The 72,089-nt window shown below is 44.6% G+C and overlaps 1 protein-coding gene across 1 annotated transcript; it reads left to right on the top strand.

Annotated features, from left to right (window-relative positions):
* Window positions 1-43,417: 43,417 nt before the first annotated feature.
* Window positions 43,418-47,683, top strand: LOC146185278 (uncharacterized). Its single transcript, XM_084607790.1, has 3 exons — window positions 43,418-43,513; window positions 43,605-46,488; window positions 47,292-47,683. Exons 1-3 carry the CDS (start codon window positions 43,418-43,420, stop codon window positions 47,681-47,683), a joined length of 3,372 nt encoding a protein of 1,123 aa, XP_084463916.1.
* The last annotated feature ends 24,406 nt before the right edge of the window (window positions 47,684-72,089 follow it).

The raw sequence follows: 72,089 nt of genomic DNA, 5'->3' as shown, positions 1-72,089 counted from the left end.
GTTTTAATTTCCGGCGCTTATTCATCTGAAATTTCGGGGCTTTCTGGAGATAAAGCGTTTGTTTTTATTGGTACACCTGACAAACGAAACTGTGATACTGGGATCCAGATAGTTGTCTGTATTCGCCGAAACGCGTTTCCAAGCAGTCAGTCTGTAATTTCCTCAGTAGGACGTAATCAAATCCCAGCTTGTGGAGGCAGTAGCTGATGAGGTTAACCAAAGCTTTCGTAGTGAGTCGTAGCGCACTCTGCGTTTCCCGTGTTAGAATTCCATTATCAAATTTTAAGCTTTGCCACAGCTCAAGCAATTTCAAGACACTCTGAAGAAATTCAACTTGTTGAGGTGATGTTTGTGTTACAGGACTCTGCAACACATCAAGATGCCGTTGTCCGTTATTGGGTGACGTCACGTTAACAATCCTCCACCACTTTTCAATGATCTTCAGAAACTCTGCTGTTCAAGCTGCATGCTGGAGCCCGTAGAGTGCATCACATGCATGCACTACCACATATAAGCGACTTGAGAGTTCAGATGGACCAAACCATAGCCTTTCGAAATGGGCTGGCCTCTTGAACAAATTTTCTAAAATGTGGCATATATAAACATATTTAGCAAACCCCGCAATTACGAACCGCAATTTTTAAATGTACATGGCTCCTCAAAAGCACTGCCGCGCATAATCTAACAATAAGAATCTAAAAAAGTAATCCATAAAAAAATAATAATAAAGCACAGCTGCTGCGCGAATTGCCCCTATGGGTATTAAAAGTGAAAAAACCTTGTTAACCCCATTCATTGAAACAGCTGTCGCAGCGCCCCATTTTCAGGATTTGCCTGCAATAGTACGAAGAGAGCGGACGCATTGCGGAAAGGAAGATATTGGCCACAGTGTAATGTTACTTTATGGCGATCTCGTCAAGGACACTCTCTACTTGTGCATTCCTCCTCGCATTCACGCGCCAGTACGCACGTGGAGAGCGAACCGTTCACATCGGCTTAGTCTGCGGACGGGCGTCTACGCTAAGTTCGCTACATGCCACTGCGTTTCTTCCACGCACGGCAACGCGTCCCGTGCGTCCACAACGCTGGATGTAAATAGGTTGTTTTCTGAAGAAACTTGTCCTTTCTTGGAGTATCTCGATTTCGTCAGTAAAACGACAGCAGCCGCCGAATTCCAATTTGAAGCATTTCTTAGTGCGTGACCCGACGAACGAGCTTTGTGAGGGGATCCTGTGTTTGACTCCTTACATAGGCACGGGAGTGGCGGCCGTGCTAGGGCTGCAACGGTGTACCAGCGCATCAGGATGCAATGTGAAAAGGCTCTCTAGGCCTTCGTGATCGTGGTGATACTTTCGTATAACCACATCTAACTAGTCTTAGGTGTCTGTACCATTTTTTTAATCAAAGTTAGCGTCTGACACAAATCCCTAATAAAGCCAAATGTGCCTCTTGGCGTAGAGTTTGACTTCCTGTTAAGAGAAAACTGTCAAAAACTCAATTACAGATCCAGGTTTAAATACAAAATATTCTTGAAATTAATGAAATTATACATCAAGAACAGTAGCTGGTAGCCCATTACTCTTCTTGTAAGCACACCCCTCCGGTTTCAAATCGCAGAGACCGACGCACCGTTTTTCATGGGAAGTTTTCTTGCAATCTGCTATGCTGGCATTTCGATGTTGCAATTTTCCCCCCCAAAAAAGGAAAACAACTTTTGTTAACATGAAAGTTCATGTTAACTCAAGCATTCAGAAACCGCTCACTTTGCTCATGTCATTAAAAGAACTTGTTCAAAAGCTTCAAGCTGTCAGTCATCGAATTGTGCTCATTCTTATTTGCATCCCTCCTTCAGTACACCGCAGGTATTAGCGCTTAGCAAGGTTCACTGCCATCGCAATGGGTAGCGCTCAGCATGTCAATGACAACATCAACCTCCAGACGTCGACGAATAATATTCAGTAAGCGACTTGCACTGTCATGTAACGAGCGCTCATCCGTGACCGTGCATGCACTGGACATCCATTGGAGAATCCTGACCTCCTATGGGCACAACACATCTCAGAAGAGGAGGACTTGCAGCAAGCGGCAAAATTACACTTCGACGAGCGCCACAAGAGAACGTGACGATCAGTGTCACGTGCCAAGACAGCGGACGCAGGCCTGTGCCATGACCGCATAGATTACTGGCAAACAATTAATTTCCACAATGTCACCTCAAGCGTAGTTGTCCGGCGCACAATTAAACGCCTCTTTCATGGCCTTGGCGATAGTTTTAAATATGATTCGGCGTACTTTCAGGACGTTACTTAAAAACGCACCGCAAGCTTTGTATCCTTGCTTCGTAGAAAAGCATCTTCAAGCGGCCTAACTTAGATAAAAAAATAACTCATTCTCATTAAGCAAGGAAGCTGTGGTAGCAGTATAGTGTAAGATTGCTAATTCGTCAGCGTGGCATATGAGGCAAACTAAGCAAAAAGTGTCTCACAAAGGTTTAAATAAAGCCTCTTTGCTCAGTGTCTACGGGGCTCTCGAAGAAAGTAGCAGCGGAGAGAAAACACTGGTATAATAAAAAAAATTATTACGCTCTGTCGCATATAATCAAGAACATACTAGCATGATCATGAAATATTATTTCACCGTAATAGCGAACCGTATAACACGTAGAAACTTGCACCGTTACGTTGCTTACAAATCCTTCTTAACCTAATAAGTACACACATTGGGCGGAAAAAGCTAAACCACATAGCGTAGTTATTTTTCTTTAACCGTAGCAACGAGGTCATTCTAGAACTAGTTACGTACAGCGAGGCCATTATTCCAGCCGTTACTGTTTTCCCAGCAAGTAAACAGTTGCACAAAATAAAATCGCGCACGCAAATTGCGGAATAAATGCCAAAAAGCGCGCAATCGTTCCAATTTATTCGGAGCGATGTTTAATTTACTTCATTTTTATCATTAGTGGAACCTACTCCAAACCATCTTATAAATAAATATAAAGAAATAGATGCACCGCACAAAAAGCTTGCCTCAGTTGGCGTAGCGACGCCCCGAAACGAACTCATTTAGCGCTCTTACGCGCAAACTGATTCGGTAGGAGAAGCCGATATTGTTGCCTTTATTCTTGGAAGCATGGGACAAAAGCACACTGAAGGCAAAAAGAGCAAATAGAAACGCATGATAATGATGCGATTAGCGATTCTTCGAAACACAGCGTATTTCTTCCTTGGAAGCGAGTTAGATATCCTGGAAGCAGTAGCAATAAACAGCCGCAAATGAGATGTTGCGATGGTAGGCGGAAAAGGACTCGTTTTTATCGACACGCCGTTACTCATGGCTCGTCTCATATTGCTTCGTAGAGCCCTCTTTACAATGACAACTAAAAAGGCCCTGAGCTTTTCAGAGGTTTATCAAAAAGAAACATGAAGGACAAAGACGAGTGGCCTTGTTTAATTAAAGAGCAGTGTATGGCTTGTAGACACCGGTAGCATTCGCCCGAATAAAACTCCTTCGGTGTTGAAGAAGTCGAAATTTTTGTTGTACAATTATTGGACCAGCTCTCGCCCAGCCATCGCCCACTAATGAGCAGGCCTAGTGATTTAACTACAAGGAATGCCGCTTCAAAGAATGTCAGACTCCTGTTCTTCGTCGCTTGGCTGAAATGGACGAAGCCCGGAGGGATTCACAGAGTCTGTCGCCAGTTTCGCCACACCCTAATGTGATAATATTACAGTAATTAAACTGTGTAGCTTTTTTAAGGTCTCCTAGTTATTTCTGCAGCTGAGATTTATATTTGCGGACGTCGCCTACCCAACACCATGCATACTACAGCGTTGCTCATAACTCTTTGTTATATATATATATATAGTATCAGAGGTCTCAACTAATTTTTATTCATCCGAAAGTTTCACATGCTGTACCATTTGTCTTCAGGAGAAAATTTTGTTAACCGTGGAGGTCATCGTTTTGAGAACTGCATGTATGTGTGTGTGTGGGGTGGGGGGGTTGCTCCACGCTCGAGGCAGCAAAGCGCGCCAGCCACATTTGAAGGGCGCGCCGCTTCCCGGCCCTCCCTGTGCACTGCCCCACTGCCCCTATTCTCTCCCGCCGACGTAGAAACGGGTCCCCGATCGGTCCCCGCTCGGACCCTATAAAGCGAGGCGCGCCAGTGTTTGTTCCCTCTTCTTCAATCTTCGGCCGGCTTGCTGCCCGCTCCCTGGCTGCTCTCCCGACATGACAACGGCACGACTTCCTGAACCCATCCTCGATATGCCTGGTCGAACCTGCCTTCCTTCAGTCCTACCTAAGTGAGATAAAGATGTTTCACGACCCGCTGCGTGTGTGTCTTGCGTCTCCCTCGGGTAGAGGCATTGCCCACGGTATGTATGTATGTATGTATGTATGTATGTATGTATGTATGTATGTATGTATGTATGTATGTATGTATGTATGTATGTATGTATGTATGTATGTATGTATGTATGTATGTATGTATGTATGTATGTATGTATGTATGTATGTATGTATGTATGTATGTATGTATGTGTGTGTGTGTGTATGTATGTATGTATGTATGTATGTATGTATGTATGTATGTATGTATGTATGTATGTATGTATGTATGTATGTATGTATGTATGTATGTATGTATGTATGTGTGTGTGTATGTATGTATGTATGTATGTATGTATGTATGTATGTATGTATGTATGTATGTATGTATGTATGTATGTATGTATGTATGTATGTATGTATGTATGTATGTATGTATGTATGTATACCAGTTGCAATTCCTAACTAGTGCCAAGGGTAAAAAAATTTAAGTATTTGAGACATGCCCAGAGAAAGTAGTTGCATACAGCTACCAGCTATCTTGCGCACCACCGGCAACATTTTGATTCGGCAATAATTAGTAGGCTATTAGGTTATTTTTTCTAATTCACTTTATAGTGACTTCAGATAATAAATGTGTTTTGTAAACTTGGAGAACATCTTCAGGAGCCCCCATCAGGTTTGTTCTCGATAAAAATGTCGAATATATATATTTTTCCTAGTGCGAAAGCCCCCGAATAACTCGAATTAAAGAAACAAAAGTCACGTGACTGGCGCATTCAAGCGCCACAAATGCAGCGCTCTCAATCGTGGTTTCAGTGGTCGAAATGAGCTTTCACATTTGCAGATTTGACAGTCGCAGTGCACAATGTGAAATATATAAAAATACAAACGTTTGACACTGATAATGTTTGCGGCCCGCAGACCTGTAGCGTGGTTTCTGGGCTCTTAAATGATAGAACGGTAACAAGTGTTTTGATGAAAAAGAATGTGGATGTTGATTTTAGGATGGACAAAGGAATTAACTGCGGAAAAAAGCCGGTGGGTTTCCGAGCCTAAAAGTCGTGTTAAGGCGTGGCTCAAATACTTAAGTAAAATTCTTAGCGTTTTTGCGTTCTCGCGAGCTATAGCAGGCCAGATAGTCCAAGTTGCTCCCTAAGCCGCAAACGTTTCCTGGAGTAGCTTTGATTCCATGGATGAACGTGTCAAATGTGTGAAGTATGAATCCTTTTCTTCTTTTTAGTAGGCGCTAGAGTGCCAGACTGGGGAAGATTCGCGGTGGCCTTGTGGAAGAGCATCCGCCTCGCCTCGCTCATTACGTTTTAATATTTAATCGACTGATGTGGACGAAAAAAAATACTGGAGGTTTGCATGGGCGAATCTGAACATCTCTGTATTTGTTTCACTGTGCTAGGACAATAAGGCAAACCGCATTTTTTAAAAAGCTGGTCCGTGTTAGCTGGGACACCCTATACACACATATATACATACATATATATTGTAAGGTAACGCGAAGGTCGGGCTTGGCGGATAAGGTTTTATTTGAGACCTGAAGCCCTGGTCGCACACTGCAGCGAACCACACTCCGCGATGACGATGGGAATCTACAAGAGACCGCAGGATGAAGATAAAGCGGCACGTTCACCTGTGTGAAAGATGAAGCTCCGCACAGTGCTCACAATATATTTATATATATATATATATATATATATATATATATATATATATATATATATATATATATATGAAGGAAAGAAGCCAACAGTCGGCGAGGCCAAGGAAAGCGTTGGGGATGGTACTTTGTCCTTTTTTTTTTTAGTGTTTACTTGGATAACCACAGAAATTAGTAATGTAATCAGTTTAGGGGAAAGATAATTAAACACAAAGTAGAATTTTTCTTCTACTTTGTTTTGAATTATCTTTCCCCTAAACTGATAACATTACTAATTTCTGTGGTTATCCAAGTAAACATTAAAAAAAAAAGACAAAGTACCATCCCTAACGCTTACCTTGGCCTCACCGACTGTTGGCTTCTTTCCTTCATGTATTATAACGAGCACCCTCATTTCCCCCTATATATATATATATATATATTTATTTATATATAGTTGCGAAGATCAGCAGTGGCGCGATGAAGAGCCTTCGCGCTAGGTTAGCTATTAAAACTCATCTTTCCCCTTGTCGCAATACTGTGCGTCTTCGCGCTTGTCGCCACGTATTATTTTGGTCGGAAGTGCGGTGTACGTCATCCCCATCCTCACTGTGGAGCCTTGACGCCATCAGTACGCCGGGAGCATTGGCCGAGAGCCCGTAGATATCGCCGCGCAGCTTCGCCACAGCCCTTCCTGCCCAGACCCGACCAACTACCGCAACTACCCCAGCCCGGATCTGAAGACAAGGCGCACAGACGAATCAGCCAGAGTCGAGCCCAGAGTTAAGACCCGAAGGACCCAAAACACAAGGACATCAACACCCGCCAAGTCGGCCGATGCGACCTCGAGCCATCGGTTCTATAAACCAAGCTTCGAAGTCGAGGCATTAGGGTGGCGTCGCCATGGTCAAGCCACGTCGTCAAGCAAGTAAGCACCGAGCAAAGGTCATCTCCGGTAGCCTAGTTGTCTGCCCCACAGGAACTATAGGAACAATACTATATGCGCAAAGAACAATGACGTACGCTGAGGCGATGTCATTGTACCCTGGCAGCCAGGCCCACACTATTATTGCACATACAAAAATAAAATACTGTACCACCGGGGTGGTGCAGTGGTTACATCGCTCGACTACACTGCCCAAGGACGCGGGATCGAATCCCGGCCTCGGCGGCCGCTTTTCGATAGAGGCAAAAAGCAAGACCCCATGTGCTGTACGATGTCAGCGCACGTTAAAGAACCCCAGGTGGTCGAAATTTTCGGAGTCCTCCACTACGGTGTCTCTCATAGTCTGAGGTGCTTTGGGACGTTACACCCCGTTCTTTAGGCTTGGGTGAAACAAAATCATTTCCCGAAATAAAACATAAACGTGATTAAAAGGCTCATAGATGTTGCTCTAGGTACAACGTGGCCAAATAGACACCTATACAATATTTAAACCAATGAAGAAACAAAAAAAAACTACTGATAACCAAAAGAAATTGTCTGAAATGCCAGACAGGCTTCTTCGAAGTGCGCTGCCATTTCAAGTGATTTCGTTTAACGTAATTTCATCATCCGCAACAGTCGCGTACGACAAACTCAAAAGGGGGTCTAGTTAAATAAAGTTTACGTTAAGATTCGATTTCTTTAAAAAGCGTTTAATGGTAACCAAGCTTTAAGGAATGTCATCCCATGCCCATTAAGGCCACTTTATACTGGCACTACATTCCGCAACGTCAGACCGTCGACTGTTGTAGTGCTGCAAATTCAAAGAGCTACTGAGATAAAGTATAATTCCACCTCCACTTTACAATAGTTGCCCTTTTTATTTATTGCGCCAATAGCTGTTCCTTTACTGAAAAGTCAGTGTATAGGGGCTGCGAGGAGTGTGGCGTTACAGACCCTTTCATCCAATGAAAACTATCGGCCTAGCAACACAAGGTATCTCTTCGAACAAGAAGCCTCGTGCCACGTGTTAACTATTGTACGACAACATAAAGGAGCACCCAGGAACTCAGCCGAGTGGCGCGTAGTGCATCTGAGACTCAAACTTGGCTTTTACTAAGAGAAAGGCTTCCTTGTCATGCCACGACGAACCTGCAACGAAACTAGAATGCCCTTTCAGGAGTCCGGACAATTTTCGTTTACTTTGCATGCAGCCGACAGGAGCCAGGAGCAGAGTCTTTGTAATTCTAAAAGACCCTAAACTGTTTGGCCGGATAGCACGGGCTCTCCGATTAGAAAATGTAAGTACGTGTCATCTTTTTTCTTCAGTACTCAATGTCTTGCAATACTCGATACTGAATTGTTATTGGTTAGAACTAACGCTGCGGGCGAATTCCTAACGTATTCTTTGCTTTGCTCAAGGTCATAGCTGTTGCCAGGAGAGCACCAAGCTGAACCGAAATTGCGGCTTGACATGATACCTGTGCAGCGTTGCTCCTAAAAGAGAACACTAAATGGAGAAATTATTGTTACACGAGACACGACACGATTTATCTCATCGTTCGCAAAAAAACATCTCAAAATGATAAATACATATTCGCAACAACGCAGCATGCAGAAATAATGGTGCCCCATTTATATTTCAATGCAGTGAACGCTAACGCTGCTTGTTGACTCCATGACGACGTGGCTGCTCTAACGACGTATAATGCCCACGCTACGAAGCCGTAACTATGAACCCCGTATCCATTTCCTAAGTACCTTACCGGAAAGCACAATAAAATATTTATTATTGAGGCCTTTGTCTATACTGTATCAACCAATGTTTAGTGCGGAATACATTTGTGTCAGGGCGACAAGTCAGCACTCCGATAATAGTGCGCACACTTTGCCATATTCCGCTGCGCCACGAGTAATCACGATTCAAAGCTGAGGCGTATACGATGCCTTGCAGGCATTCTGCCACGTGAAATTTGCAGTGGTAGTAGCCATCTTCATCAGGGGGAGCTAAGTCATTCCGCGGAACCCAAATCACTGGTGTTTGACAGACCCTTCAGTAGTTTCACGCCTTAGTGGAAAGTGAATCGCAAGCTTTCATGCCGGCTATTTCTCGCTATGGATATATTGGCCAATGCATGCATTCTGCTTTATCTTGTGCTCCTCAAATACCGCACGTCTGATTGGCCGAGAACAATGAGACCTCATATTTTGAAACTAAAGCAGATTTTCATTCTTGGGTTAGGCTGTTGAGAAATGCGTATTTCATTGGCCATCTTTCACAAGGCTTAAAACTAGACGTCTAACGCTCAAGCCACTTTAATTATATATAAGCTCTTAAGGAAGGCTACCAGTACGAAAGTATTTTGTGGCTAACATCACTTTAATGAATGCGGAGGCACGTCGGCCCCGGAAAAAATTTTCTCTTGGCTTATGTTCTACAACCAATCATATCAAGAGGCAGCCTTCAGGTTCCTAGTTCATAATAAGGCAAACTTTAAATTGCTAACAGAGAAATAGGAGTCTAAGTGAAAAGGTGTGCTGATCAGAGGGATATAAAATCACTCGATGGTAATATTCGGCGCATTTTCATAGAAATATCATTTATTCTTTAATCTTTGAATAATTAGCTTTTATGAACATTAGACATTCACTTATTATATTTAGCACGATCAATTCGCCTGCTAATTTGAACAAATTCGTCGCCTTAGTTCCTAGCTGCGCCTCAATTCTCTTGCGTGGAGCTGAAAAAAACGCATGTCGTGTTTCCTAGAGACTTTACGTCTTTATCTCGGAGACTCCTTCAGAAAAAAAATCAGAAGTGGTAGCAAGTGAAAGTGATGCGCAGTGGATGGTGTTACCATAAAGATAGTGGAGCACGCGAAAGTAGAAAAACCTAAATGGAAGATTTCCAGTCTGATTACTACGAAGTCGATATTGTCCACCATAGACCCTGACTGCTCATTGGAGGGTCAAATTCTAAAGTTAAAGCTCAGCTACTTTGGTCATCTAATGAGAAGAGAGGAGTCGCTGGAGAAATATTTGAAGTTGGGAAAGGTTGAAGGTTACCGGAGAAGGAGTAGGCAGCGAACGCGATGGTTAGATGGCATCCTCGAGGCACTGCAGATTAAGGTATGTGATGTTAGGAAGATAGTGAGAGACCGGAAAGCGTGGCGTGACATAGGGCCACGAAGAGTCGGACACGACTTAACGACTGAACTGAACTGAAGTGTATTTACAAAGCTTCATGAGAGTATACGCGGCGTGAAAACGGAACTACGAGGGTACTTTTTGAACTCCTGAAATGGCAACGTTTTTAAATTTTATACTCACCAAAAAATTAAGGCCGTTTATGTTCTCCCCGGCGAAAGATAAACCTCGCTTGTTTTCTTGCCCTCTCCTTCAGCTCTAGCGGGCGATGGAGACAATATTGAAAGGTCAAAAGGAAGGTTGCTGCAACTAAGCATTTTTTCGACAGGCAATTTTTTCCTGAAGATATTGTGAAAGTCAATAATTTCGCAAATTTAGAACTTCCGCGTGCTATTTCTGAACATTCTTCAGCAGACGACCAAATTACCTAGCGTGTACTCGGCCGCGCTAATAAATTAAAGAGGGATTGCAAGTGTTTGAACAATTCATGAAGCAAGCGTCACAAAACTGTCAGCACGTAAGGCCGGACTGAGCGTATGCTAAACAAGTGTGCTTCCGTGACTATGAGTACAGAATGCACGCTTCGTTAAAGCTTAGGTTGAGGATCCATTATTTACGATTGAGATTCAACAAGCAGCCTACATGGGAGCGATAAATTTGCAGACTGGAGATACCGCTTGTAGTGTGATGAGTAATGCAAGGCCTTGTTAACAACATTTCAGGTGTTTTCAGCAAGCGGGTTTTAGGCTCAGTTACATGAACACATTTTTGTTGATAAGATACACCTGTAGCAAAATGTACAAGTCAGATTGCATTGTAAAAATTGTGACTAGGATTTCCCTAGACTACATTGCTTGCTCCATATTATAAGGCTATAAGTCGTTTGAGTAGTCCTAGAAATTGTACGGTTCTCGTAATAAAAAAAAAGGTAAAAAGACGAGTCTTTTAGATGATGCAATTCCACAGATTCCGGAAAGCAGTGAGGTAATGTTGAAATTCGTGAAAATAAGCATGTAAAAAGAAGTGCTCTGCGCATGCATTATCTTCAGCATATTTATTACTTTAGAATCAAATTTAGAGCGTCTAGCTCTTGAATGTCTGCATTATAACCACTGACACCGGTTACACATCTGCAAAGAAGCCTCAGCGAGCCTGGTCAGTTTTCTGGTCTTCGTAATCTTAACCCTGTTATGGAAAGTAACTGCAGTATGGAGAAATCACCACAATTGCTACTGCTCCCGTCGAAGTTTAATTTATCAATCTCCCAGTGATTGCCTATGTTCGCATAATAAAGTGTCCTCGCAAGGCTTACAACTCATCGCAGCAAACCCCGCGTAAAGCCACTCATGGCAGTCCTAAGTGCACATCATTTCTCCATAGTAAATCAGTATCTACAAGGAGTCAGCTGCAATGCAGGGGACTACTGCGCGGACGAGGCTGCTTGAAATTATCCATCGCGACGGAAATTGCGCGTCGACCCCATTTCGAGAGAGGGCTCAGCGGGTTGGCTTTGACTCGTGCGCAGCATGCGAAAATTACCTCGTCGAATTAAAGCATTATTTATACCCGACATCTCCTTTCAATTTACCCTGGTCCGTAGATGTGGCCTCCAATCGGACTACCACGACATGAAAATTAATAATTGTATCGTATGTGTTGTGGTGTCGCATTCATGAATCGCTAGTGTTGTTAAAGGCAAGGGTTATATTAAGGGCATCGGGCTTGCAGGGCAGACCATCGCTTTGCTGCCCTCTAATTGTTCATCATTCTTACTTAGCTATGTGCTTACCGCATTGTTGCCCCGCACTATAGGAGAGAGAGTGAGAAATATATTAGAAAGGCATAAAGCTTAACCAGGTGATGCTCAGTAGGCTAATTTACACGTAGTTTGGAGCCAAAAGGAAGAAAAATGAAAGAAAGGCCAGCAAGTAAAGGAATCCATAACATGTCCAGATATTTGTAGTGAAAGGGGGTAAGGAGTGTACACTTAAAGTCTTGAACTTAACCCCGAGCCCTTTAAAAACTTAAGGAGCGCCTTTACTAGTTTTGCTTTGTGATGCGGGAGTCATCCAAGAGCCCAGAATCTTAGCTTGAGTAAGAGCACGAGAGTCCAAGTGGCGGAGGGTTGTCGCCAGGAAGGCACGTTCACGCTCAAACTGAGGGAAGTCACAATGCGCGCAATAATGTCAACACCCCCGCACTGCTAACACGTTGGAGAATTTTCCATCCCGATGATGTGGTAATAGGCCCTATAAGGTTAATACAACGACATCGGGCTTGTCTCTGGTTAGCACGAGAGGGGCAATATACCATTCACTACATTTATCACACATGAGCAAATTTTCTTTGCTATTAATCGATGCCAAAAAATCTCAGAAAGCTGACTGTAATGCAAAATACGGTAGCAAGAATTAAAATGAATTCTGATTCAAACCGCTGAGCAGATACCTTTCTGAGGATATCCAAACTAAGAACGATGTAGAAATGCTATAACTATCACCTTCGTAGAAAGTCAAGAGAGAAAGGAAAACAAAGTAAACATTTACTAATTCGGCAAACATGAAAACAAATACTAGCCTTAATACTACTGTTCATTCTAAGAATTGGGCTGTGTAGCGCACGTGCTCTTAATGTGGCAGGCGAATATTACTACAAACTTCCCGCATCGATCACACGTCTGATCACATTTGTATAGAGTGCTCTACCAATATGGCGTGCTGCAAAAGAAGTGAAATTTTAAAGCAGCCGCTTTGTTAGGGACAATGCTCTTGTCTGTGCGGTTAACATCACCTGGCGGCTGCACTAGACTGATATACCATTTTAAGCCAGTACTTGCCCTACAATTTCACTTATTTCTTCCGCACAGCACCGTTCGACCGTTATAGACAAGTGGGATAGTGTGCATTAAGTTTTTCGTAAAAATTATTTTATTCGGTGTTTCTTCTGCAAGAGACTTTTGATATTTATTTGCAGATGAATGAAGGGGAAAGAAGGGTGCTCTTTACAATACATGAAGGAAAAAAGCCAGCAGTCAGCGAGCCCAAGGAAAGCATTGGGGATTGTATTTTGTCTTTTCTTTAATGTTCACTTCGGTAATCACATAAATTAGTAATGTAATCTGTTTAGGAGAAAGATAATTAAACACAAAGTAGAAGAGAAAACAACGTGCTCATGGTGGGAACCGAACCCACAACGTTCGAATATCGCGTCCGGTGCTCTTCCAACTGAGCTACATCGACTGCTGTCCCACCTGCTACTATCTTGGGTATTAATGTCTGTATACGAACATTGAAAGTGTTCACCAGCGCCACCCTCAACCATAGCTAAAAAAAAAAAAAAAAAACAATTCGAAGATATTTTCTCTGTAGACGATACAGATTTAGTGATTATGCGCTTCATTTTATGAAAGACATTGTTCAGATAATATTTGGGTGTCTTGAAATAATAAGCACGCCACAAAAAAAAAAAAATAAGAAAGCACAGCGACAACAGAGTCCAGGCGCCTAACGAGCACAATGAAATTGCATCGCCGCAAGAAGGCAGCGTACGGTAAGCAGTGAAACGCAGCGCTGCACCATGCAGGGTTGAATAAATAGTGCGTATGGGAGATAAAGAGCCCATACTGTGGAATGGTGCCTGGCCTTAATGATAGATTCTTATTTTTTTTTTTTTTTTTGCAGTACGCATGCAGAATATTGGCAAACGAAATCGGTCCGGACATTACATACGTACTTTTATTTTTTCGCGTTCACTTTCCTCGCTTAAGCCACGCGGCTAGGCACATTTTTATCAATTTGTTTTGAGATGGCAGCGCAATATTTGGTTCAATTGCCAATTTCTCGGAATTGTTCTGAAGTCTCTAGCTGGGGCTTTGGTTCCTGACTGTGAAGTTGCGCAGTCGTTCTGAAGACATCCAGACGACCACGAAATACGAATGTTTGATGGACGTAACCCAGTATTTCTAAATATTCCGCTTTGCGGTCATGTTTAAGTTCATCATGCTTAGCGGCTGTGCAAGGTTTTTTAAGAAACTTTGGGAGCCTTGTGATCATGCGAGCCAGGTACCCTCTTTTACTGCTGTTGACAAGTTGTCAAGTTGGGCCTTACTTTAACGTTAGGTCCAGAGTTCCACGCACACGCGTCAGGGACGACTAAGAGCCGCTATTCGGTTTTGTGAAAATGGTATTCCAGCAGTGCATCCGCTCTCTCTCAACGTTTACTCGTGTCGGTCCTCTCGTTTAAATTCAGCCTCGGTCCTCGAGCCTCGGTATGACCCAACGTAGTATTTTTCGATGGCTTATAAATATTCGCAAGTTCTCGATTTTCACCTTATTGATCCAATATAGGAAATTCATGCGGATAAAAGAAGCTCGTGGATAATATTCATCTCATTCTTGATTTAATAGCCGCCTAAACAGCGCTTAGTATTTACGCATTAGTAATCACTTTACTGCAGCGCCATCTGTCTGTCTGCGATTAAAGCTACTTTGTATAGGAAGGACACGTAATGCCGCGGTGCCACAAAATAGTAAGCTAGGAAAAGGTTGTCGAATACGAGAAGTAGTTCGAAACGTACCAAAACTGAACTGGTAACAACAAAAAGAAATGAAATATTTTCCGACCTTGTACCGTGTGGCAAAGCTCACTCCTTCTATTTTTCTTGCGTCATCTGTATAACACCTGTGAAAACAGCCGATCAAGATAAAAAGCGGAAATTTCGAACGAATTGGTAATTCTTGTAAATTTATTTTTCGTACCCGAACCACAATTTTAGTTGCTACTGTCGTTGTCAAGTGCGTCAGCATTGCACGTCATTGGCCTTCAAGCATGCACGCTTCTTACCCTGCGTGCGGGAAGTTACTAAGTTTAGCGGAAAACCTCTGCGAAGACTGGTCTATTTTACCATAAAACTACATGCGTACGACACTGCACCTTGGTCTAGTAACAACTTCAAGTAAGCTGAGATTACCCGCTAAGCTTTCTCTCTAAGTTGAGCGACTGAATATCAAATCCTTTTAGAGGAAACCTGTAATGTCTCGAAACTATGCGCATTAAACTTTAGTCCCGCCCAGGTTAAGTTTAGGGTTTAAGCAATGGAACGCAGTTAACTCCCCGTTTTGGTTCGCGATGAACACTAGTATGTGTGGCCTGCTATGCAGACATGTTTTTTCAGAAGTATCTGTTATTTACAGTGTGAGTAAGGTAATAACACACCAGTTCTCACCTTGCAACCTTTTATTACTCAAATTGTGAATGCTTGAGAGAACACTAATCAGTCCGTCCATGCAGTGCTAGCTCATTTATCGACATTTGCAAGCCAATGCCAAGATTTTCTGAAAGCCACTAAACGCTGAATAGTAGGTAGGTCGCTAGTTATCAGCAGCTAGCAGATGTTTTTTTTTTTTCTTTTGCAAAATTAGCCACAGTTTTTTAAATGTCTGTAATGCTAACTACAAGACCCAGAGAAAGCAAAACCGTTTTATCGAATAAGTTCCTTTCTATTTTAATGCGTATTGGTTAGAAAATATGAGACGATAAATTTTCGGATGCTTTTTGAAAATTGCACTTTCGTTCTGTATTTTATTTGAATTAGGTTTCTTAAAGGAACACCATAAATTTCAAGCGAAAAATGCGGGCTACTGGAACAGGTTGGCAACATCTTTACACGTGATTCATGGGGTACTTTCGTTGTGCCTCAAAGGTATGCGGCGAATTTGTTCACTGGAAAGAAGAGGGGTATTTTACCATTTGTAGTCACCTGATTAGGTTTAATGAATGATAGAATATTGTGCATTGTAAACTATACATCCAAAGAAAGTACTGGAATTGTAATTTACTTAATAACCAAATTTTTAATTTACCCAATAACAAAAGAGTTCAATGAAAATATAACAGGCAAAAGTGCATAGCCAAGAAACAAAGAAATGATTAAAACATTTGGTGTGCACAAAAAAAGGACAAGAAAAACGTGCAAAACAGACTTTTAGGCATTTTTTCTAATTTTCAGTTAATGGTGTTTGGACATTTTTGTTATTGTTGCTTAAAATATTTTTAATGAGGCCTGGTTAACTAAGGACATTTTTATTTACTAGTTGGTTCATAGTTAACTGACCGAATAACAGCGCGAACGGTCGCGGAAAACAGAATAGCACCACACTGGACGTGCGTTCGTCTTCTGCTAATGTCTGTTTGATATTTCCATGTTTTTCGGTGCTATTTTTCATATCCATTGTCGTAGTTAACTTTTCGCTTCTTCAACCTGAGGACACAAAAATATCCGTACCGTATCCCAGAGGATCGAATAAAACAGAGAATAGTTCTATAATTGTGAAAAATTACTGAAACAAATATTTATATTTGCGTTCTCAGTGGGTTAAATGCCCACAACTTTTCCATGGGCCGTAGACGTAGAAGACTAAAAGGCTTGTGAAGGTTTCGAATTGACTTCAGCTGCCTGGGATTCTTGGGCTTGATTTGAGTTTGTACCAAAAGAATGTTTTGCTTTCCGCCTCTGTCGAAATGCGCGGCGTGATACCTCATTTCGTCTTTAAAAACATATCCCATGTTGCAAAGAAGGCACACGAACAGCCTGCGGGAGAAAAGTAGTGAAAGGTTTGTTTAAATACACCCCTGGGTATGGCTTCAGACCCACATGTGCACTTAGTAGCGCCGAGCAGATAAAACTGGCTTGTTTTCTTAATACTGAAAAAAAAAAAAAACTACTCTATACGAAAACATTCGCAAAAATGCTGTTTGGAGAAATGGACTAACTTGACGACTGCGTACTTACGAATCACAACCTAGGAACTATATTTACTAATGCTAAGAGTAGCCATGTCCGCCCTGGCACCACAGGATTTTTACCTGGATAAAAAGTGATGCTAGTGTATTTCAGGGCAGTGGCATAGCCAGAAATATTACTCGTAAAATGTTGTTTGGAGACTGGTAGAAAAGAAGGCCGAAAAGAGGGGGGAGAAGACGACGCAGCTCACAGCACCCCGCAATTGGCAACTAACAGACATAGAGAGATTGGAAATCTTGGTGTCCAGCTCGGACCCAGCTGCACAAAAGGAGCTAGTGGGCTGGGCTCTAAGAGTCGCTGAGAGCCACAAGCTCCCGGCCACCCTACGCGATATCGACCAGATCCATCAATACAGACAACAATAAGTCCCAATAATCAATAAACGTTTTCACCACCACCACCACCATGCAGTGCACAGACAATTTCGGGGTGTTCTGACACAGAACCTCCATCCCCGTGTCTACACCTCTGCTTCAGTGATGTTTTCCTTATGATTCTAGATCTCGTAACACCATGTACAGAATACCTGGAAAGTGAACATCGCTAATGGTACTGCCTGTTAATATTTTATACACACATGGTGGGAAGCTAGCACTAATAGCAGTCTTATTCTCGTAACGGGCGCGGACCTAAAGCACTTGTCCTTCAGCTCAAACGTCCAATGGCTGTAGCTATGAGCAACGGCTCGAGAAAATGTCTAGTGCTGTCGTTACAACCGAACATGCACACACAAAGCGGGGCCTTCGCTTCTTTTCTTCTAATAGGTATAAAGTCAGATGCCCAGAAGGCATCTCTTTCCTTTAACATGAGAAAATATTGGAATGTGTATGAGACACAGTGCTCGTTTAAAGGCAAGCGCGCAATCTTGTGTACCCGGCACAAATATCCTTTGTCGGGATTTCAATAAAACGAAGTGCGCTTTGCCGTGTGTTTACCCGGGGAAACACAAAGAAGCTTAAGCGAAGAGCAATGAAGTCGAAGAGGATTTTTTTTATTTTGTGTAACTGCTGTTCAGAAATGTTTGAATCAGTGTGTATGTTTGATTTTGTGCATTTGAGTAGTGAATACTCTGTGCAGTAACGGTCTGCTCCATACGGGATCAAATATCGAGCTTTATATATGTCTGTGTTGTACACCATCTGCTGTGTCATATATTGAGCTTTCGTTATTTCTAGCCAGGTAACACTACTGGTTTCTTTTTGTAATATCAGGAAGAGAGAATTTTAAGTAACAGTATGTGTTATTTGTTATTGGATATTGGATATCGAAAAGGAAGGAGACAATGTTTGCCAGCCACGGTCCAATTTTGGATTGTAATACAGTAGCTAGAATATCCGTACACAGTTGGAATACAAATATTAACAGGAGCGTTCGGAAGTCGAAGTTGTTATTCCGTTCTGACACGGGCCAGTCTACAATCTTAAAAAGTTTAGCGCAAAGTATGACTTGTCCGTCCTTTTTTGCGCACACAGGAAGGCTTGATGTGCGCCAAAGGGAATAACAGTAATTCGGAGTCAAGATGTGACAGGCGGCTTCAGAAGCCTCGTGTGAGGCGGCTGTCATGAAATGGGCGCACATTTTCGTCAAGTCAACGCCACGCGATGGAGGCGCGCGCGTGCTCTCGCGTAGTGATTTCCAAAACATTGGAGAAACGTCTGCCTTTTCTAGCGAGGAGTGCGGTTAGGCTTCTTGCGCGCATCGGTGTCACACTCTGCTTATTCCTCGACGGCGACGATGACCCACCCGGTTCCGAGAAGGTGCTGGTCATCTCGAGAAAGTTCTGCCGCGCCTCACCAATGAAGACGCCCGTCTTGGCGGGAGGTCGCTTGCAAAGTTACGCGTAAGTGCGCGCCTGCCTTGGAGCACATTCTGCCACGGAGCACAATCTATTTATTGAGGTCACAACGCTTCAGCCAGCCAGCCAGTGGTAGAGCCAGTGTGCGAGTCAGCCAGGACTACTTCTCGGCTCCCAACTCGCGGCTCGGCAAGCGCACTCATCTGCGAGGAAGCAGCTCACGTCTAAAGACGGCCACATCGTAACTCTCGAAACGTCGGTCTGCGATAATGCCAGGCGAAAAATTTGGTGTTTATTATTTGTGACTGTCTCGTGTATTGTTCAGTGTTGTAAAGATTCTGTGTTGTTGAATGGCTCTTTAGATGGAGGCTTAGCGTTGCGTTTATGTGAACCTCTTGTATGTGTATTCAGTCCTCAGTATTGTCCCTGGCTGTGTATTAATTTTGTTTTTGTTTGTTCACTCTGACTCTGACTCTAACCCTTACTCTGACTTGAGCCGGCGATAGATGGGCACCAAATGGCCAACCCTTCTCTCACTACAGGTAGTTGATTTCTGGTTCAGCTTGCCACTCAAGTTAAGGGCATCTCCTTTGAGACCTGGTTAGGTACCCTCGCTCACTAAGGGTGTCTGCGAGTATGCGTACTACTAGTGGCCGTGGTTAATAACTTATAATTTATTAACGGGTGACATTGGCGTCATTGTTATTACCCGTTCCTGTTAATCCCGTGTCCTGTGGCACGGTGTACATTGAACAGACCGGCAGGCATTTCAACGAACACGCAGTGGGGTATATGAGATCATTAAAAAGCGTATCGGGGAAGAGCTTGCCTCAGCATTGTAAACAATGCCAGCCCAACGGATGCCATCCGCTCTTGCAGGACGGCTTCTGTTTTTCCTGCAAAAAAAATGTGATCAATTAGCGCTTAAAGTTAAGAAGGCAGTGGCGATAACACGGGTTTGTTGCGCTTGCAGATAAAACGTTGAAATATATTACGCATTTTATCGTTTCTAAAAGTGAGCCATTATTCACTTTAAATATTTCAATGGTGTCGAGCTTATTGGGTTCTTTTCATCTTCGTGTGCTTTTTACTCACGCTGTTTTTAGCTGTTTCTGTCTTGGTGTCCGTTCCTGAGTAGCATCTACACTCCTCGGGGTTTTATTGGTTCTATACGAGTTACTCGACGAATTTTGTTCCTGGTGTGACCCTTTACGCCCTCGTGGCGCACCCAGAGAGCACAACATTTTATAAATTTTACTTTTGTGGCGAGATTACATTTGCCTGTACTTGCTTTCCACACTTTCTCCTTCTTTCCATTTTTTTTTTTTCATTCCCCTCTGTATGATATGTGACTGTTTTGCTCAAATAAAACTCGGTTGTTAGCTTTGTACAAGTACGTGAAAGCTTCTGCAATGTGTAGCGTCTTTTTCGTTGTTGGCTGTTTTTACTGCGCATTATGAACCAACTAGTTAAGAAACAAATTCTTCTGCAAACATTCCAATCTGCAAATTCATGGATATTCATGGAAATTCATAATCATGGATATATTCCTTAGAACATATCCGGTCCTCTCCTTTAAGCTGTCGTAATGTCCCGGTACTGACGTCGCATATTAGGGAAAAAGTGTAGCGACATTGTGCAAGATGCGTGCTATCTAAAATCCGGCGAACTGGTATCCTGATGCGTGCTATGTAAAGCTATACATCACTAAAAACATGCCTCCTTACCTTTTCAAACTTCTGAACAAGCTTTTTTCAATCAATCGCGAATGCCTCCATTATTCATGAAATACCTAGGTTGGCGGTTAGTAAACTTAAAGGTATCGCTTATATACACATCCTTTGATTGAAAACGCGAACTCAAGAAAATAAATGAGAAAGTTAAGGAGACAAACGAAATGCGTGAAGCATTTTAGGTTACGTTGATACATTATATATAGAATTCTAATAAACATATCTCTGCCTCGTTTAGTAAGCCGAAAATTGCAGGATTTTATAGTTATTACTTTTTGTACGAAAGTCCTAAATAATTCAACGATTACTTTTCTAGGTTGCCTTCAGACTCTAAAAAGACTCTTGCAACAGCCTCAACTGAGAAATGGCCAACCACGTCCAAAGCGCGAATCATAAAGGATCCTGTTAAAACAGAACACTTCAGGTAACTACAGCAACATAGTCTGGAACGATGCTTCGATTTTCTCATTACCTTTGATAAAACAGGTGTGCCATTACGAACTGTTAGGAAAATGTTTTATTCGATAATAGTTTGCTATTCATCCTATTTGCCGCATTACTTTTTGAGAATCGTGATCCCAACATAAGATGCGCTCTTGGTCCTAACAGTTAATTTATTCACTTCAACGGCACCTGACCACGAACATGTTCATATGTCCTTACTTAGATTTAAGGATATTATGTCGTTGGTTATTCCAACGCTCTACTGTATTTGATTATTATAACGCTATGGTGTGGTCCTGTGTCTGTCCCATTCTCTTGTCTAGGCTTCGTGCCGTTGCGCTGCACCACTTGAAGGTGTTCCCGTGTCATGCGCACCCTTCATTCAGCGCGTCGATTGATTCTATCTCTTTTGCTGTGATTATCATCGCAAATTCTTATTGTGTCTTACGTGCGCACCATGTTTAACAGCTTGTGTGCTCTATATTAAGTGTTTCACACTTTGTTGAGCATTATGTGGTCAGCACAGGTGATTTCTTCCAATGTGCGAAAAGAATAACCGATGCATCCGTTAGTCACCAATTCCACGTGCCAGTCACATGTAGATAAGTAAATAACTGATGTTAAACCACCTTTCTAGGATGCGATTTGACTAAAGGTGCTTAAAGCGACCCGCAGGGTTGCTTGAATGAAATCGTTTTAGCAAACAATTATTTAACTGCCCTTTTTTACTCTATTGACAATTTTCCTGCCGTAAAAGACGCATTAATGGCAGAGAAAACTCGACATTTCTCCGCCATTAGAGTTTGTGCATGATGTTCACAGTAAAGAAGGCTGGTTGCCCCTGTTATGAACTGAATGACTCGATAACATAGCCTTCTTGATTCGCCGCGAGAAATAGGTGTCCAAGCGCATTGTTTATGGGGTCAGTAGAGTGGTGGTGACGAAACCTATATTTCCTTTCTCTTCCCGTTTCTGGCCTGTAAAAGCTAATATTTCAGCGAAAATGCATTCTTTGTCGTTACACCTTCGTAGTTACTGATGCAAGCAACTGCTATTATTATTCCTCGCTGCTATATTATTAAACGGTATACGCATGCAGTGTTAAAACAGGGGCCAATTAGTTTTGCATCTCAGTTTTTATCGGGGTACGGTGGAATATAAGGAATACATAAAGGGTGAGGAAACACAGATGCGAAGGAAGCGCTAACAGTTGTTTAGTATTCATGTAGAGGTTCACTATATTACGACTTTTATGCATGCTAGTAGATGGTATCCATGATGAAGCAAGTATGGCGTTTCGTTTGTACCCTGCTTGCTCATCCTTTTTTCGACATTATGTTGCGTGATATATATATATATATATATATATATATATATATATATATATATATATATATATATATATATATATATAGGATGCGAGAACATTAAACGTACTTGGCCGCTTAAAAAGTTATAGAGCGAAGTGTACGCTTCATTTAAAGAAACATTTTATTGGACTCGACGTTTCGACCAGAAGCGACCAGAAGGCCAGCTTCTGGTCGAAACGTCGAGTTCAATAAAATGTTTCTTTAAATGAAGCGTACACTTCGCTCTCTCTCTCTCTCTCTCTCTCTCTCTCTCTATATATATATATATATATATATATATATAAATATATAATAATATATCAATATATATATATATATATATATATATATATATATATATATATATATATATATATATATATATATATATATATATATATATATATATATAATTTATTTATTTATTTTATTTTATTTTATTTCTTAAGAACTGCATCTTCTCAGTAAAAAATTCAGAGTACCGAGAGATAGAGCTGCTGAAAATAATTTGAATCCAAATAAAATTAGCTTTACCAGATTTACGTTCAGTTTCTATTTCGTTCAGTTGTGATTAACCTTTACATAACTATGAACCGTCTCCAAGAGCATATAACAAGGGTTGATGGGGGCCTCAGTTTGCAAGCCAAGACAACGTTTCTACAAGTCTGCTTCTCTGGACATTCCTAGAGAAATTAACGTATTTCCAATCCTATCCTATCCTACAAGTCTACTTGTCGAAATGTTGGCTGGATTTGCGAACTGAGGCACCCCTCAACCTTTGTTCAGTGATTTTTCATACAGTGTAGCCATCTTCTTAGACCCGCTATACCATGTCCTTTCTATGATCACAAGAGAACGGAATAGTTGAATGGTTCATCTTTAAGTCAATACCCATAACTGGATTATGTCACACAGGCTTCTTTAAAAGAGGACAGACATCACTAATGGATCTGATAAGCTATAAAGCTATCAGATCAAGGCAACAAGGCATCAGCTATCAAGGCAACAGCTATCAATAACTTTCCAAAAGGACAAAAGAAGAACAATTTTAAATATGCAGAATAATTTTAAGAATGCAGAGTGAACCATACCTGTCAAGAAGGACGATATCTCAAGGAAAGAATTCATGGGCGAACCACAGTAAAAAGTGATAAAAAGGAAACTTGTTTGCAAAACGCGCTCAACTTAAGCTGTTGCGGGGGAGGAGAGGTGTTCGTGCACGTGATGCGAATATACTGTACAATTTCCTCTGTATGGGGTTGTTTTCCCGGCTAGTTATGCCACCATATGTCACTGTCATTCTCGGCGAGGGGAAGGTCCGGAGCTTTAGATTGTTACTACCCAATCGCCGCAGAGTGTGAAAGTGATTGCTTTCGGATCTCCGTGAGGTAGCAAGAAACTGCTTGCCACAAATGGCCCCAATCGCACACCCGGAATCGAACCGTCAAACAACATATGCAAAGGTGCCTACCGGTGTGGGCCACACTATGATGTGTATGGTATTAGCGTCTTAAAGAGCGGCTACACTGCAATGCTGCCACGCGCAAAGAGCAATTACCTGTCTTCATTTGGCTTTAGGTAAGTAAACATTTTATTCTACTAATGAAAGTTTAACGCAAGTCCTTAATTCAATTCGAGTATGTGAGCAATAAAAAGAAAGAGCGAAATTTTAAGGAAACTCTGTTCACTTTTTGCCAGCGGACCTATAACACAAAGATACTGGAAAGAGCATTCATTCTGGTGGCTGATAATGCAACTTAGGACCAAGCTTTAAAGCGACCACAAAAGAACAGCTATATCATTATATACGATGATACATCATAGTATGGTAAAGAGATCATCTTAACTTTCGACAAACATTTGGAAGCAGTAATCATATTCACAGGCGAGCGCAAGCAAAACAGAATAACCAAATCCAATCGCCTCAGTGGTTTCTCGCTTTAATACAGCAGCCGGCGCTCGTCGCAACGAATACGGCAAGCAAGTGGCGGACAACAGGAGACACAAAAGACTCGGTTGAAATGAAGAAACTCCGAAACGTAAGCCAGGGGCCGTTGATACGTCGCCGTCTGCGCGGGGCCTCCATAACTCTCGATTACTTCCACATGGGCGCGCTTCCGTGGTGGGCTCCCCCGAGTCCCATGTGCGCTGTTGTTTGCAACTTTTGCGACGGACTCACCGGGTCGTAAATTAAGAAGCCTCAGCGGCATCTTTCTAGGAAAGACATTCGCCATCTTCAGGGGCAGCCAGGCACCACAATTGTGTACGCTCACTGTATAAACGCCTCTCAGAGGCCGGTAGAATCCACAAGGAAACAGTGCCTGCTATAAATCCCAGTTTCTTTGTTTACCAAAGAACATTTTGTTGTTGTTGTTTTTTTTCAGGGTGATCGTAGGCATGTTTTTATGCGTTATCTTAGTAATTCAAAAAAGAGCAGAAAACTAGTTGTCAGGAAGCTTTTCGAATAGAAATAGAATCACTTGGGTTCACGGGTTATATTTCGTGTTTACGAAAGAAAAAAGCCGTCTTGTAACGACTCATTGTCCACTTCGTGGTGCAACGTCCGTCCTAGTTCATAGTACTACCTAGCAAACCAGCGAATAATTCAAGTCAGGCGCATTTTTCTAATTTATTCACGTAAATACTTTACCCCTGAATGAATTTTTGTAAGAGAGTACGGTGCAGCAAGCAGCTGACGAAAAACGTAAGAAGAAAAAAACATGTTTGAAGGAACTGAAATTAGCAATACGCGATAACTAGGGCGAATTGGTATACGAAAGTAACCTCGGCAACAGTGCAGCAGGCGCGCACAATTAGAAATAAATCAGTGTACGGTTGTTCCACTGAAGAGTGCATGTGGTGCTCCAGTGACCATGAAAGACGCTGGACCGCACCTGCAATGATTTCTTTGTGTAGCGCCTTTCCACTCGATTATAATGCGGGGAAACTTAGTCCCGGTAATCATCTAACGGGTTTCTGAGGTAACTTGACAAATGGGTTGGAAATAAAACATCAGAGCTACACGAGGAAAACCAATTTCATACTGCTGACAGTCCACTCGCGCACCATAGAAAAGTTTTGTTTTGCAATTATTTATTCTTGTCTAAGCTTACTTATCTAAATGACTGAACATAGAATTTGGGCCTTCAAGGGGATTTTCAAAGTTCCAGAGCACCTTCCGCAAACATCATTCGATTATTTGCGATAAGGAAAGCCTCACGTTCAAGTGAGCCTTTTTTCCTAACTCCAAAAGATGCCCGCGAAATATAAAAACAAAAAGCCGCGTGACGTGCATATTAACCTGCCACGATCATGGTGCTCTGAGCCGTGGTGGTGAGAATGGGAACAAAATCAGCTGCATCATGAAGGCGGGAGCTCGAAGCTGTTTAGGGTGATTGCAGCATACCTATATATGTTCACGAACTAAGGGAATAAACACTCATTTAAAGGAACTATTATGCTACTAAATCGACAGCTCTGCTGCAAGACAGCAAGAATAGACAAAATACACCATGTTTTGCTTTTATATAAAGTGTTTGGCTTAACGTCCTCTGTGAATTTCGTAATTTTATTGCAACAAGCTTACCGCGTCCTCTGTTTATGACTGTGGTTGCGTTCGCCGCAAGGCAGCGCAGTCTCGCAGTCTGCATTGCTCCACCCGGCTTTGTTACAAACTTAACTCGTTTGGCTTAAAATGCCCTGGTGGCAAAGCTGTCATCTAGCGCTTTATATGTATACTTGCTTCTCAGTCTTAGCTGCGTAGGGCTAATAGCCTACTTGTTCCCAGTTTTTGGCCCCGCCGCAGTGGCGCAGTGGCTAGAGCATATGACAGCTGTACCTAAGGGGCCGGTATTAAATAATAGATGTGGTGGACACTTTTGAATGGAGTCGAAAAGCAAGGTGCCTGAGTTTTGCCCGAGGTCAGTGCAAGTTTAACTCCAGACGCTGAAATTTCTAGAGCCCTTCAATACGGCTTTTCACATAGCCTTAGTCGCATTGGGAGTTAAAGTTCGTAAAATCAGTTTATGAGCGCTGGCAATTACGCCAGCGCTTAATCTGCCATACGTCGCTGTACTCTTCTATTCTTTGACAAAGTGCTTGCCTAAAACTTTATAATATGAATAAAACTTAGTTTGTAGCTTGGAAAGAATTGCTGGCTTGCTCCCTTGCTGTATCGTCCTCTTTGGCATCCATATTTGTTGGATTGCCAATTGCATGAACAAACAGCAGGCTCAACCACATTTGAATGGCAAAACTTGGAATAGCTGAAATGCCACCATCGAAATGATGGGCTCGTAAGCATGACAGGGTGTATCGTGAAAACAAAATGCCCCTTCATAGCTGGAACCAGTAGCACTCGTAGCCGTGACGCTATTTAACGTCATGAAATTGACTGGGCCCTTATTCCCAGCTCGCAGATGTTCTAAGGAGCCCGTTATCCCCTATGGTTTGAACGTCTAGGTGTCTGGGGAAGTTCCGCTCCTAGTCTTACATTTACGTTGGCCAATAATTGATGACATTGTGACAGCGGGAGGCTTGTGTTGAAATTGTTTTTCGAGCCTATCTGCCAAGCCATAAACCGCGTCTAGATATTCTTTCTTTCATTACAACTAAAACATGAAGCATCTGTACATTTATATCCTTCAAGATTATTAGGTTTTACTCTCAGAGCAAAGTGTTCTTGCTCCAAATTACATCGTGTTGCAAGAGGGTCGCAAGCCCCAAGGGCAGCGTTGGCCTGACAGCCCGGGCTATCGCGAAAAGCATCAAGTCCAGGCAAAAGTGAGGGATTGAGTAACAAGAGCGTTTGATCTTGCATTGCATAAACGGCCAAAGAAGTCGGCCTATTGCAAGATAAAAACAACTCGTTCACTCAACAGGTGTCTCGACGCCGACTCTTCTGTGGGAGTGGCCGTCGCTCCAGCTCAGCAGCCCGCAGGGCGAAGGGAGAGTTGAGGAGTTCTGACAGAGTACATTGGTCCACCCTGCGTTATATACTGGCTTGCATCGCCTATCCAGACTCGACGGCCCCGACAAACCGCTTTGCTTTAGCCTGGGGCGACGACTATCTTACTCGAGCTCCACGTTTCCACAAACGCTTGTACACACGCACACACACAAGACGACACGTGGCAATTGTACTCGTCCGGACAAGCATGCCTACGAGGTGCTAGATGGTGGCTTGCCCAGCGCTTAAAGTTCCTAAAATGTGGGCTGCTCATACTGATGTCCTTGAGTGCACTGCAGCCGCATCGGCCATTTTGTACGATGATGGCAAAATATCACTTCATGTATTACACCGAAGGCACGAAAGCCGAAATGTTTAACAACTATTTAAGGGGGCCCTATGGTTAAAATATTAGCTAGTTTCGTTCCCCCAAAGTACTGTTGTGAGTAGTAGAGTTGCGGTGCGCGAATGCGCCAATCAGATAGCTGTCATGTCAGCTGCTGCTTTATTGAAGTTGAGGAAAAAAATGCAGGTGAAGCTTTTCTTTATTGCAAATACCGCAGTTGGCCTTTCTGAAGAAATTCTCGGACTTTCCGAACCCCAGTTACTCTGAAAAGTCAGTATTTAGTAATAGTCCTAAAAAATGCAATTACCTAGAAATTTCCTGTAAATTGAAGCGTGGTTGCCAGATAAATTGCAATGGTTTTCCCTCGCCTGCCACTAATATCTTTTAGTCCTTCGCTGAAGTCTTCTCGGACATTCAGTGTATGAGCAAAAGAGTTCACGGAATTTGTAAGCGGCTGAGATTTATCCAAGGAGCACAGATATTGTGATTAGGTAACTATCCTGCATCACAATAATGACTGACTATAGGGTCTCACCTGAAACTAATGAAACCTGTCTTGGCGCTCCGCGCGTGTGCACTCAATTGGTAAACCGGCTTCGGAGGATGGGGGGAGGGATTCTAGAGCTTCACAAGGTGACGAATTTATTTCGGCTTTAACAGGCGAATCGAGTTCAAGGGTAGGTATCCCTGTTTCTAAGTTTCTTAGCTGCGTGGAGGAAAGTGGAGTGAGCATCGGAACAGAAATATGGTTAAGATTTGCAGTAAACGTCGCACGTCGCCTACCGACGCATGCGTCATGATCAAGACAATGATTAAATTTGCTTCAGTGATTGTTAAAAAAGCACAAAAAATTTACAGACTTCAGTGAAGACTTCTAGGCTATCATCTGTCATGGCGGCCCTTGCGGCCGGCTGTAGAAGCCGATGACGATTGCGTGCGGGTTTTCCCGAAAGCTTACCTACATTTACGTGTTGTCATATCTGGGGAATGTTTAACTCTTCAGCAATCATACGGACACCTAAAAACCGATTACTTTAAAGTGAAACACGCACACACTCATCATCGGCACATGTAGCCGCCGTCGACCCGTCGACGGGCACCCTGGGATTTGCTGGGCTGAATGTCTTCACTGCCGTCTGTGAATTATTTGTACCATTTGAACAATAGCAGTCAGCAAACGGCATCGTTGCCGCTATTATGACAAGAGACTCGATAGTCGACGTCATTAGTGTATTGAAAAATTTCATTGCGTATTTCAGTTCCAATCTTCTCTCAAGTTTCTTCGACGCAGCTAAACAAAATGGGAGGTATACGTAGATGTTCAACCCTGTCCACTCGCTTCGTCATTTCAAAAGGAACTGAAGTCTTAACATTTTCAAGCTGAAAGGCTCCTCACCAGCCACAAAAATAGGTTTTCCATTCGGGCCCCTCATACGCGGGCAGCGTTACGACTAGTCTCCCGATTTATAGGACGTCAGAACCTGTGTATACGCTTCAACAAGTGTAGCCTAGATGCAGAGCGGCTTATCTCGCGAAGGTCGGTTTGAGATACATAGTTCAAACATGGGCATACTAGTTTCTAGCTTAAATACGGATATATCGCAACCAAATACCAAGCCTGTTTCTACGTGACAAGGGGAACCATCACATTTTTGTGGAGCTCCCTTAATTTACAAATTTCCACCGGTTTTCACAAAGGAAATCACTTTACATTTGCTTCAAATCACTTTAGGGATGTGCCGCCTAAACGGATAGCGCACAGGAGGATACACGGCAGGCGCGACTCGCCACTGTTTATTCACAGCGGTTGGAAGTAAATAGAAATCAAGAGAATCAAGACAGAGGGAATGAACCAAACATGCGCGCTAGGGGCATACGAAATTTGATCAGAACACAGAGTCTAAGTATGCGCCTGTCACACCGTTGTTTTATTTAAGAAATCCCTTTCGTTATTATACATTGGCGTAGATGGTGCTCTTACACAATCACTGCTTATTCCTTTCATACACCATGCCTGAATCAGCTCTCGAGTGGTCTTATCCTTTCTTCTGTTAAAGATTTTTAAGGTGAAAGGCTTTTTAGGCTCATCGTGAATATCCCGCGTCTTCGAGTAGTGCCCGCGAGATACTGCGAGAAGCGTCAGCGAGACATCACGGTAGGCCCTGACGTATATATTATTTCTTCGATAAGAACGCCGCAATATGTTCTGCCGGCGTAGCAGAAGAAAAGAAAGTAAGGTTATTATACTGTGCACACAAACAGAAAATTACAAGAAGGAGAGCAGAGGTAGACAAAAGTGCATAAAGAGAGGGAGAAAAATTTTTTGCCATTAGGCTCTTAAAAGTCAACTCCGGAGATGTTTTGATGCTCACAGATATCAACGCAATTTGCATCAGATGTTCTTCTAAACGTCAACATTACGTGTTCCAAAAAAGAACAGTTGAGGATGCTTTAGGTTTCTTGCAAAGTAATTTTAAAGATAGCGCTACTGGTCCCGTGACCCGCGCTGCCAGACAGGAAATTTTTACGGCCTAGACTGTGCTTGATGACGTCACTGTCGTACAGAGGTTTTCGAGCAGACCACAGCGACAGCACAGCGACGGCGACAGTCTGGCTGATGTATATATTTCAGGATGTCATTGGTATCCGATACATGAACCGACAGTGCACTTCACAAAAGAAACCTCGTCTTTTTTCCCCATTCTTTTTTCTTTGTGGTGTTGTGATTATAAACACAGGGAAGCACATTTTTCCGGGGCGGAAAACACTCCAGGTACTTCGTACTTGGCTGCAACGAGCTTCAGGTTATGCTCTATTTTATGGGTATAAGACATCACTACTGACATACGTTTCAGTTTGATAGCTTCGTCTTGAGTACTCTATGTCTATCTTTTCCTGAGTTTTTTATGAGAAGAAAGGCTTCAGCGAAGGCAAATATAAAAAGCCTGTCCCAAATATTTGGCCTCTGCCTCAAGGCTTCACTCTGGAAGCATGAATTTTTCATGCAACATAAATGCATACTTGAGTACGCGGATGCCTAATTTTAACGCATTAAAGGCTCCTTTCTACCAAAATAGATAAACTAGATAAAGGGACGTCATTATTCGGAGCAGGAATCGATATAGAAATAGGCATAATCTAACCCGCAGACACTGTAGTGGTGGATATTGTCGGCTTTCTGCTGCTCGTCGAAACCTCAGTGAGCGGTCACGCGTGACACCCGGGCGTTGTGAGTGACACGAGCGCCCGTCTACTTAGTTACAGCTTTGGGCGGGATACCAACCGTTAACACGGCTTACCATTGGTTTTTGCAATTCTTTCTGTATTATTGAAGTAGATGAGACGTCCCCTTTATTACACATTATGCGCGATTGTTTCCCCGACGGCTACACAGCGTTTCGTTATCGTAATCGCGACAGAAAGGGTAACAACTTCCATATTATGACAAACAAATGTCCTCCGGGCTCCTTTCAAGCGTCCAGCATTTCGCCTCATGCGAGAGAGACGCCATTTAGAAAACGGGCCAATCATGAGGACGGTTCTCTAGTTCCCGTTTCGACATCATTTTCGGTAACTATCCCATCTCCGCCCACGCCACCAGGTGCGCGCATCATCTTCTAGATGGCTTCGAAATCGTCTTCAAAAGCAAAACAACTTGCCTAGAATGAATGACGCCTAATTACAATAAATTTGATAACTCTCCGATAATATTAACAGGCATCGTAGACAAAGTAAACATTACTGCCGTTGGCTTTAATTGTGAGACGTTTCAATCTCCCGTTGCAGGTGCTCCGCCGGTGGCCTTGACGCCAGAACATAGAGGAAGAAGGCCAGCCAAAAATAAGCTTCGAAGTTTCGTTCGTCACCTTCTGGTGCCAACATGCGCCGCTACCACTGGAACAGCGTATGCGCCAACAACACCTTAGTCCCGGGGTGGGCCATATCGGCGGGTGGCGGGAAGAAGAATGCGCTCTGACCTCCAAGCGCGAGTGGCACATGCTCCCTCCTAGTGATACGTGACGAGCGATATGCCTGTGCCGAGTTGTTCTCGCTATAGAATTCGTGCGGGGACAAAACACACCACACTTCTCGTGGCATTATCGATAGGCACGCCATGCGACCGTTCAATGATGCTCCAAGAAAGAAACGCATCGAGAGGGGCCTGACGCGCTGTTAAATGCATTACGGTGGTAATTAACTAATTAACTATTTCATTATAATATCTATTTCCGATTACGGAAGCGCAGCGATCCTTATTTTATTGCTCCATTGGCCTAATGCGCACTTCTTGCAGCACTATTTACAATTTGCACTTTCATTTTTATTGTTTATTTGAGGGACTTATTACTGGCACACATCGCACGGACACAGACAGTCTTTGTGGCACTTGCGTTTGACTTCATCTTCAGTGGGATCCTTCAAAAAGTGAGCTCTCACCTGCCTTACGTGATTCACGGAAGGCACGTACCAGCAAAAATCTTTGCGTGCAGCAGCGCCGCTCACGGATATTGACAGCATCGCGGCTTCGCCTGTTCAATGACACTTAGGTAAAAAGACCTGGTGACGAAAGGATAGTGGTCGGGGAAACTGGTCCTGATCTAGAGAACGACTTCAAGTTTTTTGGATACAACTAATGTCTGCAGTAACTGCCCTACCCAATTCCTCCGGTGAAAAAAGTATAATCTGCTGTAAAGGTTTTCTGCTTACCTTAATGCAAAGGTAACCATCAGACCATATCATTTGCTCAAGAGGTTCGGTGCTTTTCGGTATTTAGTGCTGTCATGCAGTAACCAGTGTCGAGGATTCGTTCTCAACCGGTCAATCACAAGCACCAGTCTATCTTTTAGGAATAAGGCTTGTAAAACAGCTCGGAAGGAAAAATTCCTCTCAGAGAGTGATAATATCACGATCTATGAAACCCGCCCATAGAAGCAAGGGAAAGCGCATCATCAGTGGTAGTATGAGCCTTAATTTCCACAAAAGCACGTAGACTTAACTACGTTAAAAGCCACTCAAACATATCCATGCGTCTCCCCTTGTGTTAGGCCGCGAGCGACGAAGCCCGCCCGTGAAACACTCCTCGACAACGTGTGTATGCGTTTTAGCCTGACAAAGCTTTACGAAGAACCCGACCAGGAGAAAACCTCAGCGGTGGAGCCAAATCATTAGCCCGCAACCCCCCCCCCCCCCCCTCTCTCTCTCTCAATTGTGGACTGACAAAAATTCCTCATTTAATCAAGGAGATAACCGTAATGAGGGTCCACCAACTTGTGGATGGGCTCATACGTTTTAAGGATAGCAGCTGAAAGAGCTAAATTACTCAGAGACCCCTTGAGTCTAGAGGATACAGTCTTTGGATCAGTTGACTTCACGAAGGTATGGTGCACTGTTCTCCTGTGGCCAACATATTTTTGCGTGGTGCACACGTGCAACGTGGTGGCAGAGAAGGAGAATAGTGAGACACATAGCACCTGAGCGCGGCGCATACAGTACATTTAAATGGAAAGGGGAAGCCTCCCAATCATTGAGACACGTCTTTCCAAATTATTCTACTGAGGACAAGACGCAGAGCATTCGAAAGAAGGTTTCAAGGCAGGGCAAGCTCGCATCCCATGTTGAATTTAGGGCGAAGGTTAATGCTGCCCCAGTTCGTTTGCCCTCTTAGAAACATTTAAAGAACAGAGAATTGAGCTCTCGAGCGAATTGGGACAGGGATAGCGATATACGTGCTACGAACCAGATCCTGCTACTGAGCACATCCTTAACGAAATACGCCCCCTCCAGTGTCGGCAGGAAAGCGCGGAGAGTGCTAGAGCTTAATGCGCTTCCCTGAACTGAGAGAGACGCAGCTAGCACAGAACCTCACGCCGAAGATTGTAATGTTCAGCAAGGACGAAGCACTTTAGCAATGTGCTCGCAGGGCCACCTAAATGACAGCGCTCCTTGAAACACCTTCGAGGCTATCAGAGCAAATGTGTAGAAACAGCGTGATATTGTCAGCATAGGCTACGACACTTGGCGTGTTAGGCACATGGCTGGGTCATACCGAGAACCGAACTCAAGCCCTACACAGTTCGGAAGAGCGGGTCGATGTCACGAGCACGAACAACGTTTGTAAGAGGGACGTCCTGCCTCACACCCTAAGTGGAGTGGGAGAATTATGCTGCGTGGGGAAATCATTATTAACAACACCTGTTGTTCTTAGCAGCGATAATTTGTTCATCTACCAAAGGAATGCTGTTCGTGCGTACAAAACAATAAAGAACACTTATTCTCAGATATATAATTAACATTTGCTACAAATGATTACCACACTATGGAAGATAATAGAACGGATTGCATTCATTTTTACGCCTGAATTCTTAAAAATGCATATCATTATCTCAGTATTTGGCATGGTGTTCACGAAATTCTCCTAGCTATAAAAAAAAAACTAATGTCTTAGATTCCTTTTTTTTATTTCTTGTTGAATCTAGTACAATAGATACAATTTCTCTTGATATAAGGCGGGTCGGCAATTCTGGTTACTGTTAAATTTCTCCACATTGATATTCTCAATAAATGTATATCTTTGTTTTACCATGGTATATCTATACGAGCTAATCCAGAGTATTCCAACCAATTCCGTTCATCTCAGTTGTTGTCTTTCAAAAATATGTCCATGCAGCTTTTTAAATTTACCTGTCGCCCCAGATAAATGGCTCCAATCACAAAAAATTTAAGATTAGCGGGAGCTACGCGAAACTCGTTGCATATTGCCAGCAACCACCTTGCCAATTCCGGCCATTTTTATTTTGCAATTAATTACTCACATATATTTGTTATATACCGAACTAGTAAACATTTAATTAAAACTGATTCATTTGCAAACCTGACAAGTGCATTAAAAAAACCTGTTTTATTATTACGCCAGGGAATGCCTCGTGGTAATTTCTTCCCAGCTCCATGGAAAGCCGGCGAAATGCAAAGAAGAATGCCATTTGACATGTGCATTCGTGCGCCACGATCGTGGCGCACGAATTCACATGAAGCTGCGGGGGCGGCTCGCCGGCCTCGCTGCTTTCATAAGACGATATTTTGATCGCGGTTTCTGCGCCAGCCCCAGTCAGTTTGCGTGCATGATGGTACAAGATAGAGCTAAAGGGAGCGACGAGTTCCTTAATGTTCTTAAACGTTGAAAATCATATTTATTGTCTGCACTAAGTATTCAACACTGAGCTAAGCAACAAGGAATTTCTATATAATCTTTGTAAACGAAGTCATTGCCTGAGGTGCGGAAAATTGCGTGGACAGCAGCTTCGTTAGCATAACGTCAGTATTTTATTTTGTATAGCTTGAGTGAAGTTAGCGGCGAAACAATGTAGGGCATTCTCCTGACAAATTATTTTGCAAGTATACCTAATGTATTTTACAAATATGCAATGCTTCAACATTAATAAATCCGTGACCACTTATGTGAATAATATTCTGTAGTTAGCATAGCCCACCGCCTGTCATAGTGCACGGGTTTAGAAGACTCGTGACCGCACAGATACAAGACCTGTGAGAATCTACACAAGCAGTTCTTTCTTACGCTGAATATTGTGAAAAAAAAAAAGAGTAATGCAGGTCTTCTGATACAGCACAGCTCTACGCAAGGTCCAAGATAATCAAAGCCTATCTAAATATCATCGGCGAACCTATGCATAAGAAGCCATTAAGTACCGTCTGCAGATTCTTCCTTAATATTACGTCTATAATTGCTCAAGACAAGGTTGTAATAGAGTTCGAACACCCTCGACATCATCGGATGTTGCAGGAATGTCATACTGTTTAAAAAAAATTATCGCTTTATTTGATTCGCTATCCTAGTATGTCCGCTGGACGGCATTGTTAAAAGTTCCTCGACTATAAAAAAAAATTATTTTTTTTACCCACTACACTTGTAAATGGCGCGGAGATTGTCAGCAACCTCCTCGTTATGAACGAAATCAATTATTCTAACGTTCTTGAAGGTTTCACCCACAAATTCTCTTGAATATTGACCACAAAAAAAGAGAACTTAGCTCACCTGTACGCGATGTCTCTTCCTTGAATGTTGTCTTGAGAGACGGCAGCTTTACCCGCTTACCCAATTTCATTTTTTTTTTTCAGAAAGCGCGCCATCCGAATGCTGTCATTCAAAAACAAAAACGCGAAAAATCGCTGTATATTTAATGCCTATTAGGCAAAATGTGGCGATTTCTGGCTAACAACACCGGAAAGAGGCATGTATAGGCACTGACGGCAAAAAAAAAAAAAAAGAAAAAGACATTGATGGGCGTTACAGAAGGAGTATTAAACATAATGGCACCATGTAATTGTTTGGTTGGTTGGACTGTGGGGCTTAACGTCCCAAATCGGCTCAGGCTGTGAGAGAGGCTGGAGTAGAGGGCTCCAAAACTTTCGATCACATGGTGTTCGTGCGCTGATATCGCACAGCGCACAGGGGCCCCTTGCTTTTCGCCTCCATAGAAAAGCGGCCGTCGCAGCCTGGATTCGACCCGCATCCTTGCGAGCTGAATTCGAGCGCCCTAACCTCTGTACCACCACGACGGGGCAACAACCATAATTGGTCTCATAGATAATAATGGTGCTCTTTAAAATAGCCATTAGTATATAGTGAATTCTATATTTAAAGTGCATGTTTCGAAAATCCATGAGATGGTCAAGGTACGAATGATATCGAAAAACTTGAGAAAATACAGACTTGTAGTTCATTTTACTTAACGATACCAGCGTTTTGAAGTAATAATGAAAATAAACTGAATACTTTAAACTTTAAGAGAAGTTAGTTATTGCAAAACAACTTTTATATTTGGTAACACTATGGGCTTTATCCCACGACTTCAACATGTTGTCAATTACCACCGACTGTCCAGTCTAGCAAAGAAATGACATCAGCTTAGCTTAATTTCTATTCTATCTCCAGACAATAGCTTTAAATATTCGTTTACCTCTAGAACCGAAACCAAATCTAATGATCTACCTGATATTTCACTTGGTAACTCATTTGTTCGTAAAGCAATTGTACGGTTGCATAAGTTGTTTCGATATATTGGTTCTTTTGTTCTCCTGCTGTGCTTGCCATTATTCCTATGTGTTCAGCGCAATGTAAGGTGTACTTTTATTTCAGTTACGCGACTCTGATAACTTTGTATGTACTGCACTCCTCGTTCATCCAGTTTTGAAGCGAAAGCTTCGCTACGCAAAAAAAAAAAAAAAAAAAAAAAAAAGAGCTGAGGTAACTCAGTGCTTTCGATGACCTTCAAACAGCTTCCAGGTCAAGTTGGAACTTAAACCACGGCCACTTTGGGTAGCTATGCTCCAACCATGGTTAAGGTCAAGGTCAAATGGCAAAGGTCAACTGATGTGGGAAGGAGCTTAACGCGTGAGCAGCTGTATGGCGAGACAATCTCGAGTATACCGAGAGGTGAGCCGCATGCCTAGGCTGAAACCGCGCCATGGACTCGGAGGAAGAGCAACTGAGCAGCCATGCTCGTTACGGTCATCGGTTGGCTGCATCTGACGATCCGGAAGATATTGCGTTGCATGCTGAAAGCTTGAAAAAAAGATAAGAAGGGCATAAAGCCAAAAAAGCTGCAGAAGCGACGGAAAAACGTGAGGAGTGCCTTGCGAAACACCGTCGCGACGATGTTGCGTGAGCGACGAACCGCACAGATAGCGCCGGCGGTGCCTCCACCGCTTCTGTTTCCCCATGCTTCAGCTGTTGCTTCACACTAGGCTTACATGGAGCAAAACCACAGCCAATTTTTTGGCCTACGGTATCAGAAAGGACAAAAATAAGAATCACCATTTTTATACTGCAACGCATAGCTCGCTGCCACATGGGAAGGCAGATGGTAGAAGCTTACGCAAGCACCAATTTTCTCGTGTACTAGCTTGCTTGCAATGAGAGCGACAATAACAACAGCAATGTTGCTAAGCATTGGCTTTCGCATGCAGCAAAGCATACGTACGTAACATAAAAGCTTGCGACATGAAACCTCCATGCCCAGAAAAATAAACGCTTTCGAATGCATACCCGCAGCGTTATCTGTTCTGCTTTAAGCATGCGATTGGACCGAAAATCAACAGCGAATGCGGAGAGGCCCTAGGCGAGAGAGGAAGAAAGAAGACGCCGCCTGCTGGCTCGTCTTAACTGAGAAAAAAAAGGAAAAGTTGCAGCTAGGCCTGCTTCCAACCATAACATTGCGGTCACTAATGCCAATCAGCTCTTGTGGAATAATTTTGTTGCCTCTTTAATATATTTGATTCTGTCGTACTGGAAACCCAAAATTAGTTTGCAGATCAAGAAGTGTGCACTGTGCAAAAATGTGATGTTTCGATGGACGTCTCAACCGCTTCTTCTGAGAAAAGCGAAACAAATGGGCCGCAGGAGAATATATGGCACCAGCAAGCGTTCCACGATGAGGCAGATGTCTCAGAGTTCGACATAGTATACTCCTGCGCTACATATAATTAAAGTTAAATGCGTCCAAGCCTTATGTTAAAGAAACAAAAGCGTCTGATTGCTTCTCAGCACTGAGGTACAGCTGACAACATTTATAAGACGGTTGGAATGCGGTAGGTCTCTTTATGCGTGTCATATCATGCTTACATGGGCTCTTGGCTTTGAGACGGACTACCTTCATCTTTATAGAAGCTTTGGTCTGGATGGGTAATGATCCCTAAACATTTTACTCTCGAGTATACATTTAACGATGACGTCCATGCTTGTGTCTCGACTATACTATAGTTCTGCCACCGTAGCTCGTTGATTAGGGCGATAGACTACTAATCCGAGTAGCCAGGTGTCGATACTGACCAAGGCGGTTGAGTTTAGATCAACGCAAAATGCAAGGCGCCCGTGTACTGCGCGATATTACTGCAAACGGTAATGAAACGCGGGAGATGGAAAGTGTCCAGAGCCCTCCATTATGACTCCGCTCATAACATGAGTCCAGCGAAATGGATCCTTCTGTTTCAGAAAGATTGCGCTTACAAGTACATAAGCAGGAAGTTACAACAAAGTTAACTGAGAAATAATTTTCTTTTACTTTTGAGTACGTGTGCGTGCACACTATTTACACGTGAAGTAGCGCGAAATTTGCCAAACGATTTGTAAAGAACGTTTTGAATAATCGAATATTTGAAGTGTGGTCAATGATTACCTGCTCACTTCGGTCGCACGTGTCTCACGCCTGGGGTTAAATGAGACCCTTGAAAATTTTTAGATTCAAGCAGAATAGAAAGGAAGGACAAAAAAAATGAAAACGGCAGCTCAGCTTTACTTCCCAGATATTTAGGAGGAATGTCAAACCACTCAAACATGTGAATGCAAACCAATTTGCCTGCCAAAACGGCAACGTTTAAACTTCATGCAGATATCTCTAGATGCATCGTGGGCACTTTTCGCGGCCCTCGCGTAAACTGGGTCCGTACGTTTTAGCCGCAGAGAATGGTTACATTTATCAAATTTAATTTTAGTCCGGGTTCGAAGCACAGATTAGGACGTCCATTCCATGCTCTCCGCCACATGCCCGACTTAAGCGTAAACTGTGATCTTAGATGTCCGTCTTTGCTTGTTCTGGCTATGCTTTGCATTTTTCGCCCATAGTGGAAAAAGTTTAAATTCTAAAGTGGGGCTGAGCAAGTCACACCAGCATTTTCATTGACATTTTCCAACGCTTTGGGTAATTAATTTTAGACTTACAATCACGCAAAAAAGAAACCACGGATTTTAAAACGACGTGCCTGTAATACAAGACATAATTCTGTAAAACCTCAATACTTTCCAGCTCCGCATTATTACACGGACTTCCTAAGTGAAGCAGCGCAGGCGTTTATCTTGAAAGAAGGAAATTCAATTTCGTTTCACAAACGCACTCTTAGTGGGCCGTTCACGAGACGTGAAGGCAGCACCCCATTTCGACGGTCACGTTCGCGAATTTACCCGTACGAATGGCAATAAGTTTCATTTAGATGGCTCAGTTTATACTTTTAATGCTCTCAAGTGCGCCGACTGCGAGCGACGCCTTAGAGCAGGGCTGCAGAAACTTTCAACTGCTTAGAGACTAACATACCTGATATCGCGCGTAACACGGACAACTTGCATTTTGTCTTCATCGGAACGCTGCGGACACTATCCTTCCCTTCTCAACTAAACCGATTACGTCACCGCTACATTCCGAATCGCCCTCTGCTCAACCCTTCTGGGCGACTGGCAACGGCTCCCCCTAGCTCCCGGATGGCGCGAAGGAGCCTGTGGCTCTGTAAGAAGGACCACTGTTGTGTGTAATTGCTGTGCAATCAAAACGTTTTCACTTCCACCAGTTAGTCGGGAACAAATACACATCTGTGCCAAAATACCACAAACATTTTAGAGCTGCCGTAACGTCGGGCACTTTTTTAGTTCTGTAGTACAATATTTGTGTTATTTCTCTATAGTACTTTTTTGCGGCATTTATTTTTTCTTTAATGAAAAAAATTCTGATGCTACTGATCCTACTACAGAAGACTGTAGTAGCATCGGCTGTGTTGTCAAAACATGGTTCATGTCAAAACCCTCCCCAGAAATCTTGTTCTCACTACGAACATTTTGTTTAGTTTTCTTTAACTGGCTTAGTAGATTTAATGATGGGACATCGATCACACAGAACACAGAAATGAGATTTTTTTTGTCTGCGTTGCGTTATGTCGGCTTCTTGTTGTCGCTGCCCCATTTTCCTCCTGATTGCCCTAATGGAGCTGCAGGAGATCGCAAAAGATTGGACTGGTGCGAAGCTTTGTTGAGGTATACTAAGTATTGCGAGAAGAAAATGAATTTAAGTAATGCAGAGAACAACTTAAGCTAGCTCGATGCAACAAACGTATCAGATCTCAAGGGAGGATCTTGATGGGCCACATAAACTAGAGGAGAGGAGACGGAGTGCAGAACTGATGGTGCCCAAGGTCGGAACCTACAACAAAGCCACCGCACTGCTTTAAAAATAATTTAAACTCATGCGCTTTTCGTTAAAGTTGGCTGGCGCATGACGTCTAATGTTTATACCTGTAAACGGTTTTTGAAGCACATATTTCACTCATACAAGAGAACTGACCTGAAAAAAATCTATATAGGCGCAAGTGAAACCGTTCGCTTTTTTGCTTGACCTAAATATTTTGCCATATTTCAGGTCCAGCAAATAAATCAACGCGCTGGATCATCCTCAGGCTCGAGAGAGATAATGTGAGAAACAAAAACTCGCGAACGCACCGGACGCTACAGCAAGCCAGAAGCGTGAGAAATGATAGCCTTGCGGTTTCTCAAAGCACCCTTCACGATCCGAGGCGCCAGCGTCTCACTCAAACCCGCCGTAAGAACAAAGTGGTGCTTTTGTCCATCTCGGCGAAGAGAAGGAAGAACATCTCCTGGGAAAAGAGTCGTGGTATTGGGAGAAGAGTGCTGCTCTTCAAACCGCCTAGGTCTCGCGGTCTTCCTTGTTTTTTCTCCAGATAGGTATGACGCTGCTCGCCACAACCGTTGCGGGCGCCGGACGCATTTCCGGTCGATTTCGACTCGTTTCCCAAATCGGCTCCTCCGGTAACCACTTTTCTTTGGGCTGAACGTAACTAGAAATAGCACGCTTCGAGATTGCGTTGCCATATATGTGCAAAGAGTAAACAGTAAATGAAATCTTCTCAGCGAACTCTTGTTGAGAAACAAGCTTTGCCAGCCGTATCAAAAGCAAAGACGAAGCTAGTTGGCGTTTCTTATCCTCTCACCTTAAGACTACCGACGAACTTCCGCCATTAAGCAGCCCTCTGTTGACACTTAAGGAGAACGTAAGGACGCGTTTCCAGGCCGTTCACATAAAACTTGCATTATACTGGTGCATCACTTCTGTGTGTAGTGCTTGAAACGCTGTCGAAAATGTAGATACTCAAAAATTTGTTGCTTGGCTTTTTTGGTTGCATGTGTACCGTGCGGGGTGGTCGGGTGGCTAAAGTAAGATTTTTCGAGCGGCCTGGACCACATTTTGATGCAGCTATGGAATTATACATGGATATCAGTTCTGGTGCAGTTCGGCTGAGGTTGCTTCGGGTGACCTGGAACAAATATTTAAGATGGCTCGGGCCAGCATTGAGGGTGAAGACCGAACTGAGCCCGCTCCCTTATGCTTGGATATCTAGATTTATTGCTTCATTATTTAGTTTTATTTAGAGAGTTTGGCGTCTTGAAGGGACTCAGGCTAGGAGAAATGCCATAGCTCCGGAAATTTCCACAACCAGGGCCCGCTTGCACAAAACAATCTTAATACTGTCTTAGCTAAGTCCAGACTTAACTGGAGTCTAAAGAATAGGCCCCATCATGGCCGCTTAAGACTGGAGTTAAGACTGGGCTTCAGTCCTGACTTGAATAAGTCGCTTGTATGATTACGACTCTAGTGCTGTCTTGGTTAAGACACAAGGACGCCGGGTGTCTAAGCAGAGAAATTAGAGAAATACAGGGATGCGCTGGCACTGTCCCTGCTGTAAGATGTACACATTCTATCAATTTTGCGTTGTGTAAAATCCGTGCCATTGCTTTTTGCGGCTTAAGATTGTGTTACGAGGAAAAATGCCCCAAGTGGTTGCTGAGGCCGTTCTGGGAAGCCACTCTGGTGAACATGAACCCAAAGCGTTCGACGTTCGGAACACGAGCCGTCTTAAATAAGCTTGGTCTTTCTAAAGACACCATTTAAGTCTGGACTTAGCTCGGACTTTATCGTGCAAGCTGGCCCAGGTGTTGTTTATCATGCACTGACATCACACAGCACACTTGCGCGGCGCATGTGTGCTTCGCATCCATCGAAAGACTGTCGCAGCTGTCGGAATGCGACCCCGTGTCTGTTGTGCTCATCAACGCGACATACTACACCGTCGGCTTCTGGACTGGCGCCTGCTCGTCGCGAGCGCAGCTGCGGGGCGTGCACTTGAGGGCCGGAGCGCGGTGCGTGACTTTTCGTTCATTTCCCGTGACCCTGGATCGCGGATCGCCTGGCTGGCGCGGATTTCAAGTCGCCGACGCAACCCCGCCCGCAAGACGACTCCGGATGTCCCGCGTCGGCAAGGCCAGCAGCACTATTCGAACCGCAGATCATCCACGGTGTGTGGAGGTGTGTGTTTGTGTGTGTGCGCGCGCTGGGCTCTTGTGTAAAGGAGCCGCGGAGGCCAGGAAGCTGATTCCCACGGGACTCGGGCTGTCCGGCAAGGACGTACGTGACCACGGCAGCGGATTTGAACTCTGGAATGTGCACGCGTGATGTTGTGCGTACAGGATGACGGGAGAAAGGAGGAACTGTGCTGGAGCCTATTGGCCCCGCCCAGAGAGTTTACTGCGTCCCTATTGGCGCAATGATAGGGGCTGTGTTTAGGGAGTCTATTTAACGAGCTGTCAAAGGCAATTTCAAAAAAGAGGAGAGACCAGTTACAATAAAGATGTTGTAAACCTGGTTCGTCTACGGGTAGTACTCCAAGGTGCCCAGCAGGTGCAACTCAACAGACCGCCGGTCAGCGCAACCGAGCACGGCGGGTGAGAGGAGAACCGTTTCGAACGCCAGCAGCTGAAGAGACCGTCGCCCTCTGGACGAGCACGGCGGGTGACAGCGTGGAGAGCGGCTTCGAAACATAACTGGCGCAGTCGACAGGATCTGCTGTGGCTGAACTGGAGTCTACGGGAACGACGACGGCGACACTACGAGCCTCGTCAACGACGACGCCTGACCGTGACAACCGCTTGGAAAGCCAATTCGTGAAGACGCTCCCAGCTTCTTGAATCCGGCGCAAGGGGACCCACCCCAAGGGACACCAGCGGCAGTCAGGCGAGTACCCCTTTGACATCTGCGGGCGCATGCTATGTCAAAGCCCTGGGTTTTGAGGAGCGATCGCGCTAAGGAAGGAGGAAAAATGGCAGAGGGGGATCAGAGTGAAGAGTTGGCAGCCGCCGGCAAGGCAGGCGAAGATGAGGTAGACTCCACACTGGAGGCTACGTCAGAGCAGTTGGCACTACTGCAATTGCAACTAAAAATTGTTAGAGGCCCAGAAAGAGAATCAAAAATTGATTCTAGAAACAGAGCGATTGCGCTATGGACAGAGCGTGGAGCTTAGCGATAGCGGCAGCACCGTCGCGGCGAATGCTGGAACAGATGAAGATAGAAGGCTAAAATACGCGAGCCTATTGAAAGGCGTCCTGGCACCAATGCCGAATCAAGAGCAATTAGTGCCTGGATGGTTTGAGGAGGTGGAGGCGACCTTATGCTCGTACGACGTCCCGACCGAGTGGTGGGCCGGACTGGTTTTACCGAGGCTGAGCGAAAGGGCGCGAGGGCTCCTCGTACGGTTATCAGCAGACGAGAGGAAAAACTTCGCTTCTTTGAAAGACAAAATTCTTCGCGGACTGCGACTGTCAGCCGCAGAATACAAGAGATTATTCTCGTCAAGCAGCAAAGAGGCAGGAGAAACCTGGGAACAGTTCTCCGTACGACTAGAGAATTATCTCGACTACTACCTAGACAGCTGTAAAGTGCGCACCATTGAGGAGTTCAAACAGCTGGCGGTGACAGACCGAATGAAGGAATGCTTAAGCGCCGATGCAAGAGCACACGTTGCCTTGAGTGAGAAAGAAGGTTTTCTCAAACCTAGTGACCTCGTAGAGCTCGCAGAGAACTTCGAAGAGAGTCGGAGGTGTAGGTCAGCAGTAGGACTAGCTGCGTCCGCAACGGCAAACCACCATGCCGAGAAGCGAACCGCTACGTCATCTCAATTGGGAGGCAGTACGGCTGAGAGGCGTCCCGGGCGACAGTGCTATAAATGTCACGAGAGAGGCCACTTTGCAAGAGAATGCCCGAGAAAAGAAACTGTCTCAACAAAAAATGGAAGTAGCAGTCGCAGAGGCGAAAGACAGGTTGTTGCTCCAGTGGAAATTCCAGTTAGCGAGGAGATGGCGGCAGGGAGTGACAGGCGACAGAACGAGGCAGGCGACAAACGTATTGTCACAATAGAGAGCACGGGTCAGCAGCTCAGAGCTTTGGTTGATTCGGGTGCCGATGTAACTGTCCTTCGTAAGTCACTTTGCCGCGAGTATGAAGGCGCGGGGTCAACACTGAAGCTGAGAGGAGCGTTTGGGAGTGAGGTTGTCGCCGAGCTGGCTTACGTGCCATTAAAGGCAACGGAGGGTGCTCCCCTAGTGTCGTTCAACCCGTCCGAACGAGGAGTGCTGTGTGCGCTTACCGATGAGCTAGTCGCAGGCCTAGATGCACTGATTACGCCAGATGACTACAATGAGCTTCTCGGGGAGAGAGCAATAACACAAGCAGATGAGTTAGTAGCTCTGGAATCAGATACAGATGAACCAGACGGGCCAGATACGGGACACGCTGATGCTGTGGCGTGCGTCGTCGAGGCGGAGCCTGCTGCCAGCCAAACCGAAACGAACCAGACAGCAAGGCAGCTGTTCCGGAACGCTCAGCTTGCCGATGAATCGCTAAAAGAAGCATGGGCTCAGGCTAAAGAAGGCTCGCATGGCATGCTTATACGGGACGAGCTGCTGTTCCATCGAGAGCCAGTTGCTGGACAAGAGTGTTGTCAATTGGTACTACCTTCGGAACGGCGCGCGGAGGTTTTAAGGTTGGCGCATGATTCAGCGTGGGCAGGGCACCTGGGCGAACGTAAAACGCTTCAGAGAATAAAGGGGTCGTTTTACTGGCCAGGCTTGGCCAGAGATGTCAAGCAACACTGTCGTACGTGCCATTCATGCCAGGTAAAGGCCCCTGCGCGCACTCTCGATCGTGTGCCGATCACACCCCTCTCTAGACCAGACAGCCCGTTTCAAGTCATCAACGTTGATTGCATAGGGCCAATTGAACCACCGTCTGCGCGAGGGCACCGTTACGCGTTGTGCGTTGTTGATGTTAACACTCGGTGGCCAGAGGTCGTATGCTTGCGAGCGCTGACAGCAAAGGCTACGTGCGAGGCGTTGCTACAGATCTTTGCACGCATGGGTATACCGGAAACGGTGTGCTGTGATCAAGGCACAAATTTCACGGCTCAGTTAACTAGAGAGATGCTGTCCAGGCTTGGAACATGCCCAAGGTTCTCCACGCCGGACCACCCGCAGAGCAATGGACTGGTTGAGCGCTGGAACGGTACCTTCAAATCCATGTTATTCCGTATTGTGGAGGAGCACGGCAGGGACTGGGACAAATTTGTTCCATTTCTGCTGTGGGCATACAGAGAGGTACCTAACGAAACGACGGGCCGCTCTCCGTTTGAGCTGATGTACGGGAGGGTGCCAGTGGGGCCTCTTTCCATCTTGCAGAAGTCGTGGAGTGGGGACTGGTCTGTCCCGGACTCTCTAACAATCCCAGCTGAGGAATATCTTTCGGAGCTGCGCAAACGGTTAGCTGAGGCACATGCGACAGCTGAAAGTAATTGCACCGATGCTCAGAGAAAGTATGCGAATCGCTACAATCTCCGCGCGACGGATAAACAGTTCGCGGAAGGGGACGAAGTGTTGTGGCTGGAGAAGGAAGGCCAAGGCAAATTGATGGGAAGGTGGATAGGACCGGTCAAAGTTGTACAAAGGTTGCGGCCCTACAGTTACCTAATCGAGTTGGAAGGCGGCACACGTCGGGCTGTGCACGCCAACAAACTCCGAGCTTACCACGCACGCGTTAATGTTGTAGGCACAGTTTTCGAAGGGGACAGTGACTTCGGCGACGTGCCCACATTCCCAACACCGTCTGACGAAGGAAGTAGCGTGTCGGGCGAAGCTTTGAGCCACCTTACCCAATCGCAACGGGAGGAGCTGACCACGGTGCTCGCTAAGCACGGACAAGTGTTTGGTAGTAAACCGGGCAAGTGCACCGCTGGCATGCACAGGATAAGGCTGAAGGCAGGATCTGAAGTGGTAGCCGGACATGCGTACAAGGTACCAATGGTGTTTCGGAAGGAAGTGGAAAGGCAGATTAACGAACTGTGTGAGTGGGGTCTGATTTTTCCGGTAGAGAGCGCCCATGCCCATCCCATAGTTTGTGTATCTAAGAAGGACGGCGGCATAAGGCTCTGCTGCGACTATCGCAGGCTCAACAGCGTTACGGAACCGGACGCATTCCCCATGAGTATACCTTCGGAGCTTTTGTTTCTGGTGGCAAAGGCGCGTTACATCACCCTCATTGACATGCTGAGGGGATATTGGCAAATACCTTTAGATGAACAGTCTCAAGCATTGACGGCGTTCGTAACGCCGGTCGGGCAATACGCTTGGAAAGTGATGCCTTTCGGGCTTCGGAACGCTAGCTCCACGTTCCAGCGAATCATTAACGAGGTATTAGCACCACACAGAGAGTATTCCTGCGCTTACATTGATGATCTCGCCATATTTTCCGAGACGTGGGAGGATCATCTGAGGCACATCGACAATGTTCTAAGTTCCGTAGCAGCTGCGGGATTCACTGTGAATGCAGCTAAATGCCGATTCGCAAGAGGGGAGGTAGAGTTTCTTGGTCACATAGTAGGATCGGGTAAGCAAAGCGTGAATCCTGCAAAGGTCAGCGCTATCCAGGAGATTCCCCCGCCACAGACGAAGCGGCAGCTGAGGAGTTTTCTCGGGTTGGCAAACTACTTAGACAGTATGTCCCTGACTACTCGCGTATTGTTCTCCCGTTGACTAACCTGACGAAGAGGAGGACCCCTCATCGGCTACCTTGGGACAGCGAGGCACAGAATGCGTTCGAGAGCATTAAATAGTGTTTAGGGCGCGCGACATCGCTGTATGCACCAGATCCTAGTAAGGAGTTTATACTATCCACCGATGCCTCCGACTACGCCGTAGGAGCATGTCTCGCACAGTGCGACGAGGAGGGGAACGAACGCCCGATCGCATTTCTAAGCAAGAAGCTCAGTCCGACCCAGACTCGGTGGGCCACAATCGAGAAGGAAGCCTACGCGATCATATGGGCACTGAGTAAGCTCGAGGCTTGGCTATTTGGTGCACAGGTGCGTGTGGTAACGGACCACAACCCCCTTAAGTACCTTACGCTTACCAGCCCGCATAGTGCCAAGTTAACTCGCTGGGCTCTCGCTCTCCAAAGGTTCAATCTTACGATCGAACATAAAAGGGGCACGCAAAATGCCAACGCCGATGCTATGTCAAGGCTGGTGGCGGCCAACTAAATGGAGCTAAGCGCATCGAGGGAAAGGTAAATGGCCTAAGAATGGTTTGGGCTTTGTCATTGCGTGTGGGCGCGGATGGTGGGGGGTATTGAACCTGACGCCAGCCGCGTCGCGTTGTTCGCTTGTGTGTTGTGTGTGGCTGCATTATAAAGACTTATGCAGCACACGTGGTGGGGAGGTGTTGTGCTCATCAACGCGACATACTACACCGTCGGCTTCTGGACTGGCGCCTGCTCGTCGCGAGCGCAGCTGCGGGGCGTGCACTTGAGGGCCGGAGCGCGGTGCGTGACTTTTCGTTCATTTCCCGTGACCCTGGATCGCGGATCGCCTGGCTGGCGCGGATTTCAAGTCGCCGACGCAACCCCGCCCGCAAGACGACTCCGGATGTCCCGCGTCGGCAAGGCCAGCAGCACTATTCGAACCGCAGATCATCCACGGTGTGTGGAGGTGTGTGTTTGTGTGTGTGCGCGCGCTGGGCTCTTGTGTAAAGGAGCCGCGGAGGCCAGGAAGCTGATTCCCACGGGACTCGGGCTGTCCGGCAAGGACGTACGTGACCACGGCAGCGGATTTGAACTCTGGAATGTGCACGCGTGATGTTGTGCGTACAGGATGACGGGAGAAAGGAGGAACTGTGCTGGAGCCTATTGGCCCCGCCCAGAGAGTTTACTGCGTCCCTATTGGCGCAATGATAGGGGCTGTGTTTAGGGAGTCTATTTAACGAGCTGTCAAAGGCAATTTCAAAAAAGAGGAGAGACCAGTTACAATAAAGATGTTGTAAACCTGGTTCGTCTACGGGTAGTACTCCAAGGTGCCCAGCAGGTGCAACTCAACAGACCGCCGGTCAGCGCAACCGAGCACGGCGGGTGAGAGGAGAACCGTTTCGAACGCCAGCAGCTGAAGAGACCGTCGCCCTCTGGACGAGCACGGCGGGTGACAGCGTGGAGAGCGGCTTCGAAACATAACAGCAGTCAAGAGTTCTAAACATTGAGCCACCACCCGATCAGGATTTCGTATTTATTTCTTCTGATTAAGCGCCGTGAAGCATAATTCCACCAGAGTAGATATATACACAGTCGAACATACAGCGCGGGCAAACCCGTTCTACACAATACTTGTGCACGAAAACAACAAATTTTCATTTATAATCACAATAAGTCATTTAAAGACAATGATAAGAACCTTCAAATAGTCTAGCGCAGTTAGGCGCGACACAGGCTGTCCAACAATATATGACTTCATGATGTACCATAAAATATATTTTTATTTTCAATCAACTTAATAAGGTGGAATCGATTATGACACATGATTACTAAAGTGATCAGTTAGTCATGTGGTCATAAACGGTAGGTCAAGTGGCCACGCACTTTCACCATAACCAATTACACTAAAGACTAGCCACTTGACAGGCCAAGTCAGAGTTTTACTGGTTTAGCTTTAAGGTCATCTTGAGCAATACAATGGAATGTCCGGATTTGTACCCGAAGTAGTAGACCTACCGCTCCACAAAAAGAAGTATCTTATTAACGCTTACAACGTGCTAGGTTTTCGAAATACCCGATTTCGAATGTAGTGCTAGTTGGTGATTGTTCTCCTGGTTGATGACGTCATAATCCTGTTTGCAACATAAATATTTGAAATTATAAAGATACCCTTGCAGATACCCAGATACCCTTGCTGCAGCCTCCCGATTAGTGCTTTCGCTAAAATAGTGTGTGGAGAGCTTCGTCTCCGAAGTATGGTCACAGTAATTAAGCCCGTGAATTTTCGGAACATAAAAACACTTAAAGATTAGGGTGGATTTTGGCAAATGTAGCAGATTTAGGTTCTCATAGTTATACCAATGTTAAGGAAGTCAACATTTGACCAAACCAAGGCGACCACAGGGCAAAGTTCACTCGATTGGTTATAATCACGGAAAATAGTGATGTAATTATTGATTGTTTGAGAAATAATGAATGAGAAATTAGAAAAAATTCAGGGGTGTACCTAACTATTCCCAGATGCAGTAATCTGAAAGCATTGAGAGCTCTGTAACGCCGTCTGGTGGATATACATTACGTTAGCGATCTTCGACCGCTTTCGGCAGCGAAATGGCTTATGTGTGCGGGGAATTTACCCGGGCTAAATGAATAAGCCATGCAGATGGAACTTCATAAAGGCGACGATGTTTACTCCACAGCCCAATAGTGTGTTGCAGTGGAAAGTTGATGAAAACGACAATCTTTACTGCACAGCGCCAGAGTGTGTGCACAGTGTGTGTATATGTTTACACCTATTTTATTTGGCAAGTTAGTCTACACTGTCTATACCTTCATATACATTGCCATTGAAAATTGTATATATCATCTTCACGAACAGACAAATTTTGTTTTGTATGTAAATACTGATTTGTGATGTGTTTGTTCGTTAGAATGTATTTTATGTGCACTTTGTTTTGTTCTTATTCATGTGCAATTCCAATTTCGGTCATTTGTTGCCGCTCATGTGAATGTCTAATGTCTAATAAAACTTTTTCTAAACACACGAGGCGTGACCGACTGGTCAATGTCATTGCATACGCTGACGATCTTGGTTTTCTTTCCAGAGATAAACCTAGGACGGACGATCATGCATCCGCAAAAGAACTGTTTTAACATCACCTTTCATGCTCATATGAATCGCACCAAACGTTCTGATCACTGGTTTCGCTAATCTTTCTAAACACAAAGGAGTGGAACGCCCATAATGCGCCTCCAAACAGCTGTGACTTCCGCTGCATGCATTTAAAGCAAGTGGGCATTACTGGAATGAGTAGGTTCCGGTTGTTCAGCGTTATGATCATAGGTTTGTGCCAGTAGAAGTTAAGCCTTTGATCGCGGCGAGGCCTGCAATACGATTTTTTGTGATAAAAGCTTTTTATTTGCTCCAGGGCGTCCCTTGCGCGAGAAATTACATCCGGCGCTTTCACCTGATATTTGCAAAGATTACTCGAAGATCAAATCTTCAGCAGACTCGACTTGATAACGTATTCAATCCTAATTGTGCAGGGGAAGGGGATAACGAATTAAAAAATTATTGCACCTGGTTGTAAGGCAGTTATTTGTCCGTTTCTCTTTTTTTTGCGATTGCTCCCATTCCCTTCATTAGAGCCTCCTGGCAAGTTTTTTTCACTCTGCTTCTCACATTAATGTCTTCTTGAGGTTTAACTGGCAGCCTTTCGTTACTTGCATTTATACAGGACGTAAATTAATGCTTTGATGCGGCTTGTTCTAGTATGGTTTTTTATTGAATACTGATATTCTGTTTCCCGGCGTAGTTTATATCGAAAATTCATATTGACGCTCTTTAGATCTCCATGGTATTGTTCTTTATTTTCTTTTTTTTACTTAAGAGTAGAACGTTCTGAAGCGAGTGCGCAAAATTATGGTGATGATCACCTCAGACAATATGGCACATGTCCACGGTGGTTGATTGGCCAGGGTGCATTGTAGGTTGTAATGCCGGTTTCTCTGTGCACGTAAACGTTTTCTTTTAATTGCACACCATAACTCTCCCTGCCGATCATTACTCCATAGGACTGACTGATTGAAAAAACTTTATTTTCCAACAGATCACGATTGGGAAAAACATTTTTGTACCTTGTGTCAACTGTCATCTGTGTGATGCGCTTGAAATCATTTAACATTGTATAACTAATCACACACTACCACCTTTTCTTCTTCGCTCATTTCTCGAGCAGCAACCGGCTTTAATGGCTTTTCCTGTGACTTCATAGCCATCGCTTCGTCCTCTGGTTTTCAAGAACGTGAAACTGATCATCTGAAATGTTAAATAACCATTGCGGTTTTTTTATTGTTTCAAGTATATTCCCAGCCCTCATTTAACACCCCCTGAAATGGAGACATTTAGGGATAAAAACTGAACTGAAATGAAAAATTGAATTCTGTATTTGAACGTACTGCAAATGATAGTAATAAAATCTTTGGTGTAATTTCGTACACTCTGTAAGATCTTGTTGCAACTCAACGTGATTACGAACCCTATGACATGATCCTTTGTATAGGACTCCATAGCTTGTTGAAGACGCGCATGTTGGTCGCAACGCTGTATTTGTTGTGAAACCAAGAACTTCATTTAGGCTAATAAGGTTCCAACTAAAATACATTTATGAGGAGAACGAATTTCAACCATGCTGGCTTCCGTTGTCGAAATAGTGCTTGTTTATGTTGCCGTCTTTTAGTTTTATCTTCTGTGAAAGTGGCGCAACTTAACACCGGCTGAGCGGTTCCTAATTTGCCTTTAATATAGTATTTTTGTAGCTCGCAACCACAACTAGTAAATGTCAAATATGAAGAAGTGAGGTGGGAAGCTGATTTGGTTTGTTTTGGCGCGGTTTTGAATCCCACTGGAGGCATTTTTGTTTCACCTTATACACATTTTGTGCGAACGATCTCTATCCAAAAATCCCGGCGAAGGCCCCCAATAGCCAAGAAAGCCTTTTAGATTAATAAAAAGAACTGCATTAAGCTGGTGGGATAAGAACCCATCACCTTCAAATTTTCCTTACTGACGTAGCAACAGCTGCCGCTTTTCAAACCTTCACTTTTTGTATATATTTATACTGTGCTTACGCCAACCTGGGGAGCACTCGCGTTTTCGCGAAATGCTCACATATATATAGCAATTATGCAATTTCCAGCTCTGTCTTCAACTGTTAATTTTGGCGTCTTAAAGTGATTCTCATCAGCGGCCGTGTAACGAGAGACAAGGGACTACTTTATGAATTATTAAATATGCGCGTTTGGCTGGCAGCAATCTTTGTCTGTAATCCATTTCACAAGCTGCTGGCAGCATTGCTTCATAATCAAAGAGTTTATGTAGCCGCTCCCGAATATTCAAACCTGCCAGCTTTCGCATAACAACCTTAGGCGCTTTCCAAAATCCATTGACATGGCGTCCACTATAAATTTAACAGTCTCCGTCGAAATGAAAGAACCAGAAATTAACCTAGCAGTTGCAGACACCTAAACATCACTCAGAAATTATGCCAATTGCAAATTTTTTTTTCCCGGCTGCAAAAATCTCCAAATCACAATCCCCCTCCCCCAGTGACGCTACCTCATCATCCTTCTGTGGGTTCCTGCTCAAAGCGGTCACCAGGAAACATAGCTGCTCACCCCCTAACCCACGCACTTTTCAAATGGGCTGAGAACGTCTTGCTTTTATCTGCGGTGCGACGAATCGACTCCTCCGTGATCGCGACCTCACCTCTTTTATCGAAATAATCCGCGCCTAATCTGCGTCCACCACATACTCTTTCCCAAAAGGGCCTGAGTTTATGGCCGAACACTCAATTGGCCGCAGTTACAACCCATTTCCTTCTCTGCATTGTAACTCATGGTTAAACCTCTCCTCACTGCAACACTTGTCCTAGACCCAGATCTGGTTTCACTCCATCCTTTTTTTTTAATTGTCCCCCAAAATCCCAAGCCATTAAGCTAAGAATCACTTGCGTGGTGAAAGGAGGCTTCTCTTTACATATCGCGGCCTATGTTGGACAGTCGGCTGAGCCCGAGCGGTCGCCATAGCAGAAACGCCCCCAGACACCTACAGCGACCTGAGAGCTCATTGTGGCCCGCTTCCTTGTTCCCCCTCAACTCTCACTTGATTCTCTCATGCAACAGTAAAGATCTTATCTACACACCTACTACAGGTAAGGCGATTTCGGCAAACAAGAATGATTTGGACTTTACCATCGGGCGCCGCCCTTCTTTGCCGCCATCGGTAGCTCAGGAGCACAGTCTGGGGTGCCCGCCATACTGATTCTCCCACGTCGCAATTAGTTTCGTTACTGTTCTGAGCACCCGGCGAAACGGACTCTGAGTGCCTCCGGCGCAGCGCAAACACTTGGATGCCGCGCAGATGGAGGCCTCATGCGAATTAACAAAATGCCCAGTCTCAGGCCATGAAACGCACTCAGACGGCGTAGAAACAAATATTCTGGGCGTGCATATATACAATGATCGTTCCTCTCGCGAGTCTGAGTTAGGCCGCTGCAACTGACACGCGAACTTCACCTTGGGTTCTCTATAGGGATCTGGAACGGTTACTCGTGCCTGCCGAATGCACCGAACAAATTTTAATAAGTAAGGAGTGAAAGCCTCTCGCTTTTTGTCTACTTACGGCAGAATGTCGGAAACCGTTAGTGTACAAGAAGTTTGTGTCAATATGCATTGAACGATTGTCGCCGGAAGTCATTTGCATGTGTGTGTGTGTGTGTGTGTGTGTGTGTGCGTGCGTGCGTGCGTGCGTGCGCGTGCGTGCGTGCGTGCGTGCGCGTGCGTGTGTGTGTGTGTGTGTGTGTGTGTGTGTGTGTGTGTGTGTGTGTGTGTGTGTGTGTGTGTGTGTGTGTGTGTGTGTGTGTGTGTGTGTGTGTGTGTGTGTGTGTGTGTGTGTGTGTGTGTGTGTGTGTGTGTGTGTGTGTGTGTGTGTGTGTGTGTGTGTGTGTGTGTGTGTGTGTGTGTGTGTGTGTGTGTGTGTGTGTGTGTGTGTGTGTGTGTGTGTGTGTGCTGAACAAAGGGACTATGGAGGAAGGATATATCCTTCGCATTGAATGTTCGGACGCATAGGCTCGATCAAAGGGCTATAAATGCTAGGCACATTCAATCAGTTCCTCGATGGGTATTAACTGAAGGCGGAGTCCTCTTAAGAACACAGCCTACCTTAGTCGAACATTGATTTCCTCGAAAATGCGATCCCATTTTCTACGAACAAGCCTTCCCCTTCATGGATCACTGCCTTGTCGTGGCGGAGGGGCTTGCGAAACTCAATGAAGTCGTGAGCTCTGCTGTGTAGGGCCACCCAAGATAGACAGGTCACGGCAGAGAGTTCTGACAAAATGTGATTCACTGGAGAAGGTAATGGCAACCCACTCCAGTATTTCCTGCCAAGAAAACCCTATGGCCAGTCACAATACCATTATCGATATGGCGCCGGAAGATGAGCCCCCCAGGTTGGAAGGCGTCCCACATGTTACTGTGGATGAACAAAGGGCGATTCCTAGTAGCTCCAGGACGAATGAAGCGGCAGGGCTAAAGCCAAAAGGACGCTCAGTTGTGGATGTGTCGGGAAGCGACCGGAAAGTCCGATGTTGCAAGGAGATATATCACATAGCAACATGGAATGTAAGATCTATGACGCAAGGTAAACTGGATATCGTCAAGCGAGAAATGGACAGATTGAACATTGATATCTTGGGTATCAGCGAGCTCAAGTGGACCGGAATGGGAGAATTTAACTCCGGCGACCATTATGTCTTTTATTGTGGGCACGAATCCAAGAGAAGGAATGGGGTCGCTCTCATAGTAAACAGAAGAATGGGCGAAGCAGTGCTAGGGTAAAACCCCAAAAACGACCGAATGATTTCACTTCGGATCCAAGGTCACCCTTTCAACATAACAGTTATCCAAGTCTATGCACCGACCACTGCTGCTGAAGAAGCTAACGTTGAGAGATTTTATGCGGACCTACAATGCCTTTTAGACCGCACCCCATCATCAGACGTCGTTTTTCTCATAGGAGACTGGAATGCTAAGGTCGGGAGTGAAGAAATATCCGGAATTACAGGCAAGTTCGGTCTTGGTGAGCCAAATGAAGCTGGGTAGAGGCTAGTAGAGTTCTGTCAAGAAAACAACCTGACCATAGCGAATACTCATTTTCAACAGCACAAGAGGCGCCTGTACACATGGATTTCACCGGACGGTCTGTACAGGAATCAGATCGATTATATTAGTTGCCGGCAGAGATGGAGAAGCGCTATACAAGCAGTAAAAACAAGGCCTGGGGCCGATTGTGGCACCGATCATCAGCTTCTTGTTGCCAAAATTAAGATTCGATTGAGGAAAACGCAGAAAACTAGAAGGCCTTCCAGGTATGATCTGGATCAGATTCCATTAGAATATGCTGTGGAAGTGAGGAATCGATTTCAAGAATTAGATCTAATGACAAAGAGCCCGAAGAGATGTGGACTGATGTTCGTGATATAATACAAGAAGTTGCTACTAAGGTAGCTCCAAAGCAAAAGAAATGCAAAAAAGCAAACTGGTTATCTGAAGAGGCTTTGTAAATAGCTGAGGAAAGGAGGATGGCAAAAGGTATGGGGGAAAGAGAAAGATACAAGGTTCTCAATGCGGATTTTCAGAAAATAGCAAGGAGAGATAAGAATGCCTTCCTGAACATACAGTGTCAAGCAGTTGAGGACAACTGCCAATTAAGGAACACAAGAACTCTGTATAAGACAATCAAAGATATCAAAGGAAGCTTCTGTGCTAAGCTGGGCGTGATAAAGGACAAACGAGGCAAGGACCTCACTGAAGCCTCAGAGATAAAGAAGAGGTGGCAGGAATACACAGAAGAACTGTACAAGAAGGACCCGGATGTGCAAACCCAACATAGGACGGTTGTGATTACTGATCTCGAGCCGGGCATCCTGAAAAGTGAAGTTGAATGGGCCTTAGCCAGCCTTGCTAAGAACAAAGCTAGCGGAATTGATGGTATACCAGCTGAGTTGCTTCAAAACCTCATCCACGACGCTGTTAACACACTGCATACATTATGTCGAAAGATTTGGACAACCCTGCAGTGGCCACAGGATTGGAGGAGGTCAGTTTACATCCCCATTCCAAAGAAAGGCAGTGCCAAAGATTGTTCCAACTACCGCACGATCGCGCTTATTTCGCATGCTAGCAAGGTGATGTTAAAAATCCTGCAAGGTAGGCTGCAGCAGTATGTGGATCGGGAGCTTCCGGACGTGCAGGCTGGGTTTCACAAGGGCAGAGGAACAAGAGACCAAATTGCCAACCTTCGCTGGATCATGGAAAAAGCAAGATAGTTCCAGAAGCCCATTTACTTCTGCTTTATTGATTATGCGAAAGCGTTTGACTGCGTAGATCACAGCAGATTGTGGCAAGCTCTCCAAGAGATGGGAGCTCCAATTCACCTCATCTGTCTCCTCAGGAACCTTTATGAAGGGCAAGAGGCCACAGTCAGAACTGGGCATGGTCTTACTGATTGGTTTCCGATTGAGAAAGGGGTGAGACAAGGCTGCATACTGTCTCCCTGCCTATTTAACCTATATGCAGAGTGCATCATGAGGAAGGCCGGCCTGGATGAGTCTTCAGCTGGAGTGAAGATTGCTGGAAAACGTATCAACAACCTTAGATATGCGGATGATACCACTTTAATGGCAGAAAGTGAAGTGGAACTCAAGAGACTTCTGATGCGCGTACAAGAAGAGAGTGAGAAGTTTGGGCTTAAACTGAACATTAAAAAGACGAAGATCATGGCGTCTTGCCCTATCAGGTCCTGGAGCATCAATGGACAAGAAGTGGAAGCTGTGACAGATTTTCTGTTCTTGGGCGCCAAGATTACCTCGGAAGGAGACTGCAGCCATGAAATTAGGAGACGCCTGCTTCTGGGAAAGAGAGCAATGGTTAGCCTTGACCGCCTAGTAAAGAGCAGAGACATTAGTCTGCCAACCAAGATCCGTATAACCCGTGCTATGGTATTCCCAGTTGTGATGTATGGACGCGAGACTTGGACTGTGAAAAAGGCTGACCGCCGAAGAATTGACGCGTTTGAATTGTGGTGCTGGCGAAGACTCTTAAGAGTTCCTTGGACTGCCAGAAGATGAAATCAGTCGATATTGTCGACCATAAACCCTGACTGCTCATTGGAGGGTCAAATTCTAAAGTTAAAGCTCAGCTACTTTGGTCATCTGATGAGAAGGGAGGAGTCGCTGGAGAAAGATTTGATGTTGGGAAAGGTTGAGGGTCGCCGGAGAAGGGGTAGGCAGCGAACGCGATGGTTAGATGGCATTCTCGAGGCATTGCAGATGAAGCTATGTGATGTTAAGAAGATAGTGAGAGACCGGAAAGCGTGGCGTGACATGGTCCATAGGGTTACGAAGAGGCGGACACGACTGAACGCCTGAACTGAACTTTATATAGATTACCAAACAAAATTCAAGCATCGTTTGTTGCCTTTTAAGACGGGAACACCAAACGAATAATGGCGTTGGTGCGTCTGAACTCCTCCGGAACTATCTATGCAATTTTGGCAGACAAGACAGCGATTTATTGTCGACTCTGGGAGCCCCTCTGCGAAGTATCTCCATCCATCGCTTATGCTTACCGCAGAGCTACCTTACCGAGGCGAAGGCAGCTAATTGCTCTGAGGTCTGTTCAGAGATCAACCGGCAAGGTAACATAATTCGAGCGCTAGCCCCAGTTGTGACAAATTACCACCAAGCGTTTTGATATTTTAACGGCTTCTTTCTGTTCGTTTCACTCTAGGTTCAAAGCGTGTTCATAGAAAGTCAGTTATGCTTTCATTGCGCGAACTCAAATAGCTTAGGCCCTTATCTATTCGAGCTGTCGTTATAAGACTTGCATTAGTAAGCTTTAGTAAAGCTTTAGTAAAGAACCCCAGGTGATCGAAATTCCTGGAGTCCTCCACTACCGCGTCTCTCACAGCCTAAATCGCTTTGGGACGTTAAACCTCTCAAACCAAACCAAACCAAAAATAAATCAGTAAAAAAATCTAATTGAGTCCCCTGAAATGTTCGCCAAAACAAGACAATTGTTTCCACATATTGTGAACTCTGGAAAGAATAGCGCCGACCGCTCGACTAATCCAAATAGATAAGGTGTGATCGTCTATACAGGCGTCTACCGTCGCCAAAGATTGAAGTAAAGCGTCAGAAAGCGCGCCTGCCTCTCTTTCTTGCTTGAGTGCCTCTTGCAGCTGAGCTCTGCAGAAACAAATAACAAAATGATACGAGGCAGGATAAAAAGCCGAAGTGACGCGAAAAGTCAGCAATTTTAGTCAGCTTATGCCTTCAGGCCCGAAAAGGAGCCTTTTTATGCAGTTTCCGCTTGAGTGACTTCCCACATCAGTTGGCGCAGAATGCCTAATGGACATTGCGAAAACTTTGCAGCAGTGATGGATCGAAGCCCTTTTCCTTCCTTCAATCATCTATGGAGGCAATTCACGGGAGCTGCCGCAGGGAATGCGGAAAAATCAGTCATGCAAAGAAAATTCATTTTCTATCACACTTCGCTTTTGCATTTATCGCCTAAGCAGAACTTATTCCGGCATACTACAATTATAAGAAACGCCTCAACAACTTTTCAGCAGCACTTCTGAAGGCGTCATTTTTGTAACCTCCTAAACCATTACTAGGATTTTGTGCTAGTCATCCGTTAAAAAGTCATCATAGTTATTTATTAGAAGGCACTCTATCGCTGCAGCAGTAATCATGAATAATATTTCTGGCTTTGGATACTTGCAGAACCATAAGCAGCAAAACAAAGGTGCTCATCAGTATTAGTAATAATAACTGTAACGATATAAAATACGAGCAGTATAGCGGGAAAGAAACTTTTACAAAGCATTCATTAGCGCGCATGTGCCAAAACGTTTAGAAGGAAGATTTTTTTTGTAAAACCGTTATTCCTTTCAGAGCTCAGAATCTTCATTTATTCATGAATACATTTTTACAACGCCAACTTCTAAGCATAGTGCAAAGTAAAATGCTAGGTAAATGCATTTCTTTTGCGTCTGCAAAATTCATAGTTTGGAAGAACTCAACTGTTATCGATTCCACGTAGAAGTTTTACTGGCACAATGCGCGACCTTTGTTTGCTCTTCTTGTGGAACCACTTTGCTGTCGGACCGGGAGAAACTGTTCGCTGCTTCGAAATGAGTGCTTAGTGTGATTCACATTTATCTTCACATTTATTAATTGTTATCTATCATTTATCGGAGGTCCCGATGCAGTCACTGACTCTGGGACCTCCTGTATGTATAAGCTGGAATGTACTAAACGGATATAATAAAAATGAATTGAATTGAATTGAATTGAAAACGGGCTCGGTGGTGGATGGTGTAGTATTACACGGTATAGTTCGAAACCGTGCATGAGGTAATACTGGGCATAGACTCGTATTAGGACGATGTGACGTATGGCATGCTGTATATTGTTACGTGAACAGTCAATTTATTTACAGTATATCTACAGCACAGCCACAACTGGCATAGCCGCAATCGGCACCACAGATACAGTCTCACTTCATAATCGTCACCTCATCCTTCCGCGAGCCCCCCCCCCCCCCCCCCCCCCCCCCGTAAATTAAAAGACTGCATGTCATCTTCTCGTAACAAGACCCCGGCGGTGTGAGTGCCATCCCAGCGTTAAATTTGCAAAGGTGTGGTTCATATGGGCTTAAGGCGGGAAACAAGTACCGTCTTTACCAAAAGTAACAAGGCTGCGTGTTTTGCTTCTCCGTCGGGTAGCATAGAAGTCGAACCCCTTCTTAAGCTGTAAATCTGTACAAAGTAAAGGCGAGCTAGTATCCTCACGTCTCAACAGATTGTGATCCTCTGGGAATGCATATTGGTTTTAGAATACAAGTGAGAAGCAAAACATGCACCCTGGTTACTTTTGGCAAGGATGGTACAACATCCGTAGCGGGGCGAGAAGGGGAGGTCGCGCACTCAAAAGGGACAAGTTCATACGTCACATCGGTGGCTTGGCGCACCACATGATAAGGGTCATTGTAGGGGGACAGAAGTTTCTCTGAGAGGTCAGCGCGGCTCGCAGAGGACTAAAGAACCAGGGATCCGGGATCATTGAATAGGTGGCTAGGGCGCTTATTGTAGGCAGACCTCTGGGAATCCTGAGAGGCGAGGAGCCGTCAACGGGCTACATGGCGCGCTTCAGTGGCTTGAGCAGTGGCGTGACGTGTCAGGTGGTTATGGGCGGCCAGCAGACGTTACCAGGGTGTCTTGCCACTGCAATTCATTTGTGACCTGACCATCGCGAAGTGAAGGAGTCTATGACATGTCTAGAGATCAAAAACAAAAGTGTCTCTGAAAGATGCCCGCTGACGGCAAAGTGGGTAAACTTGGGAAGGAGAAAAATCCGTAATGATCATCTTGGCTTAGTCTTGAACACTGCAAACTTCAGAAAGAGAGCAGTCAGAAGAGGACGGTAAACAGGTGGTCACAACAGGGAGATTGCATTCATTTATAGGACAGAGATGTGCACGCGAAATGCCTTGAGGGAGGGGCTGAACGTGTGATGTAAAGCTAGAACAGTGAGGCATGTTTGGTTTGCGGTTATAGTGACGACGGTATGAGGAAGGCCATTACTTAGTGTAAGGGGGCATGAAGGGTTTGAGTAACGATATAGTGGCCATCGGGAATAGGGGGTACAGAAAATACCGTGATGTAAGCTGCGGCTTCAGGTGGCAGTCGGACAAAATCGACACTACAAAGGCAGTGCATAACAGGAGAGGATGAGAGGAAGTAACAATATTAAGCTCCAGGAATATATAGTGAGCTATACCGCTGTTCGGTACAATACTGAGTGCTTGATACGATTTGAATTGGTATTTTTAGAGCTCTACGTCATGGCATGGTATCTCATAGTACAGTACAGTATGGTATATAGGCTGCGTTGTGACATTGTAGGAATTTAACGTCCCAAATATTCGCATATGGCATAAGTGAAGATGCAGTTTACCAGGATGTAATTTGCAGGGTTAATCGGCGGATTAACTGAGCTCGCCCTGACAACTTATTATGCAGGAATGTTCTCTCATCTCAACCAACGTTAAGCAGAGGAGCAGAATTGCCAACTCAGAATTATTTTAGAAGCAAAGCAACCAAACTAAATTGACGGTTTAAGGCCCTGCAAGCTCTCGTTTATTGACAACACATGCGTTTTTTGCAATGTAATAATAATAATTCATAGGTAAAATAAAATCTCATATGAGGATGACTGGAATATGGTTAGAGGAGAGGAACTGTGTGTTGAAATAGATAACTTAGGTGAACTGTTTACAATGTGTTTTTCCATCCTTAAGCAACGAATGTAAGGAACATGAATTCCTAGCGTCTTACCACATATTCTAGGTGTGGGTATTGTTAACTGAACTCAACCTAATTAAAAAGAAAGCGCCTAAGATTTGGAAACCTGTTCTTAGGTTCAAAACGGCTACCTCATTCGTATTGCCCTGTTTCCTGTTATGTCAAGTAAGGAGGACGTACGCTCTGTAACAAGCGCTCAACTCTACTGCGGTGAGGTAGAGAGGAGCATGGCAGGGTAAGTGTGAGAGAAGGATCGATCACCACACATTCACATCTACCAATAAAAGGCCCAACAAAGCAGTAAAAAAGGCAACGCATTGGGAGACACGGAACCAGCGGCACGTTTCAACTACATCGGCTCTCTCTTAGAGGCACGACTGCTCTTTAGATTCAACCGAGCAACCTTTAAACCATATCCCTCTCTCTCTCCTGGTGTCTTCATTTCCCATGTCTTCGAATTTTTCTCCCTTTACGTTGTTGTGCTTGACAGTTTAGGTGCGCTCAAGTACTTATTTCACGGCAGCGCAGAGCCATCTCCGAGGTAGTCGCGAGGGGAATCTCAACAGACTTCGCCGCGTCGATCGATGGCTTTTCCGCGCACTTGAAGGCGAGGTGTCGCTGCCAGTGCTGCCGCATCAAATATACTCACAGCCTGCGCGTTTCCACGGAAGGGACGTTGACTGAAAGAAGAAGAAATGACCCCGTAAGGGACAAAAGCATGTCGGGGAAGCTACCGTAAAGATCGGGGCCATTTCTTAGGCTCGTCCTAAAGTAAGATAAAAGAGCTGCACCCAAAGCCCCGTGAGCACTCATAGCATTCGTGTAGTAGACGTGTTTCTGCCGGAAAGCGGTGATGAAAGTTCTTTTCCTCTATTTTCTGCGCTGTATTTCCTTTGAAATCCAAGTTCGAAATCGTGTCATTCCAGTATAAATTGTTTTTCCTTTATCGAAATTGGAACGTTCTCTATTATTGTTTCCATGTATAGCCGGTAACTATGGTATCATAATTTCATTCTCGTCTGCGCTTAGATTTCCGCAATTTCTTGCTTTATCACTGTGGGTTAGATGATAGACATTGTAAAGCAAACTTACGGTGGTTCAAACAATTAACTGTACAATTTTTGTACTCCTGTTAGGACTGGTTGAGACGAACCACTGCCGTTTTCCGCCGAAGTGTGGCCCCTTGGAATATGCTACCAAAAAGGCACAAATAAAAATTAAAATAAAAGAATTTGTTGCATATGCCTCCATATGAAAGGAATGAAAACTTCTGTTCACATATACAATACCAATCAGCAGAAAAAAGGGTCTTTCGGCAATCCTGCTTTCTTTATTAATATGTTTTGCATGGAAATTCTATATCAGCTGGAATATCGCTCCGCCGGATATTAACAGCGGAAAATGAACATTCCGAATAGAATTGTCCGCTGAACCGCACTTGACAATGTTCCCCTGTTGCTGGCCGGCTATTCGCTTCTCATATCTTGGACTTTAAAACATTGGCAGTGGCTTAGCTCTGCTATGCCTTGATATACGTAGCGTAAAGCGTTAAGCGCCCGCGGCAGTGCGCTCTGGGAAGATTCTTGCTTCCGGGACTCTCTCGCGGCCGCTCTAGGAAAGCGGCTTGTAATGACGGTTCATCACGCGCCCCTTGTGGAGCACTACCAACATTTCATTGAACGCATTACAATTCACCGGCATTCTATAATTCGTGTACAGAAAAGGGAAAGGCGCAGTATCAGTCAGTCGCGGAATCCCGCTATCATTCTCACTGTAGACAAGGGGAATTATGAAGAGCGTTTCATGATCCGGGGCGTGACGCTGGTATGGCATCTCTGTCACAGTGAGAGCCTGCAATTCTGGAACGAATTTATTTTCGAGAGAGTATGGAGCGGGTTATTACTATGCAAAAAGTGACTGCAGAACCTTCCGAATGGCTCTCAATGGTAGAACCTTTGTTGTCGCTGCGGGAGTTTTAAAGCCACCAGGCCAGTCTAACACTGGCTGATCATGACATTCATTTATTTACTTTACCTTGTATGTCTTTTTTCACGTTTTTATGGGATTGGCTTTTTGTGTTATGTGGTGTGCCAAAGCCAGGCAATAAACAAAACAAAAATCCGGTGCGTGGCGCTGTGTTAAAGCGCTGGGCTGAGAATACAAGAGCTGGAGGTTCCATTCCTCGGTTGAACACAAGGTTTATTATTTTTTTTAAGTATCGATCCAATGGTGATTAGGCATAAGACTTCTGGCTGGTCGCTCCGAATGTTGTGGCTCGCACGCATGCGCGTAACGGGCTGCACAGACTCACGAAAAACTCGTGTCTGACCCGCGTAGTGCAGCTTTACGCTATAAAATGTGCAACGTGAAGGTTTACCGCAGTATCGACTCATTGTAAAGTAGGCCTCTTGTAGCAAGAAGGCGCTTCAGGCTCTCAGGCAGCCGTCTTTTAACTTCGTCGAAGAGGTTCCGTTAATATAGTCCGGGCACTTTCTCGACACCATTTCGGCTCGCGGGCTAAAAGCGGATCGATTATCCTTCTACACGGGATGCCTTCGAGGCTTTTGCATCTAGACGCTCCTTAAACCGCATACGAAGAAGCTCTCAGTTGCGAGCGTCCATGCACCGGTTCGTTCGTATGCCTGGGAACAAAGGGTGCATTAGTTGCCCATTAGGGACCAAGGCGACCTGAAAGGTAATTCAACCATAGGTTATTACTCTTATCAGTTATATAATTAGGTGCGTGCAGTCTAGTCAGTTAGTACAACTCATTTCCAATAATAGAAGGTGCTCACGTGCACCAGATGGGTCCAAGCAGTGCACTCAAAATTCTCACTTTTTTATTGCTTTTTGTAGCCCACTGTAGTTTATGCGACCTAAACATTTTGAGCGCATCTTTTGATCCTTAAGCAACCCCGCTGTGCCACTCCGTGTTGCGCGCTGGGCAAGTTTCTTTCTTTTTTTACCAGGCAGCACAAATCTGGGGCCCAGTTTTTGTCTCTTTGTTTTCAACGTCGATGACTATGAAGGACCGGACTTTGCCAACAGAGTACCAACACTCGGCACAAAATTTGTGCTGCCTTTGACCTTATGTATCTTTTTATATGCCAGGCATAACATTTTTCACCTGAGCCAACTATTGACATCCCTTTATAAATAAAAACGGCAGTCGGGAGAAAGACTGGTCACGGCGTATATCATTTATAAAATCTTCCTAAATTTCCATGAAAAAGCGCCCCAATACAAAAATCTTGTGACATTTGGAATATTATATTTCATTACAAGCTATTTGGCATCACCCGACCAATCAGGGATGTTTGCCGACAACTTAACTAACGCGGCTGCACGTTTAGGTTTATCGCATTGTCGACCGGTAATAATTGACTTTTGCCTGCTTCATTACCCTTACCAAAAGAGACAGGTCCTACTACTGCCCCTATGGTCTGCAACAAAGCAGCTTCAATAAGTAAATCTTTGACACATGGTAGGCAACTTTAATAACTAAATGTTTGACACTTGAGTTTCAACAAATCCTAAATTTGCGTACAGCAACACGCGCGTTCGACAGGGTGGCTGCAGGCTTTTGTGACCCAGCAGGCCACCCAAACTCTAGCTGAGTCGAACGACGAACTCCGGCCCCTTGAAATGATTCAGTTCGGCGCCGCAAGTCAGTAACACACAGGAAGGAAGCGTCGGCGAACTTCATGTTGAGAACTTCCAGTGAAATCACAGACAGCCTGGCGCTGGTCCTCTGGCGGCGGATTTGTGGCGGGTGATCAGCGCGTTCGCTGACTGGACCTCTCGCGTCATGGTAAAGCGCTGTCTCTGTATTGCGCAATTTGTGGGGTAACGATGTCCTGGGTTATATAAGCAGGGGCGCTGCCGCTTGGAGAGAGTTAGTCACAAGCGTCCGTCGAGGGCAGTGCCGCTTGCAAGATGAGACGCGACGTACTTTCTCTGGCCGTCGCTATGCGAGAACACTACTGTACGGCTAGTAGAAGTTTGCCCCTGTGCCGATATTGTTCGTTATAATGCCCCGTAAATAGTGCATAATGACGCCCTTTGATCATTTCGTAGACGCTAACTAGGATTCATCACTACCGCCAAAAGACCGAGAAGCTCTCGATCATGAATGGGTGAACAGAGCTACGGGAAAAACAAGACCCGGAGCAAGGGCGTGACCCCAAACAGGTGTGGCGAACGCAGCGTTGACCTGTCCGAAAAGTTTTTGAGGTAGACGGCTGGTTAGTGCACTCAAAATTTCCTACTGCTTTTCCTAAAACTGACCATCCGTTTCTATTATCCATGGTAATTCTTTATGTAATGACCTGCTCGGAATACATATAAGTCTGGCCATTTACAAGGAATTTTGGATGTGTGATAAGATTACGGCATTAGGAACGACAAAAAATTTGCGGTCTAATTCGTACTACGCCCAGCTTATTCCACTGCAGGAATACTTGCGTGGTGACCCATGTTATTTTGCCATAAACCAAGTACAGTTTTTGAGGAAACACTCTCAATCACGCGTGCGCTCTGTGCTGTCGAGCAAGGCGAGAACAACAAAATCCTATAACTGAAAATACATATAGTTCACGCTGGTTATATTGATGTGTCGCGGAAAGATAGAATCAATGCAAGATTAGCTTCTGGCATTGGCTTGAAGTAAGGTGTTAACGATTGTGACCACGAGTATTTCGCCCATGAACACTGGCAGCAACTGCGGTTTCTTAGCTTCGACGTTAAAGTGGCCACAGATGATGAGGGGAGCGCCCGATGCCAGCGTGATGCATGTGCTCACATAAAAACCGTGCTAATGAAATCTTTTAGGTCATTTGTGGCGCAGTTTGACGAAACATTTACTGACGCTATCGCCACGCCTTGTTTGCTGAAGTCGCACTTGATGGCGCAGTCTCCGCCCGTCTCCTCTTGTAAAAGCTTTGGCCTTTCGATAGTTGCAGTGTCTCGAGCCACATGGCATGTTTCCTGTGCGCCTGTCGTAATTGGCAACGACAGCATCTCTAACGTTGTGGCGTTTGAAGAAGTGAACACACATGGTCTGTCAAGTGCAACGCGGTTGTGATTGTTGCATGAATCGCTGTGCTTCTCGTTTGAAGCTTTGAGGTGGCACTATATGGCGCCCCATATCCAAAAGATGGTCACAAATGGCTGTTTACCGCACAGCTGCTACAATCCTTGGGGCCGGGGCACACATGTTTGTAACTTGCCCAGACTAACCATCTTGTGCATTTGGTTACAATACGAAGGAAACAAAAAAGACTGTTTGCAATGAGTACTACTTCACTTGATGATCTTATGAAGTAATGCGTCCTATAACAACACACGAGGATTTTCTAAACTATTCTGACCGTCACTAGGGCAACTATGGTGTTCCTGTAGCTTTCGCGGTCGGATCCATGACTGACAATGCGAGTTTAAAAAGCGGGCGTTTAATGCCTTCCTACATTAAAATTATACTCGATTTACATAACTGATCGAAGTCAAAGTAGGTTCGCTAGCACTGCTTAGGTATGTTATACCTTTTGTGCATTGTTTACACTTCGTCGAAGAGGAAGGAATTCCAGTTGAAGGCGAGCACCGAAGCATGCAAGTGAGCACACGCTGCTTCACGATGTGGCAAGCGAAAAAGGAGAACAGTTCTAGTGAACACTGCGCGTATACACGTCTGCAGTGCGTGCAGGCTGAGTGTTGATTGACGCAATGGTAGAGAGGCTGAAGCTGAGAGCACACGAGTGACATGCGACAGCTCACTCCTGAGTAACAAGCGCTTGTACAATGCTGCCCTGTGGCGGCCGCTACAGTAATACGCAGAACTCTTTCCCTGGCTGCAGATGTGCAGCTCCTCCACCTCATCTGTGGTTTTACCGCCTGGTCCGAGCGTCGCCACTTTCTCTTCCGCGTTTCACGTTCATGAAGAAAGAGAGAGACGCTTCTGGCAGACATTGGAGAAACCTGTGATTGCGGCTAGTACTACGCACTAAAAACGTGCCCTTTTGTAGATGTAAAAAAAGAACCAATGTAGATAAATACAAGACACAAAAACATAAGGTAGAATATTTCAGTTGTTACGAAGCTTCGGTTGATATGAAAAACAATATAATTTACTTCAAGTCCTGCGATGCGAAAAATGGCAGCGCTTGACATTAGTTGGAGCTTCTCATCCCTATGCAATGCATAAACCATTCTCTAATGCTGTACGAAGCTCATAGATGTGTTTGTGAAATGTGAATGACTTGAGAACTACGAAACTATCACTGCTATCGTCACTGTTTGCTATCGTCACTGTTTTCGTTATAGCCTATGAAAAAAGTTCCGACGAAAGAAATCCAGTGTACTTACGACAGAACGAAAAATATAACTCAGAGCTTTGAACATGCGCATAGGACAAAAAAGAGCTGAAAAATGACTTGAATATTGACGCAGAAAAAGAAACGCCATATGTCTGCTGAAAGTGAGTCATTACGGGCAAATTTCTCGCTTCTTGAAACCAAAAATAAAGATGCGTAAAACCGGCTTACCCTTTCCAAAAAGTGGTCGAGGATACAACATTCAGACATTTGCTATCAATACAGCTTGAATCGAATCTGTAACGTATCTCTTGGTAAACATCGGAGGCTCTGTTACAGACCCTGTTTAAGAGACACACATAGAGGTTTGCCACCATGTTCAAGCACGAAATTCTGATAAAAGTAACATTGTCCTCCAGTTCCCTTCCGGTTCAGTTCCGTTCGCGAGTGATGAGCGATAGCTTGCTAAGCAAAAAAGACTTGCTTCATTAACTAGGACGTCGGCTTTCACACCTCCGAACATGTAGTATGTAAAAGGACATCTCTGCACTGCACTTAATAAACTTTACCTATGGCTGTTAGAAGCATAAAGGAGTTGGATATAAGTTTGGGTAGCAACATCAGGATCTTCGCAAGGTAGGCTGGGGGCATGCCGACTGTGGTGGACCAAATCCCGATGGTGGACCAAATCGAGGCTTCCTTATACTGTGCGATGCCAGTACACGTTAAAGAACCTCAGTTGGCAGAAATTCCTGGAGCCCTTCACTACGGTGTCCCTCACGGTGGGACTTTAATACTACTAGAGGAGCAAAATCTTTTCACCAAGTTTAAATTCGCACGCAATGATATAGATCTGAGAGATGGAACTTGGGGTTGTAGGCAAGTATATGCGAAGATGAGGGATGGCATTGTTCTTCGAGCATTTTCTATTGCATTAGGTTAGCTTCACTACATTCACAATGATAATAAAATGCTCAGTAATGTTCCTGACTACTCAGAGAGCCTGCCATGATAGGAACCCAAGGTACCGTGCTGCCTGCTTCCCCAACAATTCAGGATACCCGCTGATCAAAGCGCATCAATGCCTTTGTTCTAAAAAGATAAATATAGAAAGATGTGCCACACAGACAAACAAAAGAAAAGCCCGCTTCAAGATAATATAGGGTCTCTCGAGTATATCTACGACATCGGCAGTCTGAGTCGGATGCCTTGTCACGTTCGTTTGTACCATCAAATGCTCGCAGACGCTGGGACATCAACACGCCCACACACAGAAGACTGATCGGGCAACCTTTTGTCCCCAGGCGGAAGTCGCCAGATTGCTATAGGATTCCGCTCTTCGATTTTCTGTTTGGATGCTAGGCTACCGGCCTTCGCCTCTTCCTGAGAGCACTTCTTGAGCTTATAATTTTTTTGGACAAGAAAGAAGATTCGCCCAGGGACCAGGACCCTTCAAGTGATCGGGTGGATCATTACGTTCCCCCACCACAGACGCCGCAAAGGCATCAGAAGTAAGGCTTCTAGCTTCAAGGAGAATTGTATTTCAGCTACTCTTACTCCGGTGATGGAGAACCTTGCCACTAAAAATTTGACAGTTGCCTTTGTCGAATCTCTATAAAGTATATGATAAAACATTTACTAAAACTTCATTCCTGATAATAATATTTTTCGTAGCAATTAGGCTTACAAATGACGATCCTTTCTAAATACACATGTGTTGATTAGATGCTGCTCAAAATCGCTCCCGAATGCACACTATGACACCCAATTAGTTGGCTAAGTTTTCGTTTTACGCGTGCACGTCTTACTTTTTTGTTTAAGGAACGATTACATTATGACGCGCTCCGAAGAAATCGAATAAATTGCGGATTCATGCAGCTTTTCTCTATTCATTTCTGTGTGCCCTGCCTATGACTCTGAGAGTGGTATTGGCCATTCTTTGGTAAGTGTAGTTTTGTTTTTCAATCAAGGCCTCACTTGTCAAAATAGTGGTTACTTCTCCTGGCCAGTGCTCTTCACCCTGAATGACTGGACTCTCAGTGGAGTCGCTTCCTCCCAGATGATTTCTTCGAAATAATGTGAGTTCTGTCCCCGTTGCTTTTAGTGCGAAAACACTATAATGAATGTTCAGAGCCTAGCAAAATTGTCTAACGTCTGTATGTCCGCTTCGTGTAGGTGTCCACCGAGGTGTAAGGAGAATACCGCGTTCTCCGTTCCCCAAGAAGACACCAACTAAAGATTACGGTTTACTTTTGTTTATAGGGTTTAACGTTCAAAAGCAAACTTAGGCTCTGAAAGAAGCCGCAGTAGTAGGCTGAGGGGAATTTTCCCGCCTGTGGTCCTTTACATTATTGTCCTTAACTGCATGGGTCCTTTAACATGGATGCCTCGCAAAGTATGCGTGAATTGCAAACTGGTGGGTATAAAAACTGAAATTCGCAGTGTCTTTCACACCTTTCGCGAGACACTTGAGCCGCGGAGTATGGGAAGGGAAGAAAGTGTGCGTGAAAAGAACGAAAAAGGTAGCGTAGTGAATGACTACGGTATACATTTTACTCTCTAGGGACTTTCACGTGCACTGACATTGCTGCGCTGGTTTCAGAATGCATAACTGTTAAGCAAAATTATGTCAGAAATTCCTTTATCCCCTCCTAATCGGCTTAGAAAGAACTAAACCTTGGCTAATCTTTTTACGCCGGTCGATTGGTTGAAACGAAACCGATGGGATCCAGAAAAACCTTCGTTTGTAATCTCCACATAACTTTGATATTACTGAGGTAAAGCGATTCGTGAAAAATGTTTTATATAGTTCGGTATATGTCTAGTGCTTGTGTGGCTATACTAGCCTATTCAAAGCTGCACAATTCGACTGCCTTGGTGTTTTCCTCCCCATGTTGCATACTTGAAAGACATTGCCCAGCAGAGCTCTAGCATAACGTTTCTCTGCACCAGTATTGAAATTGCTTGTCCTCACTAGTGCAGTGTCCGTATACAAGTTTTCTACGCTGTCTGGTATTGCACGCATTGAAACCGGGGGAGTAATTCCAGCTTTTCTTAGTGTGAGCAGCCGATAAGAAGTGGAGGCATGGTGGCTATATCTAATTCAGGCTGAGCGGTCGTCCACTTGTCCGCTGCAATGGCGCAAATGCTTTCGTTTTGACGGAATCTCAAACTGCTGTAGATTTACCGTACAGTGTTGTCGGTTTCGGGGTCCTCATAAGCGACTACTGCTAACTTCTTATTGGTTTTGAACGAGCAAAACATTTCACGCAATGTCTAAAAAAAAAAAAAGGACGGCCAGCGAGAAGGGATTTAAGTTGTGGTCTCAGCTCTAGTAGGCTTGCAAAACAACGCAAGATGATGAATCCTGTTTTCCTAAAGCAGCATACATGCTGTAAGGAGCGCAAGAACAAATTTTTTAAGTGCACAGAAGTAATTGCTTACTTCCTGTCGCTGTTATGCAGGAAAGTTTTGGACGGCTAAACAAGACGATGCCTATAAATGCCAGGTTAGATGAGCACTACAAACACTTATCAAACGGTAACGGCAACCTTTCCTTCCGAACATGTGGAATGCAAGCCAAACACATGTACTCCAAATGTTCACAAGTTTCGTCATTTCCGGAAGCAGGAAGCTGCTTCCAAAGGAGATCACAGAAGCATATTCAAAATCCCGAGAAGGTAACTGCGTCGGCATGCCCCCGTATCGTTATCTAAGAAGCAGACGCTTTTTCCTGATGGCGAGAATGAAAGGCAAAATGAGTTGCGCAGAACTACTATAGCTGTGTGACCGGTGGCGGGGTCGCTTCGTGACGTAGTCTTAGTGCATAGAAAGTATATTTGTATTGGATAAAGTGGTAGAATCTTAGCTCACGTGATGTCTCTTTTGCAATTTCCGTGTTTGCAAGCGCTACGACATCCCTCCTGGCAGCCTCTATCACTTTGTTCCCTGCTATGTGGGTGGTGTCCAGTATAACTCCTTTTTCCAAACAATCCTCAATTGCTCCCTGTACAAGCCCTTCTAAGGCGTTTGTACACCTGAAACAAGAACTGCTGCATTTTATGATCAGCGTAATAACTACCCCTTTCGAATTAACATTCCGAATCTCGACGCACGATTACATGTGAAAGTGAACCACGGATGAGTAATGCGCTCATCTTGGCTGTAGACTCTATTTAGGAAGCTAT

The sequence above is a fragment of the Amblyomma maculatum genome, chromosome 6, assembly GCF_055883805.1.
Source record: "Amblyomma maculatum isolate TAMU_Amacu chromosome 6, ASM5588380v1, whole genome shotgun sequence".
NCBI lineage: Eukaryota > Metazoa > Arthropoda > Arachnida > Ixodida > Ixodidae > Amblyomma > Amblyomma maculatum.
This window is presented reverse-complemented; position numbering and strand designations above follow the sequence as displayed.

Bases quoted from the DNA above. Each gene is read 5' to 3' on its own strand.
- LOC146185278 (XM_084607790.1), top strand. From the start codon at position 43,418: ATGGCAGAGGGGGATCAGAGTGAAGAGTTGGCAGCCGCCGGCAAGGCA. The intron at 43,514-43,604 runs GCACTACTGCAA...CGCTATGGACAG, and splicing joins AGGCTACGTCAGAGCAGTTG to AGCGTGGAGCTTAGCGATAG. The intron at 46,489-47,291 runs GTGAGTGGGGTC...TGTATGCACCAG, and splicing joins AAGGCAGATTAACGAACTGT to ATCCTAGTAAGGAGTTTATA.